This window comes from Rhinolophus hipposideros, assembly GCF_964194185.1.
Source record: "Rhinolophus hipposideros genome assembly, chromosome: 19".
NCBI lineage: Eukaryota > Metazoa > Chordata > Mammalia > Chiroptera > Rhinolophidae > Rhinolophus > Rhinolophus hipposideros.
The window spans coordinates 27,690,791-27,751,738 of record NC_138065.1 but is presented as its reverse complement, the minus strand read 5'-3'; the positions used below and the strand labels follow the sequence as shown (position 1 = coordinate 27,751,738).

Below are 60,948 nucleotides of genomic sequence, written 5' to 3'. Positions count from 1 at the left end.
AGGTTTTCTGTTTCTTCTTGAGTTAGCCATAGAAGGTTGTATGCCTCTAGAAAATTGTCCATTTCTTCCAGATTGTCAAATTTGTTGGCATATAGTTGCTTATACTAATTTCTTAAAATTTTTTTGTATTTTTGGGGTGTCTGTTGTCACTTCTCTTTCATTTCTGATTTTATTAATTTGGGTCTTCTCTCTCTCTTTTTTTAATGAGTCTGGATAAAGGTTTGTCAATTTTGTTTATCTTCTCTAAGAACCAATTCTTGGATTCTTTGATCTTTTGTATTGTTTTCTTGGTTTCTATTTCATTTATTTCCGCTCTGATCTTTATTATCTCCTTCCTTGTGCTTGCTTTGGGCTTATTTTGCTGTTCTTTTTCCAGATCCCTTAAGTGTGAAGATAAACTGTTGATTAGTGATCTTTCTTGTTTCTTTAGGTAGGCCTGCAATGCTATGGATTTCCCTCTTAGGACTGCTTTCGTGGCATCCCATAGATTTTGGGTCGTCGTGTTTTCATTTTCGTTTGTCTCGAGATATCTTTTGATTTCTTCCTTGATCTCCTGCTTGACCCATTCATTATTTAGTAGCATGTTATTCAGCCTCCATGAATTGGTGTGTCTTCCAGTTTTTTTCCTGTAGTTCATTTCTAATTTCATAGCACTATGGTCAGAGGAGACAATTGGTATGATTTCAATTTTCTTAAATTTATCAAGACTTGTTTTGTGGCCTAACATATGGTCTATCTTGGAAAATGTTCCATATGCGCTTGAGAAGAACGTGTATTTTGCAGCATTGGGGTGAAATGCTCTGAAAATATCGATTAAACCCAAGTGGTCCAATGGGTCATTTAAGGCTGTTGTTTCCACATTGATTTTCTGTCTGGAAAACCTGTCCATTGTTGTCAGAGGTGTGTTGAAGTCCCCTACTATGATAGTGTTACTGTTGATCTCTCTCTTTATGCCAGTCAATATCTCTTTTATATATTTAGGTGCTCCTAAATATATAGGTGCATAGATGTTTACTAGGGTTATGTCCTCTTGTCGGATCGACCCCTTTATTATTATATAGTGCCCATCTTTGTCTTTTAATATGTTCTTCATTTTAAAGTCTATTTTGTCAGATATAAGTATTGCAACTCCAGCTTTTTTCTCATTCCATTTGCATGAAATATCTTACTCCAACTTTTCACTTTCAGCCTGTGTGTGTCTTTTGATCTGAGGTGAGTATTATACAGCATATACAAGGGTCTTGCTTTCTTATCCACTCAGCCACCCTATGTCTCTTGATTGGAGCATTTAATCTGTTTACATTTAAAGTGATTACTGATATGTACATAGTTATTGCCATTTTTAAATTTCTAGTTAGATTGTTTTCATCTTTCTTCTATTTATAGAAGTCCTTTTAGTATTTCTTGCAATGCTGGCTTGGTGTTAATAAATTCTTTCAGTTTGTTCTTTTCTGGGAAGCTCTTTATCTCTCCATCAACTTTAAATGATAGCCTTACTGGATAAAGCAATCTAGGTTGTAGGCCTTTGTTTTCCATCACTTTGAGTATCTCCTGACACTCCCTCCTGGCCTGCAATGTTTCTGTAGAAAAGTCATTTGATAGTCTTATGGGAGTTCCCTTGTATGTAACCCTCTCTCTTTCTCTTGCTGCTTTTAGAATTCTCTCTTTGTCTTTAACCTTTGCCATTTTAACTATAATGTGTCTCGGTGTGGACCTGTTTGGGTTTATCCAGGTTGGAACTCTCTGCACTTCCTGGGCTTGTATGTTGGTTTCCTTCATCAGGTTAGGGAAGTTTTCAGACATTGTTACTTCAAATATGTTCTCAATCCCTTGCTTCCTCTCTTCACCTTCTGGTACTCCTGTGATGCGCATGTTGTTGCACTTGATGTTATCCCAGAGGTCTCTTAAACCATCTTCATTGTTTTTTATTCTTTATTCTTTCTGTTGTTCTGTTTGGGTGAGCTCTGCTAACTTGTCTTCTAAGTCGCTGATTCGATCCTCTGCTTCATCTAACCTGCTGCTAATTCCTTCAAGTGAGTTCTTTATTTCGGTAATTGTGTTCTTTAGTTCTAACTGGTTGTTCGTTATGATTTCTACATCCTTTTTTATGTCTTCTCTAAGCTCCTTAAACATTCTTATCACCAGTGTTCTGAACTCTGTCTCTGATGGGTTGGTTACTTCTGTTTCATTTGGTTACACTTCTGGAGGTTTCTTCTGTTCTTTTATTTGGGACATGTTTCTTTGTTTCCCCATTCTTGCTGACTCTCTGTGTTTGCTTTGATGTATTAGGCAGATCCCCTAGAGTTCTTATTTCTTGCTGGGTTATCTTATGTAGTATGTGTTCTTTATATTTGACTTGCACTACTTCATTCTTCTCCTCTGCGTGTGCTCCAAAGGTGACTCTTGTTTTGTGTATATTGTCCTGTTAAAGAAGATCTTTAATAGCTTTTCACTTGTGAGTAGGTGGGGTTAACTCCTAGGCTGACTAGTGGTGACACTTGGCTCTGCCCACCGCAGGGTATTCTGCTGCGTGAGAGTTGACCGCTTAAATGTGGTTTGGCCTCTATGGGCTCTTCTGCCTGTAGAGAATTCCCTCTGGGTGTGTGACTTGTAGGTCAAACCCGGTATTATTCTGGTTTGGTCCGGAGTTGGCCTCTGGTTATTTTGAATCTTGTGCCTCTCAAGCTGGACCCTGGTAGGGCAATTTCAGAACAAAGCAAATCACCAAGCACAACAACAACAAAAAAATCAAATACATTCACATGTAAAAACAACCGACAACCCCACTCAACACAGGCAAAGATATCAAAGATATAAAGGCAAACAAAAGAAAACAAAGCAAAACAAAAAGCAGCGCCAGTCTTGGCTTAAGCCCAGCAAGTAATCTCCAGGTCGTCCTCTGCTGTACCAAAGAGTCCCCTGCGTATTGTGCATACAGAGCCGGTCACCTGGTACCCAGAGTGACTTTGGGACTGCAGATTTAGATGCGTGGGGCTGAGGGGTCTGGATGGTAGTTTTTACAAAGTCAGTGCAGTTCCTGCCCTTGCCTGCATATATGCACACTGAGAGTAGCACCAGCAGCCCTGTGTCCAGTTCTCCTGAGTCTTAGGCACTTCTTCCGTGTGTGTGTGTGTGTGTGTGTGTGTGTGTGTGTGTGTGTTTGGCGGGCGGGAGATTTCTGAGCTGCTGAAAGCTGTGAGCGGTGTCTGCTGCTTACTGCTGATCCCTGGGAATGCCTCCACAGATGTAATTGCCCCGCCCTAGGCAGGTCAGAAAGGGTGGGGGCTGGGGATGGAGGGGTCTCTTCTCTCCAAGTCCAGCAAGAATCACACTCTTCCCAGCATCTTCCCTGGGTCAGAGCTGCCTGCCAGTCTTCCCAGAGCCTGAGCACTAAGGCTCCTCTGTAATCTTAGTTCAGGGGCCAGTTTAAGTCTCTGGAAGGGCAGGGGTAGGATTGGAAGAGCGGGGAGGGGGAGGGTCCCAGGTATGGAGTTTGTGTCTTTTGTCACAACACTGGCTGGAGGGCTTCCTTCAGCGATATGAACTGTCTCTTAAGAGCGACAACACTGTTCAAGCTGAAGATACTGAAGTTATTAAATGTGCACTTGCATTCAAGTCCTTTGTTGATGGCATTGACTTTTCTAAATACCAACTCTCCAATGTGATTGCTATGGATGAAACTGCAGTGTTTATGGGCCAAGGATCTCAAATGACAATTGATCAGAGGGGTGCCTCATCAATCTACATTCCCTCCACTGGTTACGAAAGTGCACGTGTTACCTGTATTTTGGCAATTCATCTGGATGGAAAGAAAACCCCACCTCTAATCAGCACTAAAGGCAAGAAAGATAAGGTTGAATGTGTTCCAGGCATTTACATTCTTGAAACCAAAAAAACCTGATGCACACAAGCAGTTATAAGGAAGTGGGTCGATTTAATGCTGCCACTCGTTTTGCGAGGTGGCCAGAGGTCTGCTAGTCTGGGATTCAGCCAGTACTCATCACGCTAAAGACACGAAGAACTTCCTTGCAGAGAGAATAGATTAAATAATGATTCCCGCAGGAATGACTGTCTATCTCCAGACTCTTGATATTGCAATAAACAAGCCATTCAAGGACCACTTGCACATGGAAATCAATGACTACCTTGAAAATAGAATGGAGAGAAATTATCGTGGAAACTTTGTGAAGCCTAGCCTGCAAGAGGTCGTGACTTGGGTGAAGAATTCATGGGTAAAATCACTGACAGCTGTGTTGCCAATGCACTACGAACAGGCTACATGGACAAGAAGTGCTCTTTTAAGGAGAACTCTATGGCTGGACATGGGCTAATGGTTCCACAGGAAATGGAGTCGCAAGAAATTCAAGCTGGAATTCGGGGTTTGGAGAGTTATGACGATGATCCAGAAGAAGATGATATGACTCTATTTGAATAAATGTAATTTTTGTATGTGAATAAATAAATGCAGATTGTTGTACATGAAAAAATAAGACATCCCCTGAAAATAAGCCATAATGCATCTTTTGGAGCAAAAATTAATATAAGCCCTGGTCTCATTTTTTGGGAAATACGGTAGGTACTTCAAAAATATGGCGGTTATAATCATATAAGTAAGCAAAGTGCAGTCACGCCAAAGTGTGAAATGCATTAGTGGTAACTAATATTGTTTTGTGACAAAACAATCCTAAGACCAAATTAGTTTATTTCTTATAAAGAGTGGCAAGATAGACAGTAGGTTTGATTTGAGGCTTGGCAAATAACTTCATTTTGGGAAATGGTTTATGGTTTGGATCAAGTCCCTTCCCAGGTGACAGGCTGATCATTGCCCTGGAAAGACTTGATCTGGGGGATAATAGGGGGGCAGACCTCTTTTGCCAAGGGAGGATCAATGATTAGCCATCCTATAAGACAGGATCCCTACATGCCATGAATGGCTGTGAGGGTGACAGCCAAGCACAGCTCCAAGGAAGGCACGGGCAGCTGCAGTGACTATGCAGGATGCAGGCCTGTCTCTGCAGCAGGAAGCTATGTGTTCCGATACATGTCCTTGGAGGCAGTCATGGAACCTAGAACCCAGAGAGCAGAATGACTCCAGTTGGGGTGAGGGGGGGTTGGGAAGGGGGAAAAGAGCTGCAGGTGAAGTGGAGGTGGGAGAGCCAGGCCAGAGAGCAATGATTGCAAGGAAGTGTGTGGCTGGTGCTCCTCCCATCCTGACTCCAGTTGCTTCTGCATCAGAACAATTTTCTGGGAGACGAACCCAAGAAGTTATGGGTGCAGAACGCAAATGATGTGGAGGAATGTTTTTCACATAGAAAAACCTCCCTTCAGCAGGGAACTCATATCATGTACCAGAGAACAAACATGAATGGAACTTTAAAAACATGGGGATGGGAGTCAATGTTACTACAGCTATGCCCGCCAGGAACTCATTGAGAATAAAGCACTCCTAAGTGCAGGAAGTCATTGATGTCAATCACCGTCTTGGAAACCCAGCCCGGGAAATGGGGAGGGATTGGTGATGGGTGCTAGACATTACTCAAAAGGGTAATGGTGTTTGAGGGTATTTAAGTTGGCTCCTTCTTCCCCATCAAGTGGTATGTATCAACAGGAGAAATCCCAAGTATGTTCCCACCTCTACTGTAGGAAACAAAAGCCTATGGTTGCATCTGGGCTTGCTTGTCTGGTGCAGTGGTTCTCAAATGGGACTGATTTTGTCCTCTCAGGACATTTGGCATTGTCTAGAGACTTATTTCTTTGTCAGTTGTTTTCTTTTTTTTTCGGGGCAGGGGGAGGGTGGTGGCATTCTACTGGCATCTGGTGATTAGAGGTCAGGGATATTGAAACCCCCTACAGTGCACAAGACATCCCTTCCCCCACGACAAAAAAGTATCCAGCCCCAAACCAGCAGTGCCAAGCTTGAGAAACCCTAGTTTGATGCAATGTGAAGGCTCTGTTAATGGAGGGGCTTGTTCCTCGCACCTATCATCTCATTGTAGGTAGAATGTGGAAGTGTCATGGTTAGTCAGTAATCCCTCATTGGTGGCTATACACAGAAGAGGGGGTGAGGAGAAGGCAAAAAATTTTGGGGTGGAAATGAGCCCAAAGGGAACCGTGGACTAACCTCCTATGGTAGATGAAAGGATAAAGGCAGTTTTTCATTCCAAGTCAACTTCTTATTTATTTAAAAACTGCTTTCCTTAAGCACAAAATGTGTACTTCCTTAAGGAACTCTTGAGGCAGAGGAGACCTGCTTAAATTATGGGGATGATGGCTGTACACAGGGCTTTTATGGGGCTAGAAAATTTTTCTGCTTCTTTTGAAGGAGCCTCAAGGAGGAAAGGAAAGGCTGATTCCTTTCCTGCAGTGCAGAGGATGTGGTGAGGATGGGGCGAGTTAGGAATGGAAGGCAGAAAGTGTGAGGATCGTTTGCTTGACCCCAGCAGGTCAGGATCAGAGCAGAGACAGGAACTCTGGGGTACACCTTCAAATCTACCACCCATCTCCCCATCCTGGTAAGCGGAGGGAAGCGAATCCAGGAAGTAGGCCTTCTGCTTTAATGTGAAAACACACACATACACACTCACACACTCCTTTGGAAGATACTCTGGTTTGGATCAAGAAACAGAATAGGCCAAGGTGTTGGGGGAGGGGCAGATGGGCAGGGTAGAGAAAATTTTGAAGGAGTGTGAGGGTTTCAGTGCACCCTATCTATGTGCTATTTCTCACTCCTCTGTTGCAGCCTGAGTGTCTGGAATTGTGGGTTCTTCTCTTTGAGAGATATTCCCACTTGGATGGGGACCAAGGGAATAGAATGAAGGAATTGATTACTTAGATTGTACACACGCGGGAGGGCGGATGCATCTTACAGACTTTCTCTTGCTCGTTGATTGGCAAGACTCTGGCTAATACACCTTTTGTATAAGAGTTGGATGGGGCTTGCGTTGGGTGGGCAGCAGTGGAAGGGAGAAAGATATAGTGAGGAGTGGGTAGCTTCGGCTTGGCTCTGGTCTAGGTTACAAAGAATGGGGCCTACAGGGGGAACCTTGCTTCCTCCCTCTATGTCTCCGCTGCATCTAGAATGCATGTCTATCACAGTCCCCATTATATGTGGTTGGATTCTGTGCACACCTTGCCCAGGAAGCTATGAATCATGTTTCATTCAGAAGGGTACCCTCTGTATCTAACAAAGCCTGGTACACACAGGTATTCAACACGTATTTCACGATGAATTTCTACCTTATCCTATGTGGCTTGCCACAGAAGAGAGGACAAAATTCAGGCAGAAGTTATAGCAAAAAGAGTCTATTGGCTGGTCTATCCCATTTATCCTATCCATCAAAGCCAAAAGGGTGGTAGTGGTGGTGGTAGAATGGGATCCAACAAAGAAGTGAAGGTAATGTCTGAGAAACATGGCCAAGATTTGTGGCCCTGAATCTCTTCATTTAATCATCAAACATTCTCTCTGTATAACCACCCAGACTAGCTCAGTTCCAGTATTCCTTGGCCTGAGGTAGTAGGGCAGTATAACACACTGAAAGTCACAGGTGAGCACCCTGATGCTAGTGAGAGGCACACGCCCTTGGGAGATGATGATGGTGGTTCCTTGTGAGCACAACATTCAGGCCTTCTCTGTCTTGAGAGAGCTAAGGGGATGACACATGTATAGCACTTGGGCCTAGATGAAGGTGCTGTGTCCACACAGGCTCTCCAGGCTGTGAGCATCAGAGACCCTGGGCTCCTTGTAGATTTGTGTCCTTTTAACTGACCAGCTTTCCAGAAGATACATCAAATGTCGTTACAGAACAGATACATAGTGCTTCAGCATCTTTAAGGGGCTGAAGATGTGTGTTCTAGTCCTGGCCCATCCTTCCACTTTCAAGTGTGACCTTGAGCCTCTTGGAGCTTGAGCCACCTCATCTAAAGCGTTTTTCCTGTATCACAGGGCAATTGTGAGGCTCAAGTGCGTTGATATGTGGGAATGCTTTGTAAACTGTAAAGTTCTATGCAATATGAGCTGGTTCTTATAAGTTATTTATTCAGGGAAGCAGCAGATGAACCCCCACATCAATGCAGTCCCAGCCATTCCTTCAATCAGGGTCTGCCTGCAGGGAAGTGCAACTTCAATTTCTTGAGGCAGCTGGGAGCTGGAGGGCTTTAGCCCATGTCCATGTCTCTGGCTCCATCTAACACTCTGGTCAAGGTAGCCGGGGCCTGGCAGAAGGCTGTTGAGACCCCTTATTTAGTTCGCTGGTAGAACTGGAAGACAGCTTTCTCCTGCTCATATGTCTCGATTGAGCCAGGTCGAAGGCGCCGGATTTCAGCGATGGCATCTCCTGCAGCCAGGCCGCACTCCTTCACCAAGTAACAGGCCAGCATGGTGCCAGTGCGGCCAAAGCCCAGGGCACAGTGCACTCCCACAGCCTGTGAAAGGGGAGCTTAATGGGGTGGAGCCTGACATCCTCCCAACACTCTCCTGCCTCTCACTTGAGTTGGTCTCTTTCTCCCTACAGCTCCTTCTTCTGGGTCAGGCCCAGGACTGCACACGTCTCAGGCTCTCAGATGCAACAAGTGAAACCAAAGTCAGGGAGAGCTGTCTTGTACCTGGTGGCTTGGAGGCCACCAATCACCAGCAAAACGGCTGGTTCAAGCGCTGGTCTCCTGGCCTGCCTCCCCACAACCATCTACTTGCGCTTTCTAGTGTAGAAGCCACTGGCTGTGGGCAGTTACCGAGTACCTGAAATGCTGCTAGTCCAAATGGAGATGTGATGTAAAATGCAACCAGGTTATGAAGATGTAGTACAAAAAGCAATGAAAATATCTAAGAATTTGTTTTACATTAATTATATGTTGCAATGATAATATTTTTGACTTACGGGGTTAAATTATATTATAAAAATGAATTTCTCCTGCTTTTTTACTTTTTAAAGTGTGGCTGCTAGAAACTTTGGCTCCATTATATTTGGACGGAGCACTTGGAGACTGCTGAATAGCCTCTGCCTCTGACTTTGACCCCCATCTCTCCCAAGTCTGTCCACCCCTTCTCCTCCTCAACTCTCCAAAGGAGCTAGTTGTTAGTTTCCTCTCCACAAGGTCGGTTTACACCGCTGGGCCCTCTTTACTCCCCGCCCTTTGACGTCCTGGTTGCACCTGTTGTCTCCCGGCCCCTCGGTCTTCCCCCAATCTCTCTCCCAGCCTTGACTTCCCCAGCTCCGCCAGTTCCCCACTGACCCCTCCCAGGCCCCGCCCTCCTTGCGCTGACCCCGCCCACTGACCTCGCCCCGGGCGTTGGCCTCGTCCACGAGCTGCACGAAGCAGTCGATCTGCTCCGGGGAGGGCGGGGAGAAGTCCGGGATGCGCAGTCTGTGCAGGGTGAGGCCGGGGCAGCTGTCGCTGTGCGGGGGCCCGCGCTCCGTCAGGGAAACCAGGTGCCGCACGCCCAGGTCCAGCAGGAACTGGTAGTGGGCGGCGAGCCGGGGCAGCGCCAGCCCAGCCAACCGGCCAGGGAGCACCCACGAGAAGTTGGGGGGCTGCACGCTCATGGCTGGGGGAGGGCCCAGGAATAACGAGTCACCTAGGCAAGGCAGCCCGTTCCGCTCCAGCCACTCGTCCGCTCGCTCGCCTGAGCCGGACAATCCCCACCTACCCAACACTGGCGTCCAGGGCTACATCCCTATTTGCCAGGGAGGATTGACCCAGCTATGAATGACCAAGAGAAATACCAATCGGACCCCGGCCCGACTTGGATACTCGTTGATTGGTTGGATAGACAAAATGGGCGGATTACGGCAGCGGCGCGCATGGAGATTGGAGCAATGCTGACAGCCAAGAAGAAAAACCTACGACAAATTTAAGAATTGTTTTCTTGGATGACTGCTCTCTGGCGGTCGGTGGGAGTTACTGCATCACTGGCCAACTGCCCCTGCCGCCCAAATGCTTGGCGTCTTCTTAGTTTCTTTATAGTGGATGCCTAAGGGGCTAAGAGATGGCAAATCTACTTCTGCCTTGGGGGAAGAATCTCCTCTACAATAACTGTGACTAGTCATAATTAGTGACTTTCTGAACTCGTCCAGTAGGAGGGAATCACTACCGTACAGGGGACTATTCTCATTTTTCCATTGCTGGAATTATTAAAAATACTGGGCTGTCATCTGGTGCCCTGAAATTAACAAAAGTAGTTAAGTACTTACTGTATGCCAAATACTATTCTAAGCACTTTACATGTATTAACTCATTTAATTGTCACAATAATCTTATGAGGTAGGTAATCTAATTAACTTTATTTTACAGATGAAAAAATTGAGGCTTTGGAAAGGTTCAGGAACTTGACCAAGGATGACTGATGGCTGGGGATTTCAAACCAAACAGCCTGGCTCCACAGTCTTAAACAACACAATATTGTTTCCTAAAGTTAAATGGAAGGTTACCACCTTTTCACATAACCATCCTCATGCCTCCAAATATGTGGGTTAAAAGTTGCAGGATTTCTTAATTTGTATTTCATGATTTCCAAGCTCTCTGAGTTGCCCTCCCCTAGGGGAGGCTAGTGTTTATCAGTGTTGTTCATAGAAAGTGGGAACCTAGATCTGAACACAGTGTCTCCGCTGTGATCTAATTGGTTCATATCCTTATTTGAACAATGTGCTTCTAGTGATGCAGACTAATTATAATTATGAAAGCAGTTGACCCTTATTAAATGTGCTTGTGTACCAGGCCCTGTGCCAAGTGCCTTCTGAAAGAACCACATGCAGAAAATATTTTTGTATCACTTTTGTACATGAGTAATCCGAGGCTTAGAAAACTTGATTAACTTGGTCAAGGACACACAACTAGTAAGTGGCTGGGCTGGTTGAGCCAAATTCTCTCTTGTTCCAAGCCCAAGTCACTTAGCTTCCCTCCCTCTGTCTCCACGTACCCCTGACACACACATTTGACCACTTAAAGTTCTGGTTTCAGCAAAATGAAAAGGAATTTCTCTTTCCTCAAAGGTCAAAGCCTGCTCTGATCCTGTGGAAAATGCACTTACCACTTACCCAGACAATGCTGAAGCATTGCCTCCAAAGCCTCTCCCTGGATTCCAGGAGCTGCCAAATCCACACTTTCCTCCCCATCTGTGCAATCACAGCCCTGATTAAGCCCTTCTCATTTGCACACTCATTTCCCACAAAACTACCTATCAATCTGTCTAGCCCACGTCAATTCATTCCTTTCTGTTCTTCCCTGCTGTGCCTCTCAGCCACCAGTACCACCCCCCACTCTTTTCTGGTTGCACTGCCTCTGCAGACAAGAACCCACCACTTGCTTCTTTCAAATTGAACTTTTCTCAGTCTCTTTACTTTGCTCTCCTTTCTCTGTTCCCTCCACTCATCAGGGGAAAACTTCCCACATCTTTCCCCACCACCTTATACCCCGTCTTGTCTCCTTGAGAACCAACTCAATGCCCATCTTCTCCAGAGAAAAGAAAGACATTTCTGGGGGAGACAGAGATTCTTTTCTCCCCTGAGCCCCCCTTCCCCCAACAGTGATTTTCCCCCATGGGTGGATCTGCGGGGGTAGAAGTGCATCCTTTTATCTACCTGGGCCTCCTTCTGGAAAGGCCAGTTGCCTCTCTTTGTAGGAATTCTTTCCTCTTCTCTACTGCTCTGTCCCTTCCAATAGACCCTGGGTGAAAAGGCTCAGGGTCCCTGCTTTGGGCTGTGTCCCGTTTTCAAGGGAGCTATTTAATATTCTGTCTTGGACCCAGGGAGCCTCAAACTAAAAGGAAAAGTCCGTTCTGATGGTTTCCTGAGTAGGACCCCTGCAACTTAACAGTGTCAGCAGTCTGTACGAGCCCCTCCCCCTTTTGCAATACTGACCTGTTTTTCCTTTCTCCTCTGTAAAGTGTTACCTGACCCTCAGGAAGATTTTGGCTTTTTCTGTACTCCCATCTCACTTCATATAAATAGGTATTCCCAGTATGGCAGTTATGTTATTGGGTTGGTGTTACCTATTTGTATAGAAGCATCACTCTATCTTTGAATTCCATACATCTCATGGAGCTTGATACACAGTGCTCAAAAATGTTAAATGAACCAATGAGTGAAAAAATAAAAAGTAAGTAGAATGCATAGTAGGCAAGACTGTGAATGTATATTTCTAGGTGTGTATGTGAGTCTCCAGGACTAGGTGACAATGTGTGTTTGTATTTGTTTGTTTATTTGTTTATTACTCACCCACTGCCCTTTCCCCTTTGGGAACCATCAGCTTGTTCTCTATCTCTGTGGGTCTGTGTATCACTTTTTTTTTTTTTTAAGATTTTATTGGGGAAGGGGAACAGGACTCTATTGGGGAACAGTGTGTACTTCCAGGCCTTTTTTCCAAGTCAAGTTGTTGTCCCTTGAGTCTTAGTTGTGGAGGGTGCCGTTCAGCTTCAAGTTGTTGTTTTTTCAGTCTTACATGTGGAGGGCGCAGCTCACCTGCAGGTCCAGTTGCTGTTGCTAGTTGTAGTGGGCACAGCCCACCATCCCTTGTGGGAGTCGAACCGGCAACCTTGTTGTTGAGGGGATGCACTCCAACCAACTGAGCCATCCAGCTCAGCTCAAGGTGGGTGCCCTGTTCAATCTTAGTTGCAGGGGGCGGAGCCCACCATCCTTGTCGGACTCTAGGAATCGAACTGGCAACTTTGTGGTTGAGAGCAACAACCACAATCAGTACCATTACCTATAAACAGTGAAGCTATTCTGCTGTCTATTGGATGCATATCAGTGTGGAGTGCAGAGGCTTTGACATGATCTGGGTGTGGCCAGATTACCATGAATATTTTAATAAAAATCTTTCCACAAGATGGCACAGATAACTTTTTCTTGTTTCTCCTTTTTTTTCTGTCTTGTTGAAAATTTATAATTTGCATACTGTTACAGAATATACTATCACTGAAATCTTACAATTTACTGTTGATTTCTTGTACTTCTGACAATTCTACTGATGTCATGGCACTTTAAATTATGTTTTTCCTTTAGACCATTCAAGGAGCACATTGAGACTTCATGCTGGGATGTTGAAGGACGGTGCCTTATACCAGAAGCTATGATTAAGGGGTTTGGAGATAGGGAAGGAGTTGGGGGCTAGGCTTTAGTTTTTGCAAAGCTATTCATCAAAGTCAGGTGAGGGCAGAATCAAAGAAGAGGGAGCACTCAGTTTGGTAAGAGACACTTTTGTGATATAAACCATTTTGAAGAACTCTCTCACTTCTACCATTCGTGTGGCTACAACCTCTTTTTTTTTGCCTTGGATCTGAAAGGAAAATATTACTGGACATATTTGCATTGCAGTTTTCACAGCATAAATGTCAAAATTGGAAGACATCTTAAGAGATTTCCTGGTTTTACCTCTCCATTTTTAGGTGAGGAAACTAATGGTCACTCATTTGGTCCAGGCTAGGACTCAATCCATTCTATCAAACATCATTGAGTCACTAAACTGTGTAACCTAGACCAAGTTACTTAAACTTTCTAAGTCTCTATTTCCTCAACTATGAAATATACAGAGTATGCCAAAAAAATCTATACACATTTTAAGAAAGAAAAAAACTATTAAAATTGTAATACTCAATATATACCGATAACAAAAGATGAATACAAGTCATGTGTATACCTTTTTTTGGCACCTCTGGTGTGTATCTATTGTCTATGATGACATAGATTATTAAGGATTATTATTAATATGGTTAAATAAGCTAAGAATATGTAAAGTACCTAGCAAAGTACTGGCACATAATTGATGCTCAAAAGATGGAAGCTACATACTGCTACTACCACCATCATCACAGGATGATGAGAATAAATGAAGAAACATCACTTATGTGAAGTGTGAAGTGGTTGGCAGAATTCTAAGATAGTCCCAAATGACCCACAACCTTCCAGGAGAGGATATCACTCCTATGATTATGTTATGTTACATGGCAAAAGAGGGCCATGTGGCAAGATGGCCTCTAGGATCTGAGTGGGTCCCAGCTGACAGCTGCTTAGAAAGCAGGGACTTCAGTCCTACAAATGAAGAAAGTGAATTCTGCCAATCTGAATGAACTTGGTAGAGGACCCAAGCCTCTGAAGAGAGTTGAAGCCTGGTTGGCATCTTAATTTCAGCCTGAGGAGATCCTGGCCAGAGGATCCAGCTAACTAATAACTGGACTTCTGACCTACAGAACTGTGAGATAATAAATGGGTGTTTTTTAAGCCACTAAATTTGTGGCAATTTGTTATGCAGCAAAAGAAAACTAATACAGATGCCCTATGTGGGGACAGAGTCCCAGAGAGCAGTTTCCAGGCTCTTGGCCTCACATGGAAAGGTGCTGGATCGGATAGTAGATGGCTATCCGCTGTGGCTAATTGGCCATCAGCTGTAACCAGTTAGCGAATTAGCCACTAATATAACTGCCGTGGCTGCCTCGGTTGGTTGGTTGGTCGGTTGGCAGGCAGAAAAGTGGACAGTGGATTGTGGATCGTGTGGATCCTACTTGGTGTGTATGTCTCGCCCGGCCGCTAGTGAGACTGATGTGCAGGAAGACCTCTTGTTGGGGTACTGGCGGATGTTTGCTCCCTGTGTCTCCAACCCAGCCACCAGTGAGAATATAGTGGTATGACTCCCCTATCTATGGCTCCGTGGGTGTTCCTTTTTGGCCTGACCATATCCTGTGTTCTTACCTGGAGAGTGGGAGCTGAGACCCCGCATGACACATGGTGCAGCAAGCCAGGGTATGGTGCCGGCCAGGACTTTCAGAAGGGCAGTGGGGCAGTTTGTGCATATGAACACTCAGTCTCAGGAAGCCCGTGAGGAGCGGTGCCAGGAACAGGAAACATGATCTGCTTGGGAGAAATGTGACCCCTCGGTGAATTGGTGGTCCTCTGAAGCCTCCGGATGGCACACCGCCCTGTTGGCCAAAGCAGCGACATGGTGGTCTGCTGCTGCCGTGGGCTCCTAGAGTTGTGGACATCTTACACTGAGGCCTCCACCCACTTGGACTCCTGGCACGGCGAGCAGGATTCCGACCAGGTAGGAATGGAGTCTGACTCTGGGCAGGAGGACATGTGCCCTCACACAGGGTGTGGTACCCGGTAGCCACTGTTCTCAGGAGTTAGACCCCCGAGGAGGGCTGGGAGGACATGGATGGCTCTCTGGCCAGTGTGGAGAGGGCCCTGTAGGTTCTAGCTGAGCAGTTGCCGGAGGAGGAGAAGGGTACAGCCAGTCGTGTGGGCTGGACGTTCCTCACCATCTTGTGTCTAACATAGAAGACGTGCTTAATGAAATAGCTCAGGTACCAGACCAGCAGCCCCGGTGGGAGGCGCTGGAAGCTTGGGACCACCAGTTAGAGGAGGTTCTCACCACGTTGCCTCATAACTCGGAGGAAGCGCTTGCTGGGATAGCCCAAGTGCGGGACCAGGTATCCTGGTGGGAGGCACTGGAAGCTCAGGTCCGCCTGTTAGAGGATGAGCCTGACAGTGGAGACTCTGAGGCAGAGGCGGATAATGCGAGTGGAGACAATGTAGCTCCCTACCCCCACTCCCAGTCCATCTTGAAGCAAAAAGTAAAACATGAGCAACCTTTGGGCCCCAGGGGCATTGCTGCCGGCAACCCAGCTGTGACTGAGTTCACAACCTATACCCCTTACACTCCCACTGAATTGCAGGAGCTGGGGAGGTGGTGCTGACAGCACCCTGGAGAGCCAATCTTGGCTTGGCTACTGTGTCTATGGGATGAGGGGGCAGACAGCATTCTCTGTTCCCCAGGCAAAATGGAAAAGCTAGCCTTCCTGAGAGTGCATCCATCCCTGCGACAAAGGTTACAGAATTGCCATAGGTTGGCCCAAGACCAGGGCACCATTCTCTAATGGAGTGGCTCACTGCTGTGGTACGCACAGTATGGAGAAGGGCTGTCAATCTGCCAGACACTGTGAGTAAACAGCAATCATATACGGAACTTACTCAAATCATCTGTGAAATGGGTATGAGACATGCTATGTTCAAACCTAATATGCAGGGGCCAAATGATGAGCGTTTTACAACCAGCATGAGAGATCTGGTTTTGGATGCTGCCCCTGCAAGGGCTTTTGGATCCTTGGTTGCCATTCTTTTTTTTTTTTTTTTTTTTTTTTTTAGTTTTATTTTATTTTATTTTATTTTTACATCCCTCACACCGTGAACCCCCCTCCCCCCATCCACCACCACCCCGACCTCACACCGAGCCATCACATTATACACATAAAATTATAGTTGGCATTCATTAATGTCCAGCCTCTGGTGTACAATGCCATGACCAGGCATCCACAGTATCCCTGAGGTGGTCTCCCAAACAGGACACATGTCCATCGGATACCCAACAAAATCCCCAAACACTATTGAATAAGTTTCCCAAAGTAATTCTCAAAAAACCCTGAGGCCATCCTGTGGTCACCAGCCACCCCCCAATCCCTTCACCCTACCCCCCATCCCCAACCCCCTCCCCCCCGCCCATCTAACAACTCTCGGTTTTTTGTGTCCCCAAAACTGTTTCTGATTAGTTCATACACATATTCTTTTCTTTAGATTCCGCATATAAGTGAGATCATATGGTACTTGGTTGCCATTCTTATGCCCTGTGTGGGGCGGCGGATCCATGAATTTACCATTGTCATGGCCACCCTACAGGATGTTGAAAGCTGGTGACAAAGGAAGTTAAGACAGGAGGTCCAAGAAGTCGAGACCCCGAAGCCCAAATCTAAGGTAAGGGGGCAAGGTCGCGGGCCTCAGAGAGTAACAGGCATGCAGCGTGATCTCATGGCAGCAGGGGTCGATCGTGAAAAAATAGACTGACAACCCAATGCACCCTTGTTGGAACTTTGGAAACAGTTGCACACGGCACAACAATTCCAAAGAAGCCTAAAGGAGAAGTCCGGGAAAGCACGACCCATGTCCTTCCAGTACTTCATGCAGTTGCTTGAGACTGACTCCTTTCAGCTTGATTAAGGGTGGGGCCAAGGTAACCAGTCAGAGGGGACGAGCGGAGACCGGAGGCCCCACGTGGAACTGTCCATACATTGGTCCCCTTCTAATGTGCAGAGGGTTTTGGCCCTAGTTGACACTGGCACAGACTGCAGTCTTGTTTATGGGAACCCAGAACTATTCCCCGGACCAGCAATCTGCATTGATGGCTACGAGGGAAAGATTGTGACTGGAAAAGCTATTTCCTTACCACTGGGTATAGGAAGGCTTCCTACCCGTATCTACAAGGTGTATGTCTCCCCTGTTCCAGAATATATTCCAGGGGTGGATGTGCTACATGGCATTAGTTTACAGACGTTGGTGGGTGAGTTCCATCTCCGGATCTGGGTGGTGAAAGCAGTGACACATGCGCATGCTCACCACCCTCCTCAAGTGTTGCCACAACCCAGCGTGTGGTTACAGTGCAACAGTACCGCCTGCCAGGAGGGCAGGAAGAGATTGGTCATACAATTTTGGAATTGGGGAAGGCACGTATTGTTACGTCGACACATAGTCCCTTTAACTCCCCAGTATGGCATGTCAAGAAGCCAGATGGGATCTGGCAAATGACTGTGGACTATAGGGAGTTAAATAAGGTGACGCCACCTTTGCACGCTACAGTACCTTCGATTCACGATTTGATGGATCGTCTGACTGTCCGCCTGGGAACGTATCACTATGTAGTGGACTTGGCCAATGCTTTTTTCTCCACTGACATTGCACACAAGTGTCAAGAGCAGTTTGCTTTCACTTGGGATGGGTGGCAATGGACTTTCTAAGTCCTTCCACAGACATACTTCCACAGCTCCACTGTCTGCCATGGGCTTGTAGCCCAGGACTTGGCACAGTGGGATCACCCGTCCTCTGTGGCCTTGGTTCACTATGTTGGTGATATTTCACTAATATCTGATTCTCTTTCAGATTTAGAGCAAGCAGCTCCCTCTCTTGTCTGCCACCTGAAGTCACATGGCTGGGCAGTGAACGAGGAAAAGGTCCAAGGCCCTGGCTTATCTGTTGTTTGTGGGTGTTGCGTGGTTGGGTAAGACAAAGGTCGTACCTGAGACAATTATCGGCAAAATATAAGCATTTCCCCGGCCAGCCAAGGTCTCCCAACTGCAGACATATTTGGGTCTGCTGGGGTATTGGTGGGCTTTTGTACCCCGTTTAGCACAAATGGTAAGGCCCTTGTATAACATGATTAAAAAGGGGGCCTTGTGGGATTGGAAAAAGGTTATAGAGCAAGACTTTGTTGCCACAAAACAGGCAGTGCAACAGGCACAGGCTATGCAAGTAGTAGACCCTGGCCACCCATTTGAACTTGATGTTCACATAACTCAAGAGGGGTATGGTTGGGGCCTCTGGCAACAGCAGGAGTGTCTCCAGTTGCCAGTGGGATTTTGGTCCCAATTGTGGAAAGGAGCAGAAGTCCGCTATTCTCTAATAGAGAAACAGCTGGCTGCTGTGTACGCAGCCCTAGTGGCCACAGAAGCCATCATAGGAACTGCATGGGTGTTGATTAGAACAACGTATCCCATCCAGGGGTGGGTCCTACATGGACCCAGGGACCCAAAACTGGGGTGGCACAAACACCCTTCTCGCCAAGTAGGGTGCCTACTTGGAGCAACATAGCACCCTTAGTTCAAGCCCTTTGAGCACAGAGCTACAACAGGTCTTGGAGCCTGTGGAGCTTGTAGTCCAGGCTGAGCCAAGCACTCTGCCTAGAGAGGAGGACTTGGAGCCCTCGCCCTACAGAGAAGGACAGCCCCCAGTACCTGAGGATACCTGGTGTACTGATGGTTCTAGCTGGGGAGCTGTAGCCGTTTGCTGGCTATTAGTGTGCAGCCCAAAACAGACACCATTTGGTTTGGTACTGGGATGGGCCAGAGCAGCCAGTGGGCTGAGCTATGGGCTATGTAGATGATAATCAGCAATGAGCCCGGGCCCCTAGTTATTCGTACTGACAGCTGGGCAGTGTTCCAGGGCCTAACATTGGGGCTCCCTCTGTGGAAACATCAAAACTGATTGGTATGACACCATCTACTGTGGGGTCAAGCCATGTGGCAGGACCTCTGGGACCTAGGGCAAAGAAAGGAGGTGACCCTAATGCATGTCACAGGTCACTCCCCCTTAGTGTCCCAGGTAATGATGAAGCAGATGCCTTAGCACAGGTCCGAAAGTTAGAACGGGCCCCTGCCACTGATGTGGCCCACTGGCTGCATAGGAAATTGCAACATGCTCAAAGCTAAACCATCTGTCATGTGAGCAGATGCTGGGGTCTGAGTTTGAAATGGCAGGAGATATTAGATGCCTTCTGTGACTGTACCATCTTTGCCCAGGACAATTCCCAAAGGTGGAGGCTCCCCTGGGAGACTTACGCGAGGGAGGGTGTCCCTCACTCGCTGGCAACTGGATTACATTAGACCCTTGCCTAAGGCTCGCAATGCGATATATGCATTCACAACAGTGGACACTGCTACGGGGTCGATGTTTGCTTGGCTGTCTGGCTGTGGATCAGCGGCATACAGTGGTCGCTCTTACATGGCTGTGCGCCTTCTATGGATGCCCTCAAGTCATTGAAAGTGACAGGGGTACTCATTTTATGGGGCAAGAAGTGCAGGGCTGGGCTGCCAGGATGGACGTGCAATGGTTGTTTCATACCCTGTATAACCCACAAGCAGCTGGCATGATTGAACACTATAATGGCCTTTTGAAGCAAGGTCACGGGTGTCAAAACACCCTCCCACGATGCGCGACTGGGCCTCACAGTTATGGGACATCTTGAGAATCCTGAATGAGAGACCATGGAAGGGAGGGCCTCTGCCAGTAGAAGCTTTGCTACATTGAATCTCTGCTCCCATTCAGTTACAGGTTACCGCATGTGAAACCTGTTAAAGCCAGGCTACGGCAGAAATGGAAACATTTTGCTGCCAGCATCCACATGCTTGAAAGCAGGGGAATGGCAGCAATGGACTTGGCCCTAGCAGGTCAAAAGCCCCCACTGTTGGTGGTGGGGCCTGATAGCCCCATGGGGGGCTGGTTTGACTCATGATTTGCAAGCGATGCCAGGCGTGGTGGCCGACTGGCCACCGCAAGTGACTGTGGTATACGGAGGTCCCGATGCTGGGACGATTTTGTGGGGAACCTATGAGCTCCTACTATGGCCTATTATGGGGTCCCCTGTTCTGTTACATGTTGAAACTATGCAAAGGACCCTAAGCACTACCATAAATATCTGGTAGCACAAACCGGGAAAGGTGCCAGTAGCAGTGACCCTCCTTTCCCAGGACAAAAAGCTAGCATGTATCCTCCCAGATGGAAGGGATTTACCATTGTTGGTTCCTAAGACTGCTATTTCTTTCCACCATAGGTGCCTATTGGCTAATATGGCGCAAGGCCCTTCTTGGAAGACGCCTGTTGCTTAGACTGTGAGGCGAGACCCTGGAGGGATGGAGTGTGGGGACAGAGTCCCAGAGAGCAGTTTCCAGGCTCTCAGCCTCATGTGGAGAGGTACTGGTTCAGGTAGTAGATGGCCATCAGCTGTGGTTAATTGGCCATCAGCTGTAACCAGTTGGCCAATTAGCCACTGATGTAACTACCATGGCTGCATTGGTTGGTTGGTAGGCAGAGAAGCGGACGGCAGATTGCAGATCGTGTGGATCCTACTTTGTGTGTGTGTCTTGCCCGGCCGCCAGCGAGACTGGGGTGCAGGAAGACCCCTTGTTGGGGTATTGGCAGATGTTTGCTTCCTTTGTCTCCAACCCAGCTGCCAGCGAGAATATAGTGGTATGACTCCCCTATCTGTGTCTCCGTTGGTGTTCCTTTTTGGCCTCACCATATCCTGCGTTCTTATGTGGGGAGCAGGAGCTGCATGACACCCTGCATGACACCCTATTTATTTTTTTATCTTTAATATGCTGATTTCAATACTAGACCTTTGAGATTTCTAAACTGCTATCTTATTTCTTGTCTTTTTCCCATGTTTTAAGTCTTCCAGTCTCCAAAACATAGACCACATAGGTCCATTTTCCAGTACAGATACAACAAATAGAACGAACCACTGGAACTCAGGAATTGTCAATACCTGATTTCCTCTAGGTGCCTTCCCAGCTTCTGGCTATTCCTCTGACCACCTTTAGGCCAGTGCTTCTCAAAGTGTGATACACAGTTGAGCAACACTGGCATCACCTAGGAGCTTGTGAGAAATTCAGAATCGCAGGCCCTGCCCTACACCTGTGGGATCCCCACCTGGTTCATATGCACACCTATGCCTGAGACGCCTTGTTGTAAAACCAGCTTGTCCTGCAGCTGTTTTTCCTTTTGCTTAATGAGTATTGGTAGTACATAAAACATGGTCTGGCCACAAGAGGTTGTGCCTTAGACATCTGTAGAATCTCCTCTCTGGAACTGAGAAGCTTTGGCTGAGCTGGGCTGTGGGCAGAAGAGCCAACTTCACAGGGTGAAGTCAAAAGAGGCCTAATTAGCCTGGGTGAAAGCTTGAGGTCAATTAGAAATGCCTAACAGTCCCTGATTAGAACAATCTATTGCTGTATTTACAGGTTAGGAATATGGCCAAGAAAAATACACTACGTGTACATTGTGATTTTCCTGTTTTTGTTCCAAGGAAGGGCTTGGTTCTCAGACTTCCTTCCTGGAGGAAATCTTAAAACATCACTTTCTACTCTCTCCATCTTTATTTTATTTATTTATTTATTTATTTATTTTTATCTCCACCTTTAAAGTACATTTAAGGCATGGCAGAATTTGCCTGATTTATTATCCTTCAATTTATGTGATCTCAGCTTCCCTGCTTTTGAGGGGAAAGGGAAAAGAGCCATGGATCACCTCCTATCACATTCCTCCACCTCCCCCCCCCACCCCAGCATGTTTTTACCACCCAGATTCCATTCTTCTGGAATCTCCTTAGGACCCTTCACCTCCATGGTTGTTGGGGCTAGCCTCCATTCTTCCAGCCTCTACATATTTCTCTCTGTGCAGCTACGGTGACTTTCATGGAACACAGATCTTACACTCCAGTTCTTTAGAAACTCCTTATTGCCTTCAAGAAAAAAGTCCCAACATTCATAGGCTGGCAGAGAAAGCCCTCCAGGATGAGGCCTCTTGCTTCTCTCTTTAGCCTCATCTTACCTATTCCTCTGCAACAATATATGTTCGTGTCACACCAAACAATGTATGGGTCATCAGCAAAGGCTTTCTCATGTGCATTTACACATGCTGCTCCCTTTACCAGTCCTATTCTTATCTGTGGCCTGCAGCAACTCCTCACCTTTATCAAGATTCAGTTTATAACACACTACTCTCTCTAGGAAGCTTTCCCTGTACCCTTACAATTCATGTTTTGTATCCCTCTTCTGAGCTTCTTTAGCATCTCTATTAAGATGCTTATTACATTATATATTTATTCAAAGCATTTTAAATCATTTATTGCTTTATTATACAAATACTTCTTTTATTGTAGAAACATTTATATATATATATATATATATATATATATATATATATATATATATATATACTCAAAAAAGAAAATAAATGATTGCCTATTACCTATTTATATGAGCTGGTATTCAAAGAGATGCTACTGTTTTCCAGGTATGATGGGAAGCACTACAAAGAGTTAGAGGTTTACATACCTACTGGATGGGCTATGGTAGCAAAAGTCTCAGATGATCTCAGCCTGGGACATCTAACTGAGAGGCTCTCAAAGACCTTGCCTGGAAGCCACTCCACTAGAAAGTTTAAGAACTCCTGGAAAATTTCCACCACTTATTTCAGTCTCTAGCACTCATGTGGGGAGTCTCAAGAGATTCACTGGGATGCAGTTTCTTTTCTTTTCTGTTTTTTTTTATTAGATTCAGGTTTACAAAACAACATAATGATTAGACATTTATTATACCCCTCACAAAGTGATAACACCCCCTTCTTCATTGGGATGCAGTTTCAGAAACCTGTCATCTATTTATGCATTTTCTCATCTTGGGACAGTAATGGCCTTTTCTTTTTTTGGAAATGTTGTTCCTAGCATTTCTTCCATGGCTCAGAGACCTTAATAATTAGGTGCATTGATGCTAAGTTTACAAGAGACAATTCACCTAAAGATAACCACATTTTGGTACACTACCTTTCATATGTATTTGTGTGAGTATGTATATATAAGTGAATAGCATACATATTAATATAAAACTCTTTCTTTCCTGTGCTCTCTCTATTTGAATATCTATATGCATTTTCCCCCTCTGGCTCCTTGAAGGTTCAATGAACTTGCTTCTCTACTTCTTACAACAAGGATTCCTACTTCTGGTTTGATGACACCATGGAGTGTCTTCATTTATTTTAGGGGGTACCTTGAAATTCACAAAACAATATTAATTTAAATTCATTTTTATTTTAAAAAGCAAACAGACATTATGTAGTAGTTATAGGTACAAGTGTGTGTTGAAATCAGACTAACAAATGCTTGCCTCAGAGAGAAATCAAGAGGATGGCAGTGGGGTTGGAAGGGACCATAAAGGCGGTTTACTTTGAACCTTCTAAAGCATTCCACCTAATTACTTGGTATTTCCCCAAATTAATCATGTTTCTCAAATTAGTAGTCAGGGTTGTGGGGACTGAAAGCTCCCAGTATGCAGGTCTATCTTCTGTGTCTAACACAGGGCCTAGCGCATAGTAGACTCTCAGGAAGCACATTTCGTTTGTGTGTTAGGGTGAGACATATCGCTGGTGGCTTAGTAGGGTGTGTTACACGTGAGAGTTCTGTGTTTTCCCGAAAATAAGACCTAACCAGAAAATAAGCCCTAGCATGATTTTTCAGGATGACATCCCCTGAACATATGCCCCAATGCGTCTTTTGGAGCAAAAATTAATATAAGACCTGGTCTTATTTTCGGGGAAACGCAGTAGTGGTCTGTGTAGCCATTCCATTCAAGTTCCAGAATGTAGAATGTAGATGCCCAGGCTGTCAGAGAGAAAAGGACCAGCTGAGATTCATTGACCTTATGTGACGGGCCAGAGGTCTCTGTAATTGTCTTTCTGTTAACAAATCACCAGAAAGTTACATGGGTCAACTAACATTATAAGTGTATAAATGTCAGTGATTTGCTTCTGAGGGTACAGTCCCAAGGTCATAGAGGCAGGGGGAGAATTTGAATTCTGCACGAGACCAGTTCTTTGAAACAATAGAGCTGGTGCTGAGTTCAAATATTGCCTCTGCCGTTTAAAGCGATATAACTCTGATAAACTGCATTACGCCTCAGTGCCCTCTTCTATAAAGTGGAGAAAATCATAATGCCTATCTCATGGGGTTGTCAGATTAAATGAGTTAACCCATGTAAAGTGCTTTGAATAATGTTTGGCATAGTGCGCAATCAATAAACGCTAGCTCTAGTCATCATCGTTATCACAACAGGCTCTACATACTTATCAGGACTAATTGGTGGTAGGTGTTTCAATTAATGAGCAAGAGGGATATCTACTCCTCTCTGCCCTCAGCAGTACTCCCTCAGGCCATGGAGTACTTAAGTGGCCTGTTTGGCCCCAATGAATTGATTCAGGAACTCCTTCGGTTGCCCCCTAGATTGGAGTAGATACAGGGGTGTCCAAACTGCGGCCCATGATCCATTGTTAATTGGCCCGCAGCAAATTCCAAAAATATATTTAGTTTACTTAAATAAACCAGGTGAGGCAATACGTACTTCACCTCGAGTGAGTGGCCTGGCTGCTTGTGTATTTTACCACATATGGCCCTTGGTGAAAAACGTTGAAAAAACTTTGGACACCCCTGGAGTAGAAACATCATTTGCAGTGCTAGGATTGGAAACTCAGGCAGAAGGTTAATTGTATAACAAGCAAGCAATCAAACAAGACAGAAAAGAACAGAAAAACACATGCAAATCAAGTTCTCAGTGAATCCTTTGTCACACTTTAATGGAATATTCTGCTTCATGGGGGAAAATAGCGCAAACATACCTGGTATGTTTAGAATCATAACTGGTAGCAAGGGAAGAATGTGTATTTTAGCAGAGTTTTATGGCCTGTCAGTCCTTGAAGACAAGACACCATGAATCAAGAGATAGTTTCAAATGTGTTCATTATTACACACTACTACTGTTGAAAAACTCCAACCTCTTCTGGAGAAAATGATTGATGGGAAGAGAACCTTTGGGGCCATTGAAACGTGTTCTTGATTATTTCAGTGAAAACTAAATATAGATCCGAAGATGAGAAAGACAACTCAGTCTCACATATAATCTTAGCAAAATTCAAATACTGGGTCTGAAATGTGAGTATTTCTATTCAGTTCTTTTTTTTCTCTTGTGCAGTACTGAGGAATATGCATTATATGATTATTCAGATATTTACAGTTATTTAGAATCAGAAAAATTTCAAATTCATACAGAATTTATTTCTAGGGTTGCTTATGACCATAATAGAAAAAAAAGTAGATGAGTTAGAATGATTTATTTGAAATTATGATATCCTGAAGACCACCTTTATTACTTATCACAGAAAAGATATTTGATTTACAAGAATGTGGAAAGATGGTGGGAAAGAAGATTAATTAGCTTTGTTTTATAGTATTTGGATCTCCAAGGCTATAGTAGTCTGAGCCTTTCTGGTCTTTGCATTTTCAAAACTCTTCAATTTAATTAAACGAATATATACCAAACATACCTAGGTGAACAAGATACCTGGCAATATACTTAAATGAGGACACAGGGAAAAGCACATTTACATATTAGTTCTGTAGTAGATTGTTATGGACACAACCCCAGTGAATCACACCTACCAATATCTATACCCTGATATATTCTTCTACCACATTGGCACTAGGCTTGGCTGTGTGACTTGCTTTGGCAATGAGACATAAACAAATGTGATGGAAGCAAAAGCTTGATAAGCACTCGTACACTAAGGCTTATTTTCCTGGAACCCTGAGACCCCCATGCTATGGAGAAGCCCAGAATTAAATACCATGTGGGGAAGAGGCTAGTTGAGTTCAGTCTCCAAAGGCCCCCTGGCTAAATGCAGCTTCATGAGTGATTCAAGACATGACCTGTTGAAAAATGACTTAGGTAATGCGTTTATTACATGTGATAAGTAATAAATTATTAGATCACTATGTTCTGGGGTGGTTTGCTCACAGAAATGGAAAACTAATGTAAAAATTGATACCCAGAAGCAGTATGTTGCCGTAACAAAAACCTAAACTATGTGGTATTGGCTTTGGGACTGAGCAGCTGGCAGAGGCTATAGGGACAGCACGTAGAGTGCTAGTAGAGACTTGAAGACCTGAGAGGAAACTGCGATTGGCAGCTGATACAGGGCAACCCATGTTATACAATAGTGGAAGAACTGGCAACATAGTCACTTCCAGTAACTTATAAAACAGAAAAGGTACTTAATGAATTTAGATTTAGAGTAAGATTTCCACTTAGAATGTTGAAGGGGTTAAATAACTTTTTGAAAGTTATGTACAATAGGGTATGAGAAGAAATAAATGAACTTAAAAAGAGAGCTGATCTGTTTGTAAGCAGAATTTAAAGTAAATATGGAGGGTCCAGGATGTGCTGGGTTGGGAAATAAAACCATTTCACATTTCCAATCTCTCCAACTGGCAAAAGTTTCTCAAAATACCAAATGGTCTCAGGACAGATCAAATCAAGACTGTAGATATAAGACTTTATTAAGACCGCAGAAAGATTTACATGGACTAACTGGACTCTCTCAGCTAGACAAAAGAGCTTCTAAGAATTTTAAGAGCATTGCTTTCTAGAGCACCTTGACATGCTGACCAAAGTAGAGGCCTATCTCAAAAAAAACTGTTGGTATAGCTTTTGTCTCATGAAACAGACTACAATCTGGTATGTATAAAGCCCACAGAGTTTGTATGGGAATTGTATCAGGTTAGGCTAACTGGTGCACAGCAGTTCAAAATAATAATAACAAAAAAAGGAGGCAGAAAGCAAGATGAGAAAAATCACTCAGTTGCAAACATGGACGGTTTCTTATTGAAAAGAAAGACTATCTCAGAGGACAGAGCCAGCTGCTTCCAGTCTCTATTCAAGAACCATTTCCTGTACTCAGAGTAGGAGGCCCTGCCACATTTGCCTGGATGGATTTCAGAATTGCTATGAACAAGTTGATTGCTATATGGATCCCTGTCCTCTACATTTTATTTTTTAAAAATTTATGTTATTATTAGTTTCAGGTGTACAAAACAACATAATGATTAGACATTTACACCCCTCACTAAGTGATAACTCCACCAAGTCTACTATCCCTCTGACATCGTACATAGCTATCACAATACCATTGACTATATTCACTATACTATACGTCCTGTATTATAGAGGTGTACTTTACACTCCTATAACTATATATACATATATATATAGTTATATATGAATATCATATATATGATTATATATATAATATATGATTATATGTTGACATGATTATAGTTGACATTCAATATTATTTTATATCAGTTTCATGTATACAGTGAAGTGCTTAGGCATTTATATAAACTATGAAGTTATTCCCCCCGATAAGTCTAGTACCCATCTGGCATCCTACATAGTCTTTACAATATTATTGATTATATTCCCCACACTGTATTTCACATCCCTGTGACTACTTTGTGACTACGAATTTGTACTTTCTAATCCCTTCACCTTCTCCCCCATCCTCCAACACCCCCCGCAGTCTAGCAACCATCAATTTTTTCTCGGTATCTATGAGTCTATTTCTGTTTTATTTGCTTATTTATTTTGTTCTTTAGATTTCACATATAAGTGAGATCATATGGTATTTGTGTATCTCAGTCTGACTTATTTCACTTAGCATAGTGTTCTCTAGGTCCATCCATGTTGTTGCAAATGGTGAGATCTCATTCTTTTTTTATGACAGGGTAATACTCCACTGTATAAATGTACCACAATTCCTTTATTCAATCATCTACTGATGGGCATTTCAGTTGTTTCCACATTTTGGCTATTGTGAATAGCACTGCAGTAAACATAGGGGTGCATATATATTTTTGAACTAGTGTTTTGGATTTCCTTGGATAAATACCCAGGAGTGGAATTGCTTGGTCATAAAGTAGCTCTATTTTTTAATATTTTGAGGAACTTCCATACTGTTTTCCATAGTGGCTGCACCAATTTGCAATCCCACCAACAGTGCATGAGGGTTCTGTTTTCTCCACATTTTCATCAACACTTGTTGTTTGTTGATTTATTGATGATAGCCATTCTGACAGGAGTGAGGTGATATCTCACTGTAGTTTTTATTTGCATTTCTCTGAGGATCAGTGGCATTGAACACCTTTTCATATATCTATTGGCCATCTGTATGTCCTTTTTGGAAAAATGTCTATTCATGTCCTCTATCCATTTTTTAACAGGATTTTTTTTGGTGTTGATTTGTATGAGGTTTTTTTTTTTTTTAAAAATTTTTAGCTATTAATCCATTATCAGATGTATCATTGGCAAGTATCTTCTCCCATTCAGTAGGATGTCCTTTTGTTTTGTTGATAGTTTCCTTTTCTGTGGGAGAAAAAAACCTTTTTAGTTTTACATAGTCCCATATGTTTATTTTTTCTTTTGTTTCCCTTGCCCAGGGGATATATCAGTAAAAATATTACTAATGGTAATGTCTGTGAGTTTACTTCCTATGTTTTCTTCTAGGTGTTTTGTTGTTTCAGGTTTGACATTTAAGTCTTTAATCTATTTTGAGTTTATTCTTATATGTGTCATAAGAAGGTGGTCCACTTTCATCTTTTTGCATGTATCTGTTGAGTTTTCCCAACACTATTTATTGAACAGACTTATTGAATAGACTGTCTTTACCCCAATGTAAATTCTTGCTTCCTTTGTCATAAATTAAGTGACCATATAGGCATAGATTTATTTCTGGGCACTCTATTTTCTTCCATTGATCTATGTGTTCTGTTTTCATGCCAATACCATGCTGTTTTGATTACTATAGCTTGTAGTATAAATTGATGTCAGGTAGCATAATACTTCCCACTTTGTTCTTATTTCTCAAGATTGTCATGGCTATTCGGGGTCTTTAATGGTTCCATATTAATTTTAGGATTATAAGTCCTAGTTCTGTGAAAAATGTCATTAGTAGTTTGGTAGGAATTGTGTTGAATCTATATATTGCCTTAGGTGGTATGGACATTTTAACTCATATTAATTCTTCCTATCCTTGAGCATGGTATGTGTTTCCCATTTATTTGTATCTTCTTTAATTTATCTCTCCAATGTCTTTTATTTATTTATTTATTTATTTATTTATTTATTTATTTATTTATTTATTTAGGAGGGTGCAGCTCACAGTGGCCCATGCAGGGATCAAACCAGCAACCTTGGTGTTATCAGCACCTTTTTCTAACCAACTAAGCTAACCAGCCACCCTCAAGGAACCTTTTGATTTCTTCCTTGACCTCACTGCTGACCCATTTATTATTTAGTAGCATATTATTTGGTCTCCATGTGTTTGTATGTTTTTTAGTTTTTTTCTTGTATTTGGTTTCTAGTTTCTTACCACTATGGTCAGAGAAGACACTTGATATGATTTCAATTTTTTTAATTTATTGAGATTTGTTCTGTGGCCTAGCATGTGGCCTAGCATATGTTGGAAAATGTTCCATGTGCACTTGAAAATAATGTATATTCTACTGCTTTTGGGTGAAATTCTCTAAAATATTAATTAAATGCATCTGGTCTAGTGTGTCATTTAAGGTTGCTGTTTCTGTGTTGATCTTCTTTCTGGAAGATCTGTCCATTGTTGTCAGCGGGCTGTTAAAATCCCCTACTATGATTGTGTTACTGTTGATATCTACCTTTATGTTGGTTAATACATGTTTTATATATTTAGGTGCTCCTATATTGGGTTCATAGATGTTTATTAGGGTTATGTCCTCTTGTTGGATTGATCCCTTTATTGTTATGTAAAGTTTTTCTTTGTTTCTTATTATAGTCTTCATTTTAAAGTCTATTTTGTCCAATATAAGTATTGCTACCCCCGCTTTTTTCTCATTTCCATTTGAATGCAATATCTTTTTCCATCCCTTTACTTTTGGTCTGTGTGTGTCTTTCGGTCTAAGGAGAGTTCTTGTAGACAGCATATGCATGGATCTTGTTTTCTTATTTACTCAGCTACCTTATGCTTTTGATTGGAGTATTTAATCCATTTATATTTAAAGTGATTATTCATAGGTACATAGTTATTGCCAATTTATTGTTCATATTTTTGATCTTTGTTGGTTTTCTTGTTTGAGTTTTTCTTCTGTTTAAATAAGTCCTTTTAACATTTCTTGTTATACTGGCTTGGTGGTAATGAATTCCTTTAGCTTTTTCTCTTCTGGGAAGCTCTTTATTTCTCCTTCAGTTTTAAATGATAGCCTTGCTAGATAGAGTTGTCTTGGTTGTAGGCCCTTGTTTTTCATCACTTTGAATATTTCCTGCTACTTTCTTCTGGCCTACAAAGTTTCTCTTGAGAAATTAACTGATAGTCTTATAGGAGCTCCCTTGTAAGTAACTAGCTGTCTTTGTCTTGCTGCTTTTAGGATTCTCTCTTTGTCTTTAACCTTTGCCATTTTAACTATAATGTGTCTTGGTGTGGGCCTGTTTAGGTTCATCTTGTTTGGGACTCTCTGTGCTTCTTGGGCTTGTATGTCAATTTCCTTCACCAGATTAGGGAAGTTTTTGGTCATTATTTCTTCAAATAGTTTGTTGATCCCTTGTTACCTCTCTTCTCCTCTGGTACTCCTATGATGTGAATGTAGTTGCTCTTGATGTTGTCCCACAGGTCTCTTAAACTATTTCCATTGTTTTTTATTCTTTTTTCTTTTTGTTGTTGCGATTGGATGAATTCTGCTACCTTGTCTTTTAAATCCCTGATTCAGTCCTCTGCTTCCTCTAATCTGCTTGTGATTCCTTCTGGTGTATTCTTCATTTCATTTATTGTATTCTTTATTTCTGACTGGTTATTTTTTATGGTTTCTATGTCCTTCTTTATGCTTGCTATCTCTTTGTTGAAATTCTCACTAAGTTTCTTAAGCATTCTTATAATCAGTGTTTTAAACTCTGTTTCTGGTAGGTTGGTTGCCTCTACTTCATTTAGTTCTGTTTCTGGAGGTTTCTCCTGGTTTTTTGTTGTTGTTGTTGTTTGTTTGTTTGTTTGTTTTTGGATAGGAGGCATGTATTTTTTTTCTCTTCCTTCTGGCTGCTGCTCTGTGTTTGCTTCAATATATTAAGTAGCCCTCCTATGTCTCTCAGTCTTTGCTGGGTGGCCTATGTAGTATGTGTTCTGTGTAGTCCAATGGTTCAATCTCTCTGATCTCCTCTGTGTGTTCCAGGAGTGTCCCTTGAGTGTGTTGTGCATATTCTCCTGTTGTAGTTGAGCCTTGATTGCTTTTGGTGTTCACTGGGTGAGACTGACTCCCAGGCTGATTGACTGTGATGATTGGCCGAACCCACAGTGTATGAGCTGCTGTGTGGGAGCTGACTCCTCAGAGGAGGCTTTGCCCCCACAGGCTTTTGTGCTTGTTGAGACTCTCACCCCTTTTCGTGTGCCACTTATGAGGCTAACCAGACAGTGCTCTGGAGTGGTCTGAAGCTGGCCTCTGTGTGTTTCTTCTGATGCCTCATGGGAGGGGATCCTGTGCAGGTCAATTTCAGCCTTATCTGTTACTGATTGATGGCTATCTGGTAGGAGCCACAATGCTATATGTGGTTGGCTGCTACTGTTCTAGAACTGGAAGCATGTGAGGGTGACCTCACTGTGAACTGAGGCCTGCTGCCACCAATAGTGGTCTTGAGGCAGCTTAGCAAAAGACTTAGGGCCCCCTAGGCCTATTGCCACCTGCCAGCTGCCTGTAAAGCCCAGCTGTTGAAAAAGACTCCTTATGTCTCTGTACTGGGCTGGTTGACCCAGTTTTGAGACTGCCCTTGACAATGTAGCACTAGCTGGGAGGTGTGGAGTCCCAGGAAGTCGTGAGATGTGGCCAGTGGTTTTTACAAAGTTAATGCAGATTCAATTCTTACACCAATGCCCAGCCTGTGACCATTTGCGCAGCCCTGAGAACCCCACAACCAGCTGCCACTCACCTTGGGGCAATGCCTGGTCTGGGACCACTTTGCGCAATACCCTTAGAACACTGCAGCCAGCCACCACCTCAGGCTCACAAATTCCCCAGAACTGTCCCCAAGTGGCTGCAGTGCAGGTTTGGGGTCATTGTCCACCACCAAATTCTCCCTGGGCCATCACTGACGGTTTGCTGCTGTAAAAGGCCTCCACAGCTTGTGGGGTGGGGCTGGCCACCAGGGACCCAGTGTGCCCCTGGCAATGCAACTCCAGGTGGGTGGAGCGAGATTCTAGGGAGCGAAGGAGTATGGTTGGTGGTTTCTACAAAGTCAATGCAGTCTCAGCACCTGGACCAGTGCTTGGCCCAGGACCATCTTACAAAAACACCCTGAGAACAGCATGCAAGTCACCATCTGTCTCAGGTCCGCCAATTCCTGAGAGCTGCCCAAGAGATGCTGCGGCACACATCTTGGGTTACAGCCCACCAGAAAATGTTTCCCAAGCCAGCTGCTGAGGTCCCACAACCATGGCCAAAAAGCTCCCATAGCCTGTGGGTCAGGGTGAACAGAGAGAATTTCCTGGGCGATGTAGCACCAGCTGTGCTGGGAGGGGGGGAATGGGAGGGAAGGGGCAAGCAGGGACCCAGGGTACCACCAAGGCAGTGAGCATGCACAGATTCCACCAGACCAATGTAGTCCCAGACTTGGCCCTTTGGGAGAGGGCTTAACACTGAAAAGATGGCACCTTCCTGTAGGCCACATATGTGTGAGGCTCCACACAGGGACAACAATGTCTCCTGTCCTTCCAGCTCCCACATGAAGCCACACAACTCAGTCCTTTTTCACACATCTCTGGGCCTCTGGAACTGCTGCCCCTCTACCAGAGACCAGGTGAGTGCTGCAAGCGAGCAAGTTCATGTGCCAGCTCTACAAGAGGGCATCTGGATTTCCAGCCACCCTCTGCCCCACTGGGAAGGGCAGACAGAGTCCTTGCTGATTTTCACTACCAGATACCATGGGAACTCCTCTTCCTGGCACAGAACCCCTGGGCAAAGGAGCCTGGCATGGGGCTGGGACCCCTCCCTCTTCATGAGGACTTTTGCCACAAGGTGTCCCTCCCTGCATTCAACCTTTATCTGTGGGTTTGGGGTCAGCCTATTTCACATCTCTGCCCCTTCTACCAGTCTTGATGTGGCCTCTTCTTTATAACCTTAGTTATAGGGGTTCTGTTCAGCTAGTCATCAGATGATTATTGAGGTTGATTGTTCTATAATTTATTTGTAATTTTGGTGTGATCCTGGGATGCAGTAGGCATAGCGTTTACTTAATCTGCCATCTTAGACCTCTCTGTTCCTCTACCTTTTATTTTTTTAAATTTTTGTTCTATCTTTTAAATGGGAATGCCTACTGGGTGTTCCATTCTCTATTGACAAATTTGTGTACAAGATGAAGTGCTGATGATGAAGTGAGGATAATGTGCTGTAGGAACTCATAACTTTATGTAAAGATGTTGAATAATGAGACCTTGATGAACATGTGGCAGAATAGTATAAGAATGGGCTATGAAACAGGAATACCTGGTGCAATTGTAGTTAGGCAACTTAACTTTGGGCAAGTTACCTAACTTCTCAAAATCTTTGTTTATGTATCTATGAAATACGTATTACACTGTCCATTTTGTGAGATTACTATCAGTTAAATGCACATATTACATGCTGTGCAATGCCTAGCACATGGCAGATATTCACCATATGACCCCTTTCTATTTGAGTTTGCTTTGTCCACCAGGCAACATTTCACTGAGGTGTCCTCTCAGACCTTGGCCAGGAGGATCATGGAATAGCAACTCCAAAATCAGAGAAGCTAGGGAAACTGGGTCCATGATTGCAGGTTTAGGAATCTGAAAACCAACTCCAGGGATAGGACAGAATTTCTGAATTCGTCTGTCTTCAGGGTTCCTTTTTATGTATTTTCATAGGTCTTCTTAACACATTTGCAGTGTCTCAGTCTTTGTCATTCTCTTCCTCTCTCACTTGTCAAAATACTCTGTTCTCAGTCCCACTTCCTTAGGGTCCTGCTGAAGTACCTCCTTGTCTTATAAATTGCTGTTAAAATATGAATTCCATCCAGAAATAGAGTCAGTAAACATGTCTCTGACACAATCTAAGACACACAAAGGAAAGTATCTTTTTTGTGAGAAAATGGTGATCTTCCTTCTGAGCTTCAGATGTGGCCAACCCAGTAAAAGGCAACGTTTCATCACTCAGATAGAATGGTCTCAACAACCAAGCAGAGGATCCAGAGGTCACTGCATTCAGGACATTTTGGAACAAGATGCCAGACAAACGTCTGGCCGAGTAGTATGTTACCATGGTCATCGATGAGTTGCCTCCTTCAGACTACCAATTTGACTCTGCTAGTCTCCAGGATAGTTTGTGATAGCAAGAAATGATCATTGTGGTGCATTGGGAAAGTGTTAATCACCCTAGAAAAATAAAATGATAGAAGGAGAAGAAAAGTTGAAGCTCTTTCAGGGCAGGGAATGAGAAAATTTCCTTAGGTGACTATTCCTTACAATCTCTTTAAGAAATCATCCATTATGAAGGTCCTTAAAATGTACATGACCCATAGGAGACGGGAGTGGGGTCACTTTATAACCCTATTCTTTCCCATAATTTTTTTCCTGATCTACTTGCTGATTTTCAGGCTGATCTTGGGGTATAAGTCTTTGGTTGCCTTTTGTTAGTTTCATTTTTGAATTTCCATTTGTTGAACAACTTTAAGGCATCAGACACTGTGCTAGGTATTTTATACATTTTTAAAAATATTTAATCTTCACAACTATTCTACATTGGAGACGTTTTCCTCACTTTATAAATGATTTTGACCTGGAAAGATTTGAAAAGCTGTCTGCCTAATTTAGAGGGTTTTGTTCATTCACTGAATCACTGTCAGTGGTGATAGGTAGGGCAGCTTCAGGGCCTTTACAAATGCACCAGTATTTGAGAGAGTGATTCTCTTCACTGATTGGATTCTAGTTTTACTTCCTCATGTAGTGCAGTTGATTACAAAGTACCTTCTGAAGACTTCTCACCTCCAGAAGTGCTCAAGTTCTGCTCTAATTGGGAACTAATTTATCCCTCTTATTAATTTTATCTGGTTGAAGCCCTCCTTCTTCCCCTTTTCTAAAGGACAATATTGCTCTATGTGATCACAGAGTCATTATTTTGGTGGACATTTCATTTAAATGTTTTGCTGGATTTTTCTTTCATTAGTGATAGTTCTGGAATTTTTTTTAATTTATTGGGATGACAATTGTTAATGAAATATGAAATTACATAATTTCAGGTGTACAATTCTGTATTACATCATCTATAAATCACAATGTGTGTTCATCACCCAGAGTCAGTTCTCCTTCCATCATCATATATTTGTTCCCCTTTACCCTCATCTACCACCCCCTCGCCCCTTACTCTCTGGTAACCACTAAACTATCGTCTGTATATATGAGTTTTTGTTTCTCATTTGTTTGTCTTTTGTTTTTGGTTTATATAGCACATATCAGTGAAATCATATAATTCTCTGCTTTTTCCGTCTGACTTATTTGTCTTACCATTGTAATCTCAAGATCCATCCATGTTGTCACAAATGATCCTATTTCATCTTTTCTTACCGCCGAATAGTATTACATTGTGTATGTATACCACAACTTCTTTATCCATTTATCTATTGAAGGACATTTGGGTTGTTTCCATGTCTTGGCAACCGTAAATAAAGCTGCAATGAACATTGGAGCACACTTGTCTTTATGTATAAATGTCTTCAGATTTTTTGGATAGATACCCAGAGAGGGTTTGCTGGGTCATATGGTAATTCTATTCGTAATATTTTGAGGAACCTCCACACTGGCTGCCATAGGGGCTGCACCAGTCTGCATTCCCACCAGCAGTGTATGAGGGTTCCGTTTTCTCCATAGCCTCTCCAACACTTGTTGCTATTTGTCTCGTTGATGACAGCCATTTTAACTGGGGTGAGGTGATAACTCATTGTGGTTTTTACTTGCATTTCTCTGATGATTAGTGATGTTGAGCATTTTTTCATATGTCTCTTTGCAATTTGTATGTCCTTTTTGGAGAAATGTCTCTTCAGTTTGTCTGCCCATTTTTCAATTGACAGAGGCATTTTTTGTTGTTGTTGAGTTGCATGAGTTCCTTGTATATTTTGGATATTAGCTCTTTGTTGGAGGCACTGTTTGCAAAAATCTTCTCCCATTCAGTTGGTTGCCTCTATTTTGTTGATGGTTTCTTTTGCTATGCAGAAGCTTTCAAGTTTGGTATAGTCCCATTCATTTATTTCAGCTTTTACTTCCCTTGCCTTTGGAGTCAAATTCATGAAATGCTCTTTGAACCCAAGGTCCATAAGTTTAGTACCTATGTTTTCTTTTATGCAGTTTATTGTTTCAGGTCTTATGCTTAAGTCTTGGATCCATTTTGAATTAATTTTGGTACATGGTGACAGATAGCAGTCCAGTTTCATTATTTTGCACGTGACTTTCCAATTCTGCCAGCACCATTTATTGAAGAGGCTGTCTTTTCTCCAATGTATGTTTTTTGCTTCTTTGTCAAAAATTATCTGTCTGTATTTATGTGGTTTTATTTCTGCATTTCAATTCTATTTCATTGGTCTATATGTCTGTTTTTCTGCCAATACCATGCTGTTTTGATTATTGTTGCCCTGTAGTACAAGCTAAAGTTAGGGAGTGTGATACCTCCAGCATTGTTCTTTTTTCTTAAGATTGATTTGGCTATTCGGGGTCAAACAAATCTGATGATGTTTTGTTCTATTTCTTTAAAAAATGCCATTGGGATTTTGATGGGGATGCATTAAATCTTTATATTGCTTTGGGTAATATGGCCATTTTAACTATGTTGATTCTTCCAATCCATGAGCACGGAATGTCTTTCCATTTCTTTGTGTCTTCTTCAATTTCTTTTAAAATTGTCTTTGAGTTTTCAGCATATGGGTCTTTCACCTCCTTGGTTAAGTTTATTCCTAGGTAATTCATTCTTTTTGATGCAAGTGCAAAAGGAATTGTTGTTTTTATTTCTTTTTCTGAGATTTCATTGTTAGTATATAGGAATGCAATGGACTTTTCTATGTTTATTTTGTATCCAGGAACTTTACTGTATTCTAATATGTTTCTAATAGCTTTTTGGTGGAGTCTTTAGGGTTTTCTATATATAGCATCATGTCATCTACAAAGAGTGACAATTTAACTTCTTCATTCCCAATTTGGATGCCTTTTATTTCTTTCTCTTGCTTGATTGCTCTGGTGAGGACTTCCACACTGCGTGGAAAAAAAGAGGTGATAGGGGACAGCTCTGTTGTGTTCCTCAACGTAGAGCAAAAGGCTTCAGTTTTTCACCATTAATTATGAGATTAGCTGAGGGCTTGTCATATATGGCCTTTATTATGTTAAGGTGTTTTCCTTCTATACCTATTTTATTATGTATTTAAATCATAATTGGATGCTGTATCTTGTCAAATGCTTTTTATGCATCAATTGATATAATCATATGATTTTTGTCCTTTATTTTGTTTATGTGATGTATCACATTGATGGATTTGTGGATGTTGAACCATCGTTGTGCCCCTGGAATGAACCCCACTTGGTTGTGATAAATAATCTTTTCAATGCATTGTTGCATTTGATTTGTTAGAATTTTGTGTAGGATTTTTGCATCTGTATTCATCAGAGATATTGGTCTGTAGTTTTGTTTTTTTGTGTTGTCCTTACCAGGTTTTGGTATCAGGGTAATGTTGGCCTCATAAAATGAGTTGGGGAATACTGCCTCTTCTTCAATTTTTTGGAAGAGTCTGAGCAGGATTGGTATTAGATTTCTTTGAAGGTTTGGTAGAATTCACTAGTGAAGCCATCTAGTCCTGAACTTTTTTTTGCTTTTGGGAAGGTTTTGGATGACTGATTCAATTTCGTTACTGGAGATCGGTCTGTTTAGATTTTCCAATTCTTCATGGTTCATCCTAGGAAGCCTATATGTTTCTAAGAACTTGTCCATTTCTTCTAGGTCATTGAATTTGGTGGCATATAGTCCTTTATAGTATTCTTAGATGATCCTTTGTATTTCTGTGACATCTGTGATAACTTCCCCTTTTTCATTTCTGATTTTGTTAATTAGTGTCTTCTCTCTTTTCATCTTAGTGAGCCTAGCCAAGGTTTCGTCAATTTTGTTAATCTTTTCAAAGAACTAGCTCTTTGTCACATTAATTTTTTCTATTGTCTTTTTGTTCTCTATTTCATTTAGTTCTGCTCTGATTTTTATTACTTTCTTTCTTCTGCCGACCTTGTGTGTCATTTCTTCTTCTTTTTCTAGTTCTTTAAGGTGTAACATGAGGTTATTTATTTGGGATTTTCTTATTTCTTGAGATAGGCCTGTAATGATATAAATTTTCCTCTTAAAACTGCTTTTGCTGCATCCCCAAAATTTCAGTAGGATGTATTTTCATTCTTATTTGTTTCTGTGTATCTTTTGATCTCTCCTCTAATCTTTTTTGACCCGATTGTTCTTTAAATGTTTGTTGTTTAACCTCCATGTATTTGTGGGATTTTCCTGCTTCTTTTTGGAGTTGATATCCAATTTCAAAACCTTGTGATCATATAATATGCTTGGTATGATTTCAATCTTCTTAAATTTGCTGACGTTAGTTTTATGTCCCAATATATGTTCTATCCTTGAGAATGTTCCATGAATACTAGAAAGAAATGTATAGTCTGATGTTTTAGGATGAAGTGCTCTGTAAATGTCAGTTATGTCCATTTCATCTAATATGTCATTTAGGACTGCTATTTCGTTATTTATTTTCTGTTTGGATGATCTATCCATAGCTGTCAATGATGTATTTAGGTCCCCTAGTATAATTGTGTTTTGATCAATTTCTCCCTTTAGTTCTGTTAGTAGTTGCTTGGTATATTCGGTACTCCCTGATTGGGGGCATAAATATTGATGACTGTTATGTCTTCTTTTTGTATAGTCCCCTTTACCATTATGAAATGTCCATCTTTGTTTCTTGTTACCTTTTTCACCCTGGAGTCTGTTTCCCCTGATATCATTATAGCTACACCCAGTTTTCTTTGGGTACCATTTGCTTGGAGTGTCAATTTCCACCCTTTCACTTTGAGTCTATTGTTGTCCTTGTAGCTGAGATGTGTCTCTTGGAGATCGAATGTGGTTGGGTTTAGTTTTTTTGATCCAGTCTGCTAATCTGTGCCTTTTTATTGGTGAATTCAGTCCATTTACATTTAGGGTGATTATTGATGTGAGGATTTCCTATTGTTCTATCTTCAGTTTTCCGGTAACTGTGTCTCCATTGTTTCTTTGTTTTTTTGTTGTTGTCTATTATTTCTGTGCGGTGGTATTCTATGATGTTTCCCTCCGTTTCTTCTTTTATTACAGTATATATTTCAGTTCTGGATTTTTTTTGAGTGGTTACCTTTAAGTTTATGTAAAAGAATGTTTGATATTTAGAATATTCCATTTTCTTCAGCATGCTTACTTTCTCTGTTCCCATATTCGGGTTCAGGCCTTTACTCTCCCCCTTTTTATGTTTTGCTTGCCACAAATTGTCCCTGTTGATTGTGGTTGAATAGCCTCCTTTAGTATTTCTTGTAGTGCAGGTCATATGTTATAAAATTCCCTCAGCTTCTGTAAGTCTGGAAAGTTCTTAATTCCTCCTTCATATCTAAAGGATATATTTTTGGGGATATTATTCTTGGCTCATAATTTCTCTCTTTTCATAGTTTGAATATTTGCTTTCACTCCCTCCTGGCTTGTAGAGTTTCTGCTGAGAAAGCTGATGATAATCTAATGGGCTTTCCTTTGTGGGTTTCCGTCTTCTCTTTCCTGGTTGCCTTGAGAATTCTTTCTTTGTCATTGATTTTTAACAGCTTCAATACAATGTGCCTTGGAGAAGGCCTGTTGGAGTTGAAGTAATTAGGTGTTCTATTTCCTTCTTGGATTTGAGGATCCAGTTCATTCTGCAACTTTGGGAAGTTCTCGTAGACTATTGATTTGAATATACTCTGTTTCCTTCTCTCTTTCTTCTCCTTCTGGTATGCCCATTATTGTTATATTGCTTTTTCTGATGAAGTCAAAAAGTTCTTGTAGAGTTCTTTCATTTCTTTTAAGTCTCAAGTCTCTTTCTTCTTCCATCTGTATCATTTCCAGGTTTCTATATTCAATGTCATTGATTTTCTTTCCTCCATCTGGTCAACTCTACTACCTAAGCTGGCTATTTCATTCTTAATTTCTTCGATTGAGTCTTAATCTCCAGAAATTCTATTTGGTTCTTTTTTGAAATTTCAATCTCTTTGGTAAAATGTTCATGTTGTTCTTTGATTGTGTTTCTCAGTTCATTAAACTGCCCTTCTGTGTTTTTTTGCATCTCGTTGAGTTTTTTCAGAACTGCAATCTTGAATTCTCCATCATTTAAGTCACATATTTCCATATCTTTAAGTTCCTTTTCTGAAGACTTTACACTTTCTTTCTTAGCTGTCTTGTTGCCTTGGTTATTCATGGCAATTAATGATTTATTATTTCTCTTCCTAGACATCTACAGGAGTGGGTTCTGCAACAGGTTGATAGGAGGAGGTCTTTCTTTTGTTTTCCAGTAGGTGTAGATAGAATGTTTTATTTTCTCTTTGACTGCAGCCTTTTTTCTATCTCACACTGTAGTGTTATGTTTTCTCTTCACTATTTCAGCTTGTCACACGATGGGGGGATTCCCTGGAAGGTGGGCATCTCCTCTGTTCAGAGTTCACCTGGGTCATCAGGCGCCGTCCCTGTGGCGATGTGGAGAGCTTTTGAAGTTCCAAAGCTCTTCCTGTACCAGATTTAGAACCTGTGTGTTTCAACAGTTCTCTATAGTCCTGCAGTTATCTGCCCAGATAGGTGGGAGCAGGGGCAGGATGAGTTGTGAAAAGTAGCCCTAGGCAATGGCGGCGACCACCACCACAGCCAGTCCTGCTTCTACAGTTCACTCCCCTTTGCTGGAACTAGTTGCGCTGTGAATCTGTTTCTGTGGATCACAATTCTCACAACTCCAAATATTCTGTTCTTTTGATCTGACACTGCTACTGTTCCACTTCTAGCAGTGGGCAGGTGGGTGAGGGGCGAGCTCTGGGAGGATAGGGAGGGGGTGGCTAGTCTCAGAGCCTAAGGCTTCCATTCTCTGTGGCAGTGAGGAATTAAACCACTGTTTTCAGCCTTCTTCCCTCAGTCTTTTCTCCGAGGTCTCTGCCATGAGCATTGGGTTCTGCCGTGTTATATGTTGTCCCCTCAGCCCTGTTGGCCATAAGCTGAGCCCTAGCAGTCCATGTTCTTCTGTCTCCCGCAGCTGCAGTAGTTCTGGGATGCAGCGAGCTTGGAGCACTGAGCTAGGTCTGTGTCCTGCGCCTGTGCAGCCCCATCTTCGCATTTCTCCCTTCCCTCCTCCCGTGCTCACGCAATTTGCTCACCTTTAAGTGAATTCAGTAGTGAGCCTATTCGTCTTGCCTGTCTGCTGTGCAGGGAGACCTTTGTGGAGTTATAGTTGTTTAATACGTTGTAAATCCCATGGGAGATTTCCAGAGGTTCACCTCATACCACCATTTTTCCTGTTTTCAATTTGGATTTTTTTAAATGACTCATATATTCTATGAGGAACAGGTATAATATTTCATAATTAACCATCTTATACTATTATGTGATGGAAAAATCTGTCAAGAATAGCTTTAAGATTGCTTATAAATTTAATTGATTTTGCTTTGGCTTTTGTGCATGAAAACTAGTAATAATGTTATCAGTCAGGGCTTGTCAGGACACAGATAACCTGCATAAATTGAATAACTGAAGAGAGGTTAAGACAAGGAATTATCACAAAGGTGGAGACAAGGTTGAGAAAAACCTACAAGGGTCATTGATATAGTACCTTGGGCACCATTGCCACTCATTGGCATGGATATTCAAAACAAGTGAGGGTTAACTGGAATTTGAAGAGTGCAGCTATATGAAGACATCTGCCTAACATGAGCTATAACTTTTGCCTAGGGAATGCAGCCAGCCTATGGTGACTTGGCAGGGAGTAAGCCAAGGGAACACTTAGTCCAATCTTTCTATCTTCCCATCCTCTAATTTTCTGCTAGTGCCTTCCACTGGTTGAACTCCTCCAGAAGCCAGAGAACAAGGGAGCCGACTGATACAGCCTGTGCAGGTAAGCCTTCTGGAGCATGGAGCAGTGGGAAGAAGTGTGGAGAGGGGAAGGGGTAGGCTAAACAGAAGGCATTTAGCATAGTTGGTATACAAGATCTGGTAACTAATGCTTATGTTCAACCTGAATTTTTGACGATGGCAATCATTCATGGGAATGGACTCCTAACAGAAAAGATAATAATTTCAGTCTTTAAAAAATGGGACTGGGGTATCTATCCAGAGAATTCCAAAATGCTAATTTGAAGCAAATCTGTGCACCTCTGTGTTTATTGCAGTGCTATTCACAATAGCCAAGATATAGAAACAACTGAAATGCCTATTGGTAGATGACTGGATTAAGAAACTGTGGTACACTTATACAATGGAGTATTACACAGCCATAAAGAATGAAATATTACCATTTGCAACAATATGGATGGACCTAGAGAACATTATGCTAAGTGAAAAAATTCAGACAGAGAAAGACAAATACCATATGATCTCACTTATATTTGGAATCTAAAGAATAGAATAAATGAATAAACTAATCAGAAACAGTCTCAGAGACATAGAGGAAAAACTGATGGTTGCTAGATGGGGGTGGGTGGCGATAAAGGAGAAGATGAATGGATTATAAAGCACAATCTGTAACCACAAGATTGCCATGGGGATACAGAAGTCAGTTTGGGGAATATAATCAATAACGTTGTAAAGATTTTGTAGGGTATCCAATGGACACTTGTCTTATTAGGGAGACCACTTCAGGGATACTGTGGATGACTGATCACTGCACTGTACACCTGAAGCTGAAGCTGAATAATAATGAATGTCTATAATTTTATATATATATGCATATATATGTATATATATGTACATATTCATAAGAAGTGGAGTACAGCATAAGGAATAGAAGCAGTGGAAATGTAACAGATGTATGTGATGTCAGAGGGGTAGTAGATTGGAGGAGGGGGATTATCACTTAGTGGGGGGTATAAATGACAAATGTGTATTACAGTGTTTTTTACACATGAAACTAATAAATGTATAAATAAGTAAATAAATAAAATGTGACTGTTTTCTGCATCTGCTTCCTCCAACCCTTTTTTGAAAATTTTTTTAAATGATTTGAAACAATTTATGCAATAAGTGTGCACCTATTATGATAAGTATAAAAATACTATTCTCTATGCTGGTGATATAATTTTATTGTCACTAACCAGAAATGGCCTCTCTATCTTATGGGAAAACAGAGTGGCTTGAATTCAACTTTTTAAAATTCCAAATCACCATTTTTGGCAGACAGTATTTTCAATTCAGTTATATATCGCTGGCCAACTCTTTCAGCCAATTAGGGATACAATTTCCAACCATTTTTCTCTGGTTGTTTCACCAAAAAGTATATATGCTACTTAAAAATACATATTTCTTGGGTGCATTGTTAACATTTGTTTGTTTCCAGGGCCTGGGAAATTGGTAAAATCTATTTTGAAAATGTTTTCAGGTACAAAGCATAGCACCCATGCCAGCTGAGTGAAAGAGGGATGGAATTAACTTTGTAGCTTTGATTTTATCTTTCTTTTCTCCAATGTTTTTAGGAAACAGTTTTTGGAAACCATCTTGAGGAAAACTTTGGTGTCACTGGCAGTCAGGTCCTCCACTGAGAACTCCCATGTGGAGGCAGGGTGGCCAGCTATTTGGGTCTCATTAGGAGCCTTCATTTTCTTTAAAGGAAGTTAACTTTTTTCCTGCTCTGTTCATTTTTAAGATGTATGGGACTCTCCTTCTTTAGGGATACAGATTTCATGTAGTTCATACCCTTTGTCAAATGTTAAAATTTAGACATTTCTGCTTCCCAAGAGCTTAACTAGAGGGGTGAACAATTCTGACTGACAGTCAACAGATCTACAGTTTTTTATTATTCTAGATCAACACTGTGCAGTAGAACTTTCTGCAGTGATGGAAATGTTTTATAATCATGCTGCACAATATAATAGCCACTAGCCACGTGTGGCTATTGCACATTTGAAATGTGGCTATTAAAACTGAAGAATGGCATTTAAAGTTTGTAATTTAATTTTAATTAATTTAAATTTAAACAGCCACTTATGTGTGGCTACCATTTGGGAAGCACAACTCTAGATAGTCTAGATTTTATCCCTGCATCAAGTCAGAGTATCTCTTCTTTGGTTTATTGAATTGCAAATTTCTATTTTGTCATTTATGGTGGTTTTAAAATATGTTCTCATATTTTTTTTTATTTTGCTTTAATTGCCAGAAAGCTCAAGGCTGAATTCATGCCCCACCTTTGTAACTACATAGGACTGTACAGAATTTATTTCTATGTTTCCTTTTTTGGCCTTATTTTACTATTCCCTGTCCCTTTTTTCTTTTTAAAAACCTTATTTCAGTGTCATTGTCAAAGCACTTTAAAAAACGAATGCATGTAATTTTGCACTTTTGCTGAACCAAGTTTCATCAAGTGGATTAGTAATGATGGTTGGGAGAGCTCTGGCATTTTATAACTCTCAAATGGCTTTATTTTATAGGAGGAAAACAAGGCCCTGAGAAGTAATGTAACTGCTGACGGATACAGAGCGTTAACAAAATCTCAGCCCAGGTGAACTTGTGTCTTACTATCCATTCACCCATATGGCACTTGGTTAGATATTGGTTCTTTACTAAGGGCCAGCTCTAGAGATGAGATGGTAGTAGAATAATAAATAAGACCTTCCTGAGGGATTGACTCTCCAGATTATGCCTGATGGAGGATAGTACATGTGTTCAAACATAAAGTAATATATATCACAAACATAAAGTAATATATATCACTAAAGAGGTACAGGTTAAGTGTTCACAGGAATGCTCAGAGGAATGAGAGATCACTTTCAAGTGGAGGTCCATAGAAAGCTTCACATAAGAGTGATACCGAGCTAGGCCTTGAAGGATGGATGCAATGCATATATGTAGACACTGGGAATGAGGTGAAGGATGGAGATTAACAACAGTGTTTAATGCTGGTACAAAGCTTTAGGCACTGTGGCATTGGATGGGAAAGATATTTTGGGCAGTGGAGATTGTGACATATCTCAAATTATACTATGTGAGTACTTGCTTACTCTTCTGTTTATGGGATCAGCCCTGTCCAAGGACATGTGACTTGCACATGTGGATAGGATGAACTCGGGGAGGAAGAAAAATGCTGATTAAAGCTTCCACATAGCTGATTGCTCAGAAAACTCAACACTTTAGGCTACGTTCTGAGGTAACTGCTTAAAACCTTTTATCAACAGATAGCTTTTAGACTTTAGTATGGAGGAGAAAATGCTGGCAGAGATTCTACAGCATTGAGCAGCCATGCGAACAGGGCATTTCAGGATATGGCTTAGGAAACCAATGTGCTCAGCTTCTTCTTAGACTTACATTTCTTGCAGCCCTATTGTGACCATAGGAGCCTGATGTTCCATAGCAGTAAGCCCAGTAAAGCGTGGGTCTCTGTAGGGACCTGTATCTGCAGTTCTTTCCAGTGTTTGATTGATTTGTTACGACGTTTTTAAGAATTCACATTGAGTTTATTTCTAAAATTATAACGGATAAGTTGATGAGTCAATGTCATCTCTTGGAGCTCATAATATTATAAGGGCAGGTTGTCAACCACATTTCTAGCCCAAATCAAGCAATTTCAGTTGTGGCTCTTAAGTAGTTGATTTCCACAATGTCACACTTTACACTGTACTTGTAGCTGCTTTTTGAGCTGCAGGATTTGGTAGGGTTGGGAATGCTGACCTCAGGAAGGATTTGGGATAGTACTTAGCAATCCATGACACATGAGTTGTTTCCCGTCATCTACTTGGCAGAGCACAATTCCCGGTTTATGTTGAAATTTTCTGTTGTCGTTTGAAATCCTAAGTAAAGATATCCTCCCATTGTATAACTCAAGAAGCCTTATAAATTAATGTGGTTCTGTTTCTGGAAATTTCTCTTACAAAGGCTACCTATAGGTTTTCTACAGTTGTTTGAATGACAGTCACTGCTGGATGATGCCATAGAGGTGCTGCAAGTCAAGTCTGTTTAGTAATAAAACATATCCTATAGGAACGGAGGCAGAGATAAGCAGGGCAAATCTCAGAGGGATGCAGCAACAACTCAGAGGCTATATCACTCAGACAATCATGGTCATAGAGAGCAAAATAAGAACAGCATGAAAACAGTCCCTGATAAACTGATGCAAGGTGAAGGAGGACTCTGGGGACCTGCTAGTGAGATAAGGCATGTGTTTACATGACCCCTTTCATGAGAACTTTTATGACCAGCTGTGACTGGCAGGTGGACCTATCACTCTTTGGCAGCATCAAAGTCATCTTTTAGATTTAGGAGGAGTCACATGTATGAGTCATTGTCACCCTCTCATTGTACTGTTTATAGATTCCACTGGATCTGGCAATCACACAGTCATTTCTCTAAAAAATAACCCACTTTAATTTTCCATCAGTGATGGATTTCTTATCTCTCAATTTCAGGAGTCCTATTTTCTGCCTACCCTGCCCATCTCAGCCTTTGGATGTTATTTCTATGTGAATGATACACCCCATAATAAAGAAGCTATTGCTTCAGGTCTTCATTCTTTCCAAACTGTCCCATGTTGTTACTTGTTGGCAGGGACAAGTAACTTATCCCATTTGAGGATCAGTTTCCCCATCTGTAAAATAAAGGCAAAAATGTGCCCTGAGGATAAGTAACTCACTTAAGCCACAAGCTATGTAGTAAGTGACAGAGTCCAGGTCTGCATAAAGGGCTCCTGATCCCCTCCTCACATCTCTTCTTATGACTCCAATAATAACTCACAGTTCATTGTGACCATGATTAGGTGATGTGCTGGAAGGCATTTATGCTCTGATATGAAGATCTTTGTGATTATTGCTAGAGATTCATGCTCCCTAACAAGTGACTTTCCTTCACTGTTTTGTTTCTCCCACAAACCTCAGGGGAAAGGTTTTTATGCTTTTTAAAGCATAAAATACTTATGATGTTTTAAACTGCAGTTGGTTGACAAAGCTTCTGTTGGCCTTTCCCAGTGTCTGAGTCTTCTCTGATCTCACTGTAAGCTAGAGTTAATTCTCCTCTGCCACCAGGGACCCCCGTGATACTATCATCCCCTTTATGTATAGTGTGTGTGTGTGTGTGTGTGTGTGTGTGTGTGTGTGTGTGTGTGAAGAGTCATGAGGATCCTGGGTTCCTATTTTATACCCATGTGGCTCAGAGCCAAGCTCAGATATTGTTGAGTTCCATATGGATGAAAACCCTCTAGTGAGGAAGATTCTGAAGAAAAAAAAAAAAAATATATATATATATAATTGGGAAATATTGGGGAACAGTGTGTTTCTCCAGGGCCCATCAGCTCCAAGTTGTTGTCCTTCAGTCTAGTTGTGGAGGGCACAGCTCAGCTCCGAGTGCAGTAGTCATTTTCAATCTTTAGTTGCAGAGGGCGCAACCCACCATTCCACGTGGGAATTGAACCAGCAACCTTGTTGTTGAGAGCTCATGCTCTAACCAGTTGAGCCATTCAGCCTCCCCTCTGGCAGCTTAGCAGCAGCTCATTGTCTTCAATCTAGTTGTGGAGGGCACAGCTCACTGACCCATGTGGGAATCGAACTGGCAACCCTGTTGTTAAGAGCTCACACTCTAACCAACTGAGCCATCTGGCCACCCCAAGAAAAAATATTTTGAGAAGACAGAGGCAAAGATGATCTTAGAGCAGCTGTGAGGTTTCTTCAGTGGGGACTTTATTAAAACAAGTCTGGTGGGAGATACAAACATATGAGGCATTGTCTCAGAAGGGATTAACACTGTCCATGTTGGTGGGGCCTTTAGTTCTAATGACCTGGACTGGCAGGTACTGCTGTATGAGGTACACAGTAGTATTCCCCAAACCCCAGCTGTTGGTCATCTTAGAGGGCAGGGGCCTTCTGGTGCCTTCCGGAGATCGCTTCTCCCACTTCTATCTCAGCTTCTGGTGCTATACCACTGGCATCCACATTGAGGGGCTGGCTCTCCCCTCTTTCTGTCTGACCCAAGGTCACTTCACAGGATCTAAGTGAATTATTGAGAAGTATAAGCTTTATGAAGAAGGTTTGGTTACCAGAAATAATAGAATTGTAGGATTTTTAAAACCAATCAGAAACTTCATAGTTCAAAGTTCTTATTTTATATATGAGGATACTGAGGCCCAGACAGGTTAAGTAATTTGTTCAAACTTTTGTAGTACAATAATATCTGTGTTAGGATGATCATGTAGATTTCTTGATTTCTAATTAAATATTCTAAAATAAATATTCTAAAATAAATATTTTTTACTGAATTGCTTTGTAATTAGGAAGAAGACAATCTTTTGATGAATAACTATAGGAGGGTTAGAGCAGATTCAAGAATTACTTGATTTATTATCTGGCAGTAGTAACCACTCTAAGAGAAAATGGTTCTGAGTCAGTTTTAAGAAATAATCAGGGTCACAAAAATGCCCAAATAAATCACAGGGTTCCTGTCCACAGTTCTCAGTGCTCTTCATTTCTCTTTTTGTTTATGGTCCCAATTATAGTGTCTTCTGTCTTAATAAATGGAGTCCAAGGAGGTTCCCAAAGGAACCTCCATGTATACTTTTCTTCTCCTCCTCTTCCTTCTTCCTTTTTGTTCACAAACATGGGTTCTTATGAAAGCCCAGATAGGAAGAAAACAGGAAGGGCACATTTCCTTCATCTTGATTTATGCTGACTGATTTTCTTTGCAGCCAGGAAATGTGGGCATCAGGCTTATTTCCATGGCTATGTGTAATGAAGAGCTGGAGGTTGAAGACTTAGCAATGGTGTTCAGCAGTTTTCTTCTTCATTTTTAAATAATATTTATTTAAGAACATAATTTAAATAAATTCAACTAGCATGTAAAGTTTTAAAATAAAGAATGCACATTTTCATTCAGTGGTGTGCTCTGGCTTATGAGAATGGATTGTTATTTAGAAGTTACTGTAAGCCTGCTCTTAAGTCATTGGTGGCTTGAAATCAGACACTGTGAGAGTGTTTACACCATGGCTATCAGCAAATGCTACAAATTGGGTTTTTGGTTTTTTCAAATGATCTTAAAATTTTTATTGTAAAATGTTTCAAACATTTAGACAAGAATAGATCATCAAAGTTTAAAAAATCTTCACATTGTACTATATTTGCTTTACAGTTTTTTAAAATTAAATTTATTGGGGTGACAATAGTTAGTAAAATTACATAGATTTCAAGTGTACAATTCTATAATACATCATCTATACATCACATTGTGCACCCACCACCCAGAGTCAGTTCTCCTTCTGTCACCATATATTTGACACTCTTTACCCTCTTCTATAATCCCCCTCCCCCCGTTATCCTCTGGTAACCACTAAACTGTTGTCTGTGAGTTTTTGTTTCTTTATTTGTTTGTCTTGTGCCTTTGTTGCTTTCAGTTTTATATCCCATATATGAGTGAAGTCATATGGTTCTCGACTTTTTCTGTCTGACTTATTTCACTCAGCACAATAATCTCAAGATCCATCAGGTTGTCACAAATGGCAGTATTTCATCTTATCTTATGGCAGAGTAGTATTCCATTGGGTATATATATCACATCTTCTTTATCTGATCATGTATCAAAGAACATTCTGGTTGTTTCCATGTCTTGGCCATAATAAATAAAGTTGCAATGAATATCGTAGTATATACATCTTTACGGATAAATGTTTTCAGATGTTTTGGGTAGATACCCAGAAGAGGGATTGCTGGGTCATACGGTAATTCTATTTGTAATTTTTTGAGGAAACTCCACACTGCCTTCCATAGCCGCTGCACCAGTTTTTTTCCATCAGTTTTTTCTCTGTATCTCAGAGTGTTTTCGTTCCTCATTTATTCTGTTCTTTAGATCCCACATATAAGTAAGATCATATGGTATTTGACTTTCTCAGCCTGACTTATTTAACTTAGCACAATATTCTCCAGGTCCATCCATGATGTTGCAAATGGTAAGATTTCATTCTTTTTTATGGCAAAATAATACTCCATTGAATAAATGTACCACACTTTCTTTATCTAGTTTTCTATTGATGGGCATTTCAGTTGTTTCCGTATCTTGGCTATTGTGAATAGTGCTGGAATAAACAGAGGTGCAAGTATTTTTTTGAATTAGTGTTTTGGATTTCTTTGGATAAATACCCAGGAATGGAACTGCTGGGTCATAAGGTATTTTTATTTTTATTTTTTGAGGAACCTCCATACTGATTTCCATAGTGGCTGCACCAATTTGGAATCCTACCAACAGTGCATGAGGGTTTCCTTTCCTCCATGTCCTTGCCAATACTGGTTGTTTGTTGATTTATTGATGATAGCCATTCTGACAGGAGTGAGGTGGTATCTTATTGTGGTTTTTGTTTGCATTCCTCTATTAATTAGTGATGTTGAGCATCTTCTCATGTCTACTGGCCATCTGTATGTCCTCTTTAGAGAAATGTCTCTTCATGTCCTCTGTCCACTTTTAATGGGGTTGTTTGTTTTTTTGGTGTTGAGTTGTATGAGTTTGTTTTTTTATATATTTCAGATATTAACCCTTTATACAATGTATTATTGTCAAATATCTTCTCCCATTCACTAGGATGTCTTTCTGTTTTGTTGATGGTTTCCTTTGCTGTGAAAAAATTTTTAGTTTGATGTAGTCCCATATGTTCATTTTTACTTTTGCTTCCCTTGCCCGAGGGGATATATCAGTAAAAATATTACTAAGGGTAATGTTTGCGAGTTTGCTTCCTATATTTTCTTCTAGGAGTTTTATTGTTTTGGGTCTTACATTTAAGTCTTTAATCCATTTTGAGTTTATTCTTGTATATCGCTTAAGAAGGTGGCCCAATTTTATTTTTTTTACATGTATCTGTCCATTTTTCTCAGCACCATTTATTAAAATGACTTTCTTTAATGCAAATTCTTGCTTCCTTTGTCATAGAGTAAATGATCATATATAGTCCTGGATTTATTTCTGGGTTCTCTATTCTGTTCCATTGATCTATGTGTCTGTTTCTATGCCAATATCATTCTGTTTTAATTACTTATAGTATGGTTTGATGTCAGGTACTGTGATACCACTTTGTTCTTGTTTTTCAGGATTGCTGTGGTTATTCAGGGTCTTTTATGGTTCAATATAAATTTTAGGATTATTTGTTCTAGTTCCATAAAAAATATCATTGTTATTTTGAAAGGAATTATGTTGAATTTATATATTGCTTAGGTAGTATTTTAACTATAGTAATTCTTCCTATCCATGAACATGGTATATGTTTCCATTTATTTGTATCTTTTTAAATTTATCTCTTCAATGTCTTATAATTTTCTGAGTACAGGTCTTTTACTTCCTTGGTTATGTTTATTCCTAAGTATTTTTTTGATGAAATTGTAAATAAGATTGTTTTCTTAATTTTTCTTTCTTATAGTTCGTTATTAGTGTATGCAAAAGTAACTGATTTCTAAATATTAATTTTGTAGTCTGCTACTTTACTAAATTCATTGATCAGTTCTAATGTTTTTTTTGGTGGAATCTTTGGGGTTCTTTATATATAGTATCATGTCATCTGCAAATAATGACAATTTTACTTCCTCCTTTCCAAATTAGATATCTTTTATTTCTTTTTCTTTCTAGATTGCTGTGGCTGGAACTTCCAGTACTGTGTTGAATAAAAGTGGTGAAAGTGGTCATCCTTTTCATGTTCCTGATCTTAAAGAGAATGCTTTTAGCTTTTCCCCATTGAGTATGATATTAGCTGTGGGTTTGTCATATATGGCCTCTATTATGTTGAGATATGATCCCTCTACTTTTTGTCATAAATTTTGTCAAATGTTTTTTCTGCTGGATTTTGTCAATCACTTTTTCTGCATCTATTGATATGACTATATGGGTTTTTTTTCTTTTCATTTTGTTAATGTGGTGTATCATGCTAAATGATTTGCAGATATTGAACCAACCTTGCATATCAGCAATGAATCCCACTTGATTGTGGTGTAAGATCTTTATAATGTATTGCTGAATTCGGTTTGCTAATACTTCATTGAGGATTTTTGCATCTATATACATTACGGTTCTTGGCCTGTAGATTTCTTTTTTGTAAGGTCTATGTCTGGTTTTGGTATCAGGGTAATGGTGGCCTAATATAATGAATTTGGGAAATTTCCCTCCTGGATTTTTTGGAATAGTTTGAGGAGAATAGGTATTAATTCCTTTTTTAATGTTTGATACACTTCACCTGTGAAGCCATCTGGTCCAGACCTTATGAATGTTCGGAGGTTGTTGATTAATCATTCGATTTCATTGGTAGTAATTGGTCTGTTCAGATTTCCTGTTTCTTCTTCATTCAGCCGTGGGAGATTGTATGCTTCTAGGAATTTATCCACTTCTTCTACATTGTCTAATTTGTTGGTGTATAGTTGTTCATGTATTTTCTTAATTTTGTTTTGTATTTCTGTACTGTCTGTTGTCAGTTCTCCTCTTTCATTTCTGATTTTATTAATTTATGTCCTCTTTCTCTTTTTCTTGGTGAGTCTGGCTAATAGGGCTAATAGTTTTCAATATTTTTTTATTTTTTGGAAAAACCAGCTCTTGATTTCATTAATTTTTTTTGTATTGTTTTCATAGTCTCTATTTTGTTTATTTCTGCTGTGATCTTTATTAGTTCCTTCCTTGTAGTCCCTTTGGGCTTATTTTACTATTCTTTTTCCAGTCCTTTAGGTATAAATATAGACTGTTGATTTGAGATTTTTCTTGTTTCTTTAGGTAGGCCCGCATTGCTATAAATTTCCCTCTTAGGACTTGCTGTATCTCATAAATTTTGGGTCATTGTGTTTTTGTTTTTATTTGTCTCAAGTATCTTTTGATTTCTTCCTTGATCTCATTGTTGAACCATTCATTAACTAGAAGCATGATATTCAGTCTTCATGTATTTTCCAGTTTTTTTCTTGTAATTTGTTTCTAGTTTTATAGCTCTGTGATCAGACAATTCTCTTGATACGATTTCAATCTTCTTTTATTTATTTATTTAAAGATTTTATTGGGGAAGGGGAACAGGACTCTATTGGGGAATAGTATGTACTTCCAGGACTTTTTTCCAAGTCAAGTTGTTGTCCTTTCAGTCTTAGTTGTGGAGGGTGCAGCTCAGCTCCCGGTCTAGTTGCCGTTGCTAGTTGCAGGGGGCGCAGTCCACCATTCCTTGCAGGAGTCGAACTGGCAACCTTGTGGTTGAGAGGATGTGCTCCAACCAACTGAGTCATCTGGGAGGCAGCTCAGCTCAAGGTGCCATGTTCAATCTTAGTTGCAAGGGGTGGAGCCCACCATCCCTTGCTGGACTTGAGGAGTTGAACCAGCAACCTTGTGGTTGAGAGCCCACTGGCCCATGTGGGAATCGAACTGGCAGCCTTCGGAGTTAGGAGCATGGAGCTCCAACCGCCTGAGCCACCGGGCTGGCCCAATCTTCTTATATTTATTGAGACTTGTTTTGTGGCCTAGCATATGGTCCATCTTGAAAAATCTTTCATGTGCACTTGAAAAGAATGTGTATTCTACTGCTTTGGGGTGAAATGCTCTAAAAATATTGGTTAAATCCATCAGTTGCAATGTGTTATTTAAGGCGAGTGTTTCTGTATTGATTTTCTGTTGGGAGGATCTGTCCATTGGTACTAGTGGGGTTTTGAGGTTCCCTCATATGATTGTGTTACTGTTGGTCTCTATCTTTATGTTGGTCAATAACTGTTTTATATATTTAGGTGCTCCTATTTCGGCTACATGGTTGTTTACTAGGGTTATGTTCTCTTGTTAGATTGGTCCTTTTATTATTATGTAGTGCCCTTCTTTGTCTTTTATTATAGCCTGTGTTTTAAAATCTATTTTGTCTGATATAGGTATTGCTACCCCAGCATTTTTCTCATTTCCATTTGAATGAAATATATTTTTCCATTCTTTTATTTCCAGTTTGTGTGTTTCTTTTGATTGAGGTGGGTCTCTTGTAAAGATTATGTGAATGGGTCTTGTTTTCTTATCCACTCAGCTACCCTATGTCATTTTTTTAACGCATTTAATCTGTATACATTTAAAGTGATTATTGATAGGTACATAGTTATTGCCATTTTATTATTCATATTTCTGGTCTTCATTAGTTAGTTTGTTTTTACCTTTCTTCTGCTTAAAAAGCCCTTTTAATATTTCTTGCAATACTGGCTTGGTGGTAATTCCTTTAGCTCATTCTTTTCTGGGAAGCTCTTTATCTCTTCTTCAATTTTATATGATAGCCTTGCTGGGAAGAGCAATCTTGGTTGTAGTTTTTCATCACTTTGAATATTTCCTTCCACTCCCTTCTGGCCTGCAAAGTTTCTGTAGAAAAGTCAGCTGATAGTCTTATGGGAGCTTCGTTGTAAGTAATTAGCTGTTTTTCTCTTTCTGCTTTTAGGATTCTCTCTTTGACTTTAATCTTTGCCATTTTAACTATGATGTGTCTTGTTGTAAGCCTGTTTAGGCTCATCTTGTTGGACTCTGTGCTTCCTGGGCTTGTATGTCATTTTCTTTCACCAGGTTAGGGAATTTTTCCGTTATTATTTCCTTAAATCATTTATCAATCCCTGGCTCCCTCTTGTCTCCTTCTGGTACTCCTATGATGTGAAAGTTGTTGTGCTTAATGTTGTTCCACAGATTTCTTAAACTATTTTTATTGTTTTTTATTTTATTTTGTTGTTGTTGTTGTTCTGATGGGGTGAATTCTGCTACCTTGGTTTCTAAATTACTGTTTCGATCCTCTGCTTCCTCTATTCTGCTTGTGATTCCTTCTAGTGTATTCTTCCTTTCAGTTATTGTATTTTTTATTTCTGACTGGTTATTTTTTATGGTTTCTGTGTCCTTCTTTATGCTTGCTATATCTTTGTTGAAATTCTCACTAAGTTCTTTAAGCATTCTTATAATCAGTGTTTTAAACTCTGTCTCTGGTAGTTTGGTTTCCTCCATTTCATTTAGTTCCATTTCTGGAGGTTTCTTTTGTTCTTTTCTTGGGGACATGTTTCTCTGTTTCCTCATTCTGGCTGTCAGTGTGTGTTTGCTTCTATGTACTAGGTATGTATTAGGTAGATCACCTATGTCTCTCAGTCTTTGCTGGGTGGACTTATGTAGTATATGCCTTTTGTAGTTAAATTGCACAGTTTCTCTATATCCTGTGCATGTGTTCCAGAGGTTTCCCTTTTTTTGTGTGTGTTCTCCTGTTGTAGTTGAGCCTTGATTGCTTTTGGCATGTCACTGGGTGGGATTGACTCTCAGGCTATATATGAGGATTGGCTATGCCCACAGAGTATGAGGTGCTGTGTGAGGGCTGACCCCTCAGAGGAGACTTTGCCCCTGTAGGCTCTTGTGCTTGATGAGACCTCCCCGCTTTGTGTATGTCATTTTCAGGTCTAATCAGGTAGTGCTCTGGTGTGGTCTGAAGCTGGCCTCTATGTATGATGTTTCTGGTGTCTCTTGGGTGGGCTCCCATGGAGGGAAATTTCAGCCCTGTCTGTTATTGGCCTGTAGCTACCTGGTAGGTGCATCAAAGCTGTATGTCATGGTCTGCTGTCTGTGCTGGAGCCGGAGGCATGTGGGGGTGGCCTTGCTGTGAAGTGAGGCCTGCTGCCACCAATAGGGGGCATGAGGAAGCTTAGCAAAATGCCCAGGGACCCCTAGGCCTATTATCACCTGCCAGGTGCCTGTAAGGCCCAGCTGTTGAAAGAGGCTGCTTAGGAGCATGTTCCTCACTGGTTGACTCGTTGTTGAGAGTGACCTCAGCAATGCAGTACTAGCTGGGTGGGGTAGAGTTCAAGTGAGTCTTTTTTTACAATATTTTTACAATATTTATGCAAATTCAGACCTTACACCAGTACCTAGCCTATGACCATCTTGCACAAGACCCCAAGTACACTGCAAACAGCCTCTAACTCAGGCTCACAAATTCCCAAGAGCTGCTCTCGAATGACTGTGATGCAGTTTTTGGGTCACTGTTCACCACCAAAATCTCCCCTGGCCATTGTGGATTGTCCACTGCTCTATAAAACCTCTGCCACTGTTTGTGGGGTGGGGCCTGTCACCCAGGCACCCAGAGGGCCCTTGACAATGCAGCTCTAGGTGGCCGAAGTGGGATTACAGGGAGCTGGTCAGTGTTTTCTACAAATTTAGTGTAATGTCAGCTCCTGGAAAGGTGCTGGGCCCTGGACCACCCCATAAAACAAAACAACAACAAAACACACACGTACAGAAACAATAAACAACCAACAAAAAACCAACCAAACAAACAGAAAACAGAAAAGAAAAAAGAAAAAAAAAAGAACAAAAAAAAGAAAAAGGTAAAAACCCCCGCTATGTCCAGCTATCACTTGTCTATGCTGTAACACAGGTCTTGGCTTAATGCCCTCCATCAAATGTTTCCTGGGCTGCCACAGGCCCTCTGCCCAATTTCATCTACAGGTGGACTGTAGGGCGGTGCTAGCAGCCCAGGCATAAAGAGTTTCCTGGGTGACGTAGCACCAGCTGTGCAGAAAGCGTGGACCCAGGGCTTCACCAAGGTGCTGCACATCTGCACAGAGTCCACCAGACCAATGTGGGCCCTGACTTGGCCATTTGAGGGAGAGCTTAACTCTGAAAAAATGGCACCCTTCTATAGGCCACATGTGTGCAGGCTCCACACAGGGAAAACAAAAACTCCCATCTCTCCAGATCCCGTGCCAAAGGCACTCAGGTCAGACCTTCCCCACATGTCCCTGGAACTCCTGAGCCACTACCCGTTCCCCAGAGACCAGGCGGGTACCTGCCAGCCAGCGAGACCATATGTCAGCTCTGTATAAGGGTGTTTCTGTTTGAGCTGCCTTCTGCCCCACTGGGAACAGGAGGCAGAGTCCTTGCTGTTTTTCACTACAAGATGTCGTGGAATCTCCTCCTGCTGGCACAGGACTCCTGTATTGGGTAGCCTAACATGGGGCTGGAGGCCCTTCCCTCTTCAGGGGGGACCTTCACCACTGAGGTTTCCCTCCCAGCATTCAACTTTTTTCTACGGGCTTGGAGTCAGCCTGTTTCACATTTTTGCCCCTCCTACGAGTCTCAACATGGCCTTTTTTTTATATCCTTAGTTATAGTGGTTCTGTTCAGCTAGTGTTCAGATAAATCTTGAGGTTGATTATTCTATAATTTATTTATAATTTTGGTGTGATCCTGGGTTGTAGTAGGTATAGTATTTACCTAATCCACCATCTTGACCCAGGTCAATGTGGCCATTTTAGCTATGTTGATTCTTCCAATCCATGAACATGGAATGTCTTTCTGTTTCTTTGTGTCTTCTTCAATTTTTTTTTAAAAAATGTCTTACAAATAGAGGAAAGTGACTTCTGGTTTTAATATAATAATAATAATAATAATAATAATAATAATAATAATAATAATAAATTGTTTGCATCTTCAAAAAAAATGTCTTACAGTTTTCAGTGTATAGGTCCTTTATGTCTTTTGTAAAGTTAATTCTTAGGTATTTTATTCTTTTTATTGAAATTGCAAAAGCAATTATTTAAGAAAACTTCTTTTTCTGAAATTTCATTGTTCCTATATAGAAATGCAATAGATTTTTATATGTTGATTTTGTAGCCGGCAACTTTACTAAGCTTCTTAGTGGAGTCTTTAGGGTTTTCTATATAAAGCACCATGTCATCTGCAAAAAGTGACAAGTTAACTTTTTCTCTCTTTTTTTTTGTTTTAAATTTATTGGGGTGACAATTGTTAGTGAAATTACATAGATTTCAGGTGTACAAGTCTGTATTACATCATCTATAAATCACATTGTGTGTTCATCACCCAGAGTCAGTTCTCCTTCCATCACCATATATGTGATCCCCCCTACCTTCATTGCCCACCCTTCACCACCCCTAACCCTCTGGTAACCACTAAACTATTGTCTGTGTCTATGAGTTTTTGTTTCTCATTTGTTTGTCTTGTTCTTTTGTTGTTTTTGGTTTATATACCACATACCAGTGAAATCATATGGTTCTCTGCTTTTTCTGTCTGACTTATTTTGCTTAGCGTTATACTCTCAAGATCTCTCCATGTTGTCACAAATGGTCCTATTTCATCTTTTCTTACCCCCGAATAGTATTCCACTGTGTATGTATACCACTACTTCTTTATCCATTCATCTATCGAAGGACATTTTGGTTGTTTCCATGTCTTGGCCACCGTAAACAAAGATGCAATGAACATTGGAGCACACGTGTCTTTATGGATAAATGTTTTCAGATGTTTTGGGTAGATACCCAGGAGAGGGATTGCTGGGTCATATGGTAATTCTATTCGTAATTTTTTGAGGAACCTCCACACTGCCTTCCATGACGGCTGCACCAGTCTGCATTCCCACCAACAGTGTATGAGGGTTCCTTTTTCTCCACAGCTTCTCCAACACTTGTTGCTATTTGTCTTGATGATAGCCATTCTGACAGGGGTGAGGTGATATCTCATTGTGGTTTTTATTTGCATTTCTCTGATGATTAGTGATGTTGAGCATTTTTTCATATGTCTATTTGCCATTTGTGTGTCCTCTTTGGAGAAATGTCTTTTCAGGTCCTCTGCCCATTTTTCAATTGGGTTGTTTGTTTTTTTGTTGCTGAGTTTCATGAGTTCCTTGTATATTTTTGATATTAGTCCCTTATCGGAGGCACTGTTTGCAGAAATCTTCTCCCATTCAGTTGGTTGCCTCTTTACTTTGTTGATGGTTTCTTTTGATGTGCAGAATCTTTTAAGTTTCATATAGTCCCATTTGTTTATTTTAGCTTTTACTTCCATTGCCATTGGAGTCAAATTGATAAAATACTCTTTGAACCCAACGTCCATAAGTTTAGTACCTATGTTTTCTTCTATGCAGTTTATTGTGTCAGGTCTTGTGCTTAAGTCTTTGATCCATTTTGCATTAATTTTGGTACATGGTGACAGATAACAGTCCAGTTTCATTCTTTTGCACGTGGCTATCCAATTCTCCCAGCACCGTTTATTGAAAAGGCTGTCTTTCGTCCATTGTATGTTTTTAGCTTCTTTGTCAAAAATTATCTGTCCATATTTATGTGGTTTTGTTTCTGGGTTCTCAATTCTATTCCATTCGTCTATGTGTCTGTTTTTCTGCCAATGCCATGCTGTTTTGATTATTGTAGCCCTGTAGTACAAGCTAAAGTCAGGGATTGTGATACCTCCAGTTTTGTTCTTTTTTTTTAATATTGCTTTGGCTATTTGGGGTCTTTTGTGGTTCCAAACAAATCTGATGATTTTTTGTTCTATTTCTTTAAAAAATGCCATTGGGATATTGATGGGGATTGCATTAAATCTGTATATTGCTTTGGGTAATATGGCCATTTTTAACTATGTTGCTTCTTCCAATCCATGAGCACGGAATGTCTTTCCATTTCTTTGTGTCTTCTTCAATTACTTTCAAAAATGTCTTATAGTTTTCAGCATATAGGTCCTTCACATCCTTGTTTAAGTTGAGTCCTAGGTATTTTATTCTTTTTCCTGCAATTACAAAAGGAATTGTTTTTTGTATTTCTTTTTCTCAGACTTTATTGTTAGTATATAGGAATGCAGTGGACTTTTGTACGTTGATTTTGTAGCCAGCAACTTTACTGTATTCGTTGATTGTTACTAATAGCTTTTTGGTGGAGTCTTTAGGGTTTTCTATATATAGCATCATGTCATCTGCAAAGAGTGATAATTTAACTTCTTAATTCCCAATTTGGATGCCCTTTATTTCTTTTTCTTGCCTGATTGCTCTGGTAAGGACTTCCAACACTATGTTGAAAACCAGAGGTGATAGGCGACAGCCCTGTCGTGTTCCTGAATGTAGAGTAAAGGGCTTCAGTTTTTCACCATTAATTATGAGATTAGCCAAGGACTTGTCATATATGGCCCTTATTATGTTATTTTCCTTCTATACCTATTGTATTAAGTGCTTTAATCATAAATGGATGTTGTACTTGTTAAATGCTTTTTCTGCATCAATTGATACAATCATAAGGTTTTTGTCGTTTATTTGGTTTATGTGATGTATCACATTGATGGATCTACAGATGTTGAACCATCCTTGTGCCTTGGGGATGAATCCCACTTGGTCGTGATGAATAATCTTTTTAATGCATTGTTGTATTCGATTTGCTAGAATTTTGATTAGGAATTTTGCATCTGTGTTCATCAGAGATATTGGTCTGTAGTTTTATTTTTTTTGTACTGTCCTTACCAAGTTTAGGTATCAGGGTAATGTTGGCTTCATAAAATGAGTTAGGGAGTACTGTCTCTTCTTCCATTTTTTGGAAGAGTTTGAGCAGGATTGGTATTACATCCTCTTTGAAGGTTTGGTAGAATTCACTAGTGAAGCCATTTGGTCCCAGACTTTTGCTTTGGTAAGGTTTTGGATGACTGATTCAATTTCGTTACTGGTGATCGGTCTGTTTAGATTATCCAGTTCTTCGTGGTTCAGCCTTGGAAGGCTATATGTTTCTAAGAACTTGTCCATTTCTTCTA

General features: G+C 41.2%; 1 protein-coding gene across 2 annotated transcripts; it reads right to left on the bottom strand.

Moving 5' to 3' along the window:
* Positions 1-428: 428 nt before the first annotated feature.
* On the bottom strand, positions 429-9,731 carry DUSP23 (dual specificity phosphatase 23). Of its 2 annotated transcripts, XR_013991743.1 has the most exons (3): positions 9,273-9,731; positions 7,237-8,421; positions 429-2,692 (listed from the first exon to the last, which is right to left on the bottom strand). XR_013991743.1 is itself a non-coding variant. In XM_081026352.1 (2 exons), the coding sequence occupies exons 1-2, from the start codon at positions 9,537-9,539 to the stop codon at positions 8,236-8,238; spliced, it is 453 nt and encodes a 150-aa protein (XP_080882478.1). In that variant the 5' UTR covers positions 9,540-9,731; the 3' UTR covers positions 5,779-8,235. The 2 variants fall into 2 exon arrangements, 1 of the variants encoding a protein (XP_080882478.1); XM_081026352.1 differs by lacking the exon at positions 429-2,692 and having other exon boundaries at positions 5,779-8,421.
* Positions 9,732-60,948: the final 51,217 nt, after the last annotated feature.

Coding starts and splice junctions, on each gene's coding strand:
- DUSP23 (XM_081026352.1), bottom strand. CDS start 9,539: ATGAGCGTGCAGCCCCCCAACTTCTCGTGGGTGCTCCCTGGCCGGTTG. Junction 8,422..9,272: donor AGGCCAACGCCCGGGGCGAG/GTCAGTGGGCGG, acceptor CCCCTTTCACAG/GCTGTGGGAGTGCACTGTGC.